Source organism: Rattus norvegicus, chromosome 15, assembly GCF_036323735.1.
Source record: "Rattus norvegicus strain BN/NHsdMcwi chromosome 15, GRCr8, whole genome shotgun sequence".
Lineage (NCBI taxonomy): Eukaryota > Metazoa > Chordata > Mammalia > Rodentia > Muridae > Rattus > Rattus norvegicus.
The window spans coordinates 29,641,642-29,697,642 of record NC_086033.1 but is presented as its reverse complement, the minus strand read 5'-3'; the positions used below and the strand labels follow the sequence as shown (position 1 = coordinate 29,697,642).

Sequence of the window (56,001 nt, the reverse complement as noted above, 5' to 3'; positions counted from 1 at the left end):
GCTCCTGGCGACTGGCTTTCAACTCTTGTCACAGGCAGAAACCGGAAGTTTCCTTCCTCTGACTACCCCTAGGTCCTATGCCCAGAGGGCACAGATCGCACTAAGTAATTACCTCTTGGGTCAGAAATGTGGGCAGAAAGTATTTGTCCCCTCTGTGTTCTCAGAAGTGTCCACACTTATGAGGGCCCAGCTCTCTCCCACAGAAGATTTGGGTGCAGGGAGCTGTGGTACTGGTTCAGTCATTTCTGGGTGCAGGCAGAAACCAGCCAGTTCCTGCCTCTGACTGCTCCTATATTCCTGTATCCAGAAGCACTATGCATTTTCCTCTCAGGCTGGGAATGTGGGCAGAAGTGTCCAGAAATGGCTGTCTGTCCTGAGGTCTCAGGATTCTCCACACTTCTGAGAGTTCAGCTCTCTCCCCCACGGGATTTGGGTACAGGGAGCTGTGGGATTGGTTCAGTTCCATCAAATGTGTTTCTGTTTCCTCTTCTAAGCACATATCTCAGGTGCAGTCCTTTTACCTGGGACATAAGAGTGCGGTACTGGCTTCCCTCTGCACACAAATGCAGGGCTCAGCCCTCCTTCACTTTTTTCCATAACATTCAGTACTTTCTAGCAGTTTCTCTGACCTCCCTGGTTAACGAAAAGGCTAATGTTTTCTCTACCTCCCCTCTTTATGGTGGCTGCCAGGATTCCCTGCCTTTCTACAAAGTTTTTCTCTTAAAATCTATTGAAAATACCTTCAAGCTCTCTTTTCAGACTGTTTTAAAATTGTCTTTCTAATGAGACAGTGGCCCAAAAAGGGAATTTCAGTTCCCAGTACAGTATTTAAAAGACTTCTCTGTCACCTGTGCCTCCTCAAAGCCTCCAGGAGCAGGTTTTGGTATTGGCTCTAAGTTTCTGGGGAGCATGGTGCGGCCACCACACAGATGTAGGTGGCAGCGTCATCCAGCAGGGAGGCTGTGATGTGCAGGGTGCTGTGCTTAGCGTCTGCATCCAGAGTTGCCGAGTATCTTCCCCTTGATGTTTTCTCTTCCTTGTTTTTCAGGACTGTCAGGGACACAGGAGCTCTGCCTCTGTCTTGTTTGTACCACCTCAAGTTGTTGAAGGGAGTCACAGTGTAATTGCATTGAAGGACACAGCTCTCTCCCTGATGGACAACCAGGGACTGGGGACTCTGCTCCACTTGGGTCTTGCCAGCCACCCCTATTCAGAAAACAGTGAGAGAGTCCAGAAATCAACCATCTAAGCTTAGATGAGATCCTTTCTTACTCTCTACAAGCATCTCAGGTTATCCTCAAGCAGGCCCATGTGTCTCTCCTGGCACACAGAATTACATCCTTCCCCAAATCCTAAGATGCCTTCCTGTGGCCCCCAGCTAACACATCCACTCACACTGATGATGCAGCCACAAAAGCACCCAGCAGGCACTCAGGTGCTTCCCCATGGTTTTTCTGCAGAAGCCTAGCCCAAAGCTGCTGCCTGATTCATCAGCTTTTTCTTCTAGCATTAAATGGGGACTCTCAGTAAGTACAGCCAGCCAGTCAGAGACTGATGCACGCACGCACTCACGCAGGCCTGCACACAGGCAGGCGCACACTCACCCGCTCCTGAGGGAGGACTAATGCTCGCACTGCCATCTTGGGGTCAGAGTTGTACTTGTCTGAGTAAGCTTTCTGTGGTTGCTTTTAACTGATGGAAATTTGGTGCCAGATGTAAATTCTTATGGATGTGTGTATGCATGTCTGTATGTATAAAAACCACAGGAGGGTGTCTACAATAATTTATTTCATGACTATGTAAGACAGTTAATATTTACTTTCCTCATCTGAAAATAGATGCCAAAGGATCTTTGAAAGTTTAATAGAAATGATTCATGGTGAAAGCTAATGATAATGACAAGCCTCAGTTTAGTGCTCCCCTAAAATGCAAATGTCTTTAGAATGTGACTTTTCCTCTGCTCTATTTGCAACGATGTTACCAGTTTCAAATGACGAATTTTGTCAAAAAGCAGGTACATTCAAATCCTGTGTATTAATTCTTTGACAACTTCATGTTAACACACAATGTGTTTCTGATTTAATATAAAATTCTCCTCTCATAGTAATGGCATGATTTTTGATCATTCATCATTAGTTCAACAACGCTTTTCAAGACCTATGCTACCAAGTTGCCCATAAGAATCAGCAATTCTCTGTGCTCATAAATTGCACACTAATGCAGGAATAGTTGAGTGTCTGGCACAGATACCGACAAGTGGAAAGTGCTGAAGGTTTTGAAAACTCCTTCCTTCAGGCGTCACATTCCTCAGTGAAAATGGAACTGTGAAATGTTTATATATGTGAGGATTTACTGTATGTCTGAGATCTGATGCACAGAGATGATGAAAATCTAAAGGAAACTGGAATAACCCTTTCATACAGGACACAGCAAACTTTTTAGGGGAGAATTTCTAGAAGTAAAGACGGTGTGATCTCTGGTTTTTTTGACAGCATGGACAGGCCATAGCACCCACATAGTTAATCCAACAATTGTCTAAATCTCACTGTGAAATAGTTGGGTCCCATGGGATCATTTTGAAGGATTTAAGAGAAAGATGATAGCTTGTCCCTGTGATTTAGGAGGCAGGCAGAGGGAGAGGCAGAGGCAGAGGCAGAGGCAGAGGCAGAGGCAGAGGCAGAGGCAGAGGCAGAGGCAGAGGCAGAGGGAGAGGCAGAGGCAGAGGCAGAGGCAGAGGCAGAGGCAGAGGCAGAGGCAGAGGCAGAGGCAGAGGCAGAGGCAGAGGCAGAGGCAGAGGCAGAGGCAGAGGCAGAGGCAAGTGTATCTCTGTGAGTTTGGGGCCAGCCTGCTTTACAAATAGAGTTCCAGGATGGACAGGGCAACATAGAGAGACACTGTCTCAACTTTAAAAAGAAAGAAAAGAGAGAGAGAAAATGATGCAGTTCCCCCTAACATAGTAGAAACTCTGTCTTTTGCACACTGAGTGTCCCCTTCAGCTCTCCAGGCTGTTGTTGCTCCTGGGTCCCTGCTCTTCCTCCTTCTCCTTAGGAATTCAGTGGAGTAGATTCCGCTCAGGTTACTCTCCACTCGCAAAGACTCCTAGTGATGGGCAACACAAACACAGCCTGAACTGGCCTCTTCTGTAACCAGCAGGGCCTCAGGGGGAGCAACTGGGACAACTCAGCCACAAGACCTTTGACCTAGAGTTTGTCCTGCCTGCAGAGTGTTCTGGGACCAAGTCTAACAGAATAATCATCAAAGAGACCGGCAGAGGTGGGCAGATGCAGAGTCCACAGCGTCATAGCAGGGACACTCACAGAGTCCACAGCGTCATAGCAGGGACACTCACAGAGTCCACAGCCTCATAGCAGGGACACTCACAGAGTCCACAGCGTCATAGCAGGGACACTCACAGAGTCCACAGCCTCATAGCAGGGACACTCACAGAGTCCACAGCGTCATAGCAGGGACACTCACAGAGTCCACAGCCTCATAGCAGGGACACTCACAGAGTCCACAGCGTCATAGCAGGGACACTCACAGAGTCCACAGCCTCATAGCAGGGACACTCACAGAGTTCACAGCGTCATAGCAGGGACACTCACAGAGTCCACAGCGTCATAGCAGGGACACTCACAGAGTCCACAGCCTCATAGCAGGGACACTCACAGAGTCCACAGCGTCATAGCAGGGACACTCACAGAGTCCACAGCCTCATAGCAGGGACACTCACAGAGTCCACAGCGTCATAGCAGGGACACTCACAGAGTCCACAGCCTCATAGCAGGGACACTCACAGAGTCCACAGCGTCATAGCAGGGACACTCACAGAGTCCACAGCCTCATAGCAGGGACACTCACAGAGTCCTGCAGAGGATGGGGAGGAAGGACTGGAAGAAACAGAGGCGTCAAGGATGACAGCACCAGGAGAACAAGATCCACAGAATCAACTGACTGGGACTCACGGAGACTTGCAGAGATCAGGGATCCGACTGGGGTCTCCCCTAGCTCCTCTGCATCTATGTTGTGGCCAAGTGACTTAGTGTTTGGGGGGAATCCTAATAGTGAGAGCAGGGACTGTCCCTGACTCGTTTGCCTACTTGTAGGACCCTTCCCTCCTATTGGGTTGCCTTGACAGCCTTGATGTGACGGTTATGTGCCTGGTCTCCTCACACTGTGTTTGGTCAATGTCACAGGAGCCCTGCTCTTTTCTGAGGGGAGGTAGGGGTGTGGATCTGGGGGAAAGGGAAGGTAGGGGGAGAAACTAAGGGGATGAGAGGGAGGGAAAACTGTGGTTGGACTATAATATATGAGAGGATAATAATCTTTTTCAGAAAAGAATTCCGCAGGCCTTTGTTACACGATTGCTGCTCTCTCACATCTTTCCTTCCGGACTCTGTGTAGGTCATACTATCCAGACACCACTCTCTCCAGCACATTTGATTGTCTGAACGTAGATGGAGTATAAAATGTGGTAGACCATTTGCCTTGCTTGCGTGGGGCTCTGGGTTTGACCCAGCACTGCAGACAAATAAGTTAAATGTGATACCACAATGACCCCGGAGACTTGTTCGTTTCTCTAATGATTTCTGAAGTTAATGGAGCCTGGCAGGAGGACACTTGTATGATTTTCACCAACAGAGTTGAGTTCGGTCTCACACGGAAGGCTGTGCTGAAGTCAGGGTGATCTCAGAGGCAGCTTCTCAGCAGCCAGACCACCTGTTGCCTCTCGGTTTGTGCTGAGCTCCCGCTGTGGTTTCTGCCACTGTGTCACCCAGAGCACAGTAGTACACGGCCGAGTCCGACTCTTGCACTGAAGCTTTCTGCAAGTGGAAGGACGTGGTTTCTTTATTGTATGTGGCTTCAAACCCTTTGCTGCTTCCCTTCTCGCCAGCCGTAATGACTTTCAGGAGGAGTTGAAGACTTTCTCCAGGATATTGAACATACCAGAAAAGATAAGGGTAACCTATGCTTGTGGCTGAATAAGTGCAATTTATTCTCAGGTATCCATTTTCTGAGATGGTCACTTGGCCTTCGGTTTGAATCACTGAGTCTCCGTGAGTTCTTCCTACAGTGCAATGGAAGGAGAGAAAGAGAGAGGGAGATGAGCTCTCTGTCACCTTGAAGATAATGGTCTTTCATAACTCACTGCTGAAGACTTCTCTGTTTACTTACCGAGTATAAGAACTATTACAGCCACGAAGCCTGGAGAATAGTCCATCTTTAGTGTCATCTAGAAAGTGGTCTTTTTTTTTTTTTTTTTTTTTTTTGGTCTTTTTTTCGGAGCTGGGGACCGAACCCAGTGCCTTGTGCTTCCTAGGCAAGCGCTCTACCACTGAGCTAAATCCCCAGCCCCTAGAAAGTGGTCTTGATGTTTAGCATGAAGAAGTGTTAACTCAGAGATAATGAGTCTTCTTAGAAATCACTCAGGTAATGAGCTAGTGCTCTGAATCTGCGCCCCCTGGTGGACAGGAGCTGAACTGAGCATGAATTAACATTTGCCTTGTGCCTTCCTGATCTTAACAACAAGGCATATGTCAATCTTTCCATCTATCATGGTATATCTCTGTGAATTTGGGGCCAGCCTGGTTTAAAAATATAGTTCCGGAATGGACAAAGCAACATAGAGAGATACTTGCAACTTTAAAAAGAAGGTTGTTTTACTTCAGATCACAGCTCTAAGCACACACACACACAAATAACACAGAGCTTTATATGTTCTTGTATCTACTGTGAGCCAAGCTGCGATCCAGGGAACTCCCATGAAAGTGCTTCAGGGTAAACTCACAGAAAGCAGTAAGAAGTCACCTCATGCTGTTGGATTCTGTTTTTCAGAACATGTAAAGGAGCTATTGACAATTTGTATTTATTAAAGGAAATAAAAACAATGAATAGTGAATGGCTTAGGGGTGTAAAGTCATTACTCAAACAGCCATATTTTCTCTGTTCTTAAAGAACTATATTTTCAGATTGTCATCTTTCCACAGAAGTTTTTCACATTGTGTAATCCATATACAAGTACTAATTAATATTTCAGAATCACTCACTGGAAAGTGGAAAGTATGAATTCTAGGCAGAACAAGCTCCACAACATAAATAACTGAATCCGAATGATCTGCTATTGATGTCGTATTTGCTCATAACTTCCCTCGTCTTCAACACGGGATAATCAACCATCAGGCAGGTGCTGATGCTGTGATTCATGCTGGTCCAGCAGAAAGGATTCCTTCCACATTGATGTGTACTGGGGCCTGGCTGGTACCCACTTTCCATAAAGAATCAACCGTGAAAACTCCTCAGACACAGACACAAGTAACAAATTCAAGGCCTGCTCTTCTGAGTTCATGAATCCCTTCTCCTTCTTTTCCAGTTTATGAGTCACACCAGCAGGACTTCTTTACAGAACTATGCTGTGATACTTGGAAAACACCAGACATAAAATTAATTCTTATACATGACAACAACATAAAGATTGGAGGAAACAGAATTTTTTTAAGTGTGTAACTTTATTTTCACAGAATGAAGAGTTCTATAGGTGGACGGGTATGCAACAAATATGCATTAACATTACCTAAATTTTTACTACTAATTTTTAATTCACTGGTTGAGAATTTTATACATATACTTAATGTGATTTTTTGCAAACCCATATGTTTTTCCTTCAACTTCTATAGTATATGTGAGGTGGTAAATGGTCTCTCTGAACATGCATCACTTATCACACTTTACTTGTAAAGTTGATGCCTTTTATGGCTCCGAAGCCCCACCTTGGTGTTCCACTTGGAAAGAGAGAGGAGGTTACAATACAGGATAACTTATTAGCCAAACTCCACCATTCTAACTCTGTGCACATATAGAACGTAAGGTGAGAGACAGAGGGAAGGAGTCAGAGAATGAGAATTTGGGACGGCGAGAACGTGTTTATGGTAGCAGACCTGGGACTGTGTAGAAAACTCCACACAGCAGCAGTGAATGCCGACTCAGAAGAACTGTGTGAAGGGTGAGGCTGGGGAAAAGGAACTCATATCTGTCATTTTTCCAGTGGACTTCGAGGAACTGATCATGATTGGCTCATTGATAAGAGCATGGATTGGCACATAGCAGAAAAACTTAGGTACAGAAAATGAGAGCTCTTATGCTATAATTGTGGAGGGCTATAAAATAGAATAAGTTTCCATGATAAAACCTGTTGCACAGTAGACAGTCAATATTTTCCATAATAAACAGAGGGGCATAGTTTTTCATTCTTGCTGTGTTACTGCATGTTTAATTTCTTGACATAAATGTTACATGTCTATCAAGATTGAACTTTTGGGTGCCATCTTTTAGCTCTTGGCCTAAGGTTAGCTATGACTGATTCTATAATAAAATTTAGTAGTACACTTAGTATGAACACATTACAGACCATCTACATTAAGGCAAGACAAACCCAAATAAATAAAAATGCACAGAGAATACAAAATATAAAGCATCAGAAAAATAAATGTCCCACAGAATTTTGCTGATAAAATATTAAATATAAAGAAAAACAAACAAGAAAAAAGGTACTAAATGAAGGTGTGTGTGTGTGTGTGTGTGTGTGTGTGTGTGTAAAACTCTTTCTACTAGGGACCCATAGAGGTCTTACTAGATCTGGACTCATGAGCTTTCCTATCCTTCATTACAGTCTCTCCAGACTTACTCTTACTCCAGTAATAGCCTGCTTACTGGAGCCTCTCCTCCAACCTCACTTCCATTCCATGGACTGAGAATCCAGTCCTTCTAGCTCTTTCCCTTAGATACTCTCAGAATACCCTCCTAGTCAATCTCCAATTCTTCCTGTTACCTGACAACCCACAGAAACACTCTACAAGGAACCCTATAGCCACCACCCTTGCCTAGGTTCCAGAGAAGGCAACAGCAGTTACATAAAAGAAAACTCACCCAACAAATGCAAGACTAGATATTGACACCAAAAAACACCTCAAAGATAACTACTACAGATCTCTAGATCCCAGCACACAAACATGGGCATGAACAGCCAACACAATATTCCTCCTCTCCCACCATTTCATCTGAGGTTGCTGTCTTTTTGGTGGGGAGGGGGATCCATCTAGTATGAGTGAGGAGCTGGTAGTGAATTCAGTATTGGCCAAGTCCATGCTATATGCTCAGAAGTCTCTTTACCACAGACCAGGAGCAGGAGCAAAACACGTCCAGTCCTCCTCTTTTAAGACCTTTGACAGTGATCTGGTCCATGGGACAGCTCAGAAAGTGATGCTCTTGCGTGTCTCATTGGTATTGGAAAAATTAACTCATACAGCCTGCAAAACATGGTTAGCCAGAATTTCTGCTCCTTTCCAATGCAGAACTTGAAGAACTGACTAGAGCAATAAGACAAGAGGATGCAATTAAAGGGATACATGTAAAAATAAGAAGTTAAATCATCTCTCTTTGCAGAAGGTAGAATATTATACATAGGAGACTGTAAATATTTCCCCAGAGCACTTCTATAAATGATTAATGCAAATGATTAAATTAAAATGATTAAATAAATGATTTAATTTCAATAAAATAGTAATATACAAAATCAATAGACTTTCTATACATCCATAACATACACGCTGCGAAAGGAATCTTAGAAACATTCCTATCACAACAACTTTCAAAATGGTCTAAGAATAAACCTAACCAAGAAGTGGAAGATCCCTACTCTATAAATAAATTTATTTATGTAAATAAAGAAAAAGATTGGGGAGGACCCTAGGAGATGAAAATATATACCATGCTCAGGGGTTGGTAGAAATAGCATGATAAAAATGACCGTTCTACCAAAAGCAATTTATAGCTCAATGCAGTACCAATCAAAATCCCAATTTGCCACAGTAATAAAACTAAAGTTTGTATGAAACCACAAAAGTTTCAAGCTAGCTAAAGTGATCTGCAGCAGAAAAATAAAGCTGTGTGTGTTTACATCACAACCCCAGAATTGGTATTCATAGCAGTGTCAGAACTTCAGGGTTCACAGGCTGTGAGACATCTGTCCAGGCCCTTCCAGCTTTCAAGGTCTCTGTTGAGAAGTCTATGTGATTCTGATTGTCGGCCTTTGCATGTGACTTGGTATTCCCTAAGCTTCTTGTATGTTTATAGGCATCTCTTTAGGTTGGGAATTTTTTTAATGATTTTGTTTATTTTCCGGTTCTTCTGACTTTTCACCTTCTTCTGTTCCTATTATTCTTAGGTTAGGTCTTTACATATTATCCCTGATTTCCTTGAGGTTTTGTGTTAGAAATTTTTTAGATTTAACATTTCCTTTGCTTCATATATCAAATTCTTCTATTATATCTGCTGTGCCTGAGAGTCTCTCTTCAATCTCCTGTGTTTTGTTAGTGATGCTTGTGTCTGTTGTTTCTATTCTCTTCCCTAGGTTTTCCAAATCCAGGATTCCCTGAGGTTCTGTTTTATTTATTACTTCTATTTCCATTTCAATTCTTGAAGAGTTCTATTCATATCCTTCACCTCTTAACCTGTATTTTCCTGTGTTTCTTTAAGAGATGTATTCATCCCCTCTTTAAAGTCCTTTACCTTTTTGATTGTATTTTCCTGTATTTCTTTGAGAAATTTACTCATTTCCTCTTTAAAGGTATCTATTATCTTTTACATTTGAATTTAAGGTCATTTTTCTTGTACTTCAACTGTGTTAGGATATCCAGGGCTTGCTGTAGTGAGACAGTTGTGCTCTGGAGGTGCCCTACAGCCCTGGTTTTTGTTGATTGTGTTCTTACAATTGGCCTCAAGCCATCTGCTTGCCCTTGGATGTCCCAGGTGCAGCAGGCCTCCTGGGGATGGATTATGAAACACAATGGGACAGTGCAAGCCTCAGAGCAGCTGGAAATGACCCAGGGGGTGGAGGAGAGAGGATTGGGGACAGAGGGAAGAGACTAACCTGGATGCCCTTGGTGATTCAAGCCTGATGGAAGTGGTCTGGCAATGGTGATGGGAAACAGCTCAGAGTAGCTGGGCATATCCAAGGGGACTCAGGGCAATGAAAGGCAGATCTAACCTGGATAGTCCTTGTGTGGCAGGTCTGGTGGTGGCCAGCTGAGCAGCAGTAGCAGCCAAACAATAGAGCTAGGCTGACACCAGGCAGCTAGCTCAGGGATGCAGGTATGACTCTGGGGATTTGGTAGGCAGCAGAATCAGGGAGAAAGGGGGTCTAACCTGAATGATAAACTGTGGTGAGTTATGTGGGGGAAGGTGGAGTGGTAGCTGGAAAATCTGGAGTTAATTTCTGTGAAGGTGATAGTTATGGGTCCAATTTTCTTCATAGTGATATAAAAATAGTATTATTAAGAAAACAGACATGAAGACAATAGAACAAAATGGAAGATTGAAACATGGGTACATGGAACAACAACCCATTTGATACTTGACAAAGATGCCAAAAATACACATTGGAGAAAAGACAGCATCTTCAACAAATGGTGCAGAGAAAACTGGTTGTCCATATGTGCAAGAAGGAAATTAGATCTATCACCTTAGGAAAAATAAACTCCAAATGGATCAAAGATCTAAATGTGAAACCTCAAACAATGAAACTGCTGGAAGAAAACACAGGCAATTCTAGAAGGTGTAGGTTTAGGAAAGAACTTTCTAAACAGGACCCCATTTGCCCAGGAGTTAATGTCAATAGTTGACATAAGAGACCTTGTAAAATGAAAATCTCGCCTACAGATAAGGAAGCAACAGAGAGAAGTACAGACACCCCACAGAGATGGAGAGAATCTTTTCCAGCAAAACATTTGGTAGAAGATTAATATATAGAATATACAAACAACTCAGAACAAGTGACACAATTTGAAAATGGGCCATGGATCAGGACAGTTTCCAACAAAGAAGAAATAAAAAATATCTAGGGAATATCAGAAGGATTGTTCAATTTTGGCGATTAAGGAAATGCAATTCAAATGGTATGAATGTTTACTCATAGCAGTTTCAACATTTTAGGTTTTACACTGAGGTCCTTGATCCATTTCCAGTTAATTTTTGTTAAAGTTGTATGAGTCCAATCGCATTCTTCTACTACTTTGAGATTTCGTCTTACCTCAGGCAGAGTGATCCAGATAAAAAATATTTCTTTAGGTGCTTATAAGCAATTCAATATTCCTCAGTTGAGAATTTGTTTAGCTCTCTACCCCCATTTTAATAGGGTTATTTGACTCTCTGGAGTCGTACTTCTTGAGTTCCTTGTATACATTAGATATTAGCTCTTTATCAGATGTAGGATTGATAAAGATCTTTCCCCAGTCTGTTGGTTGCCACTTTGTTCTATTGATGGTGTCCTTTGCCTTATAGAAGCTTTGCAATTTTATGAGGTCCCACTTGTTAATACTTGCTCTTAGAGCATAAGTCATTAGTTTTCTGTTGAGGAAAATTTTCCCTATGCCCATGTGTTCGAGGTTCTTCCCTACTATCTCTTCTATTAGTTTCAATGTATCTTCTTTTATGTAGAGGTCCTTGATCCTCTTGGACTTGAGCTTTGTACAAGGAGATAAGAATGGGTCAATTTGGATTTTGCATGCTGACCTCCAGTTGAACCAGCACCATTTGCTGAAAATGCTCTTTTTTTTCCCCCCACTGTTTTTGCTTTTTTGTCAAAGATCAAGTGACCATAGATGTGTGGGTTCATTTCTGGGTCTTGAATTCTATTCCATTGCTCTACTAGTCTGTCTCTGTACCAATACCATGTGGTTCTTATCACTATTGATCTACAATACAGCTGGAGGTCAGGGATGGTGATTCCCCCAGAAGTTCTTTTATTGTTGAGAATGTTTTTTGATATCCTGGGTTTTTCCATATAAATTAGATAATTGCTCTTTCTATCTCTGTGAAGAATTGAGTTGGATTTTTGATCAAGATTGCATTGATTCTGTAGATAGCTTTCATCAAGACAGCCATTTTACAGTGTTAATCTTACCAATCCATGAGCTTGGGAGATCATTCCATCTTCTGAGATCTTCTTCAACTTCTTTCTTCAGAGACTTGAAGTTCTTTTTATTCAGATCTTTCACTTGTTTGGTTAGCATCATACCAAGACATTTCATATAATTTGTGACTATTGTGAAGGGTATCATTTCCCAGTTTCTTTTTCAGCCCATTTTTCCTTTGAGAAGAGGAAGTCTGCTGATTTATTTGAGAAAATTTTGTATCCACCCACTTTACTGAAGTTGTTTATCAGGCTTAGGAGTTCTCTGGTGGATTTTTGGGGTCACTAAAGTATATTATCATATCATCTGTAAATAGTGGTATTTTGACTTCTTCCTTTCCAATTTGTATTCCTTTGACCTTCTTTTGTTGTCCAATTGCTCTGGCTAGACTTTCCAATACCATGTTGAATAGGGAGGGAGAGAGTGGGCACCCTGTCTAGTCCCTGATTTTAGTGGGACTGCTTCAAGTTTGGCTCCATTTAGTTTGATGTTGGCTACTGGTTTGCTGTATATTGCTTTTACTATGTTTAGTTATGGGCTTTGAATTCCTGATCTTTCCAAGACTTTTAACATGAAGGGCTGTTGAATTTTTGTCAAATGCTTTCTCGGCATCTAATGAGATGATAATGTGGTTCTTTTTCTTTGAGTTTGTTTATGTAGTAGATCACATTGATGGATTTCCGTATGTTGAACCATCTCTACATCCCTGGGATGAAGCCTACTTGATCATGATGGATGATTGTTTTGAAGTGTTCTTGGATTCAGTTTGCGAGAATTTTATTGAGTACTTTTGCATCAATATTCATAAGGGAAATTGGTCTGAAGTTCTCTGTCTCTGTAGGGTCTTTGTATGGTTTAGGTATAAGTTTAATTGTGGCTTCATAGAATGAATTGGGTAGTGTTCCTTCTATTTTTAGTTTGTGGAATAGTTTGAAGTGTATTGGTACTAGGTTTTCTTTGAAGGTCTGATTGAATTCTGCACTAAATCCATTTGGTCCTAGGCATTTTTTGGTTGGAAGACTTTTAATGACTGTTTCAATTTCTTTAGAGTTTATGAAACTGTTTAAAAGGTTTGCTCAATACCTGGTATCTGTCTATTCCCCAGTGTAGGAAAATGCCAGGGTGGTAAGGTGGAAGTGGATGTGTGGGAGGGGGAGCACCCTCATAGAAGCAGAGGGAGAGGGGATGGGAGAGGGGGAAAACAAGCCAGGGGATAACATTTGAAATGTAAATACATAAAATATCCAATAAAAAGGAAAAAATTAAAAACTGCCAGTGAATATGTTTACGAGGATATGGGGAGAGAAAAACATTCATTCACATTGGTGGAATTGCAAACTGATGCATTTGTGGAAATCAGTGTGGTTAATCTTCTAAAAGCTAAAAGTAGATCTACCATATGATCCATCTATACCTCTCCTTGGCACATGCCCAATGGTCATTCTACTCCACAGATACTTGTTCAGCCACGTTCATGTCTGTTCTATTCATGGTAGCTAGAAAATATACACGAACTAATTGTCCTTCAACAGATTCATAGATAATGAAAATGTGGTATAGTAAACTTTGAAAGTAAATGATGGATCTAGAAAATATACTGAGTGGAGTATCGCATACCCAGAAAGACAAATGCTACACATACTTGCTTACTTCCAGAACCCATCTCTGTATCTTCAGCTCTGAATATATCACTTGGAGTAACTGCAGAAAGCAGGAGAGTTAAAAGAACCCATGGGGGTCTTCAGAGGAGAATAATAGATGCAGGAGCTATGGGAGAGACATGGGTAGCATGGAGGAATGCTTACCTGATGAGCAGAAAGCAGCAAACATTGGGAGGGGGAGGGAGGGAGAGAAGGGGGATAAACAACTTTAAGGATGTTTGAAAGAACCATAGAGGATCATACTATCTCATATTTGCTTAAAATTGCTTATGTAAGTATATACATACATATATTTATATGTACATGCATATTTTTAAAGTAATTATGACATTTTGATGTGGCAATTATTCCCAACAAACCCCCCCCCAAAAAAGCACCATTTCGTCATGCATATCTCCTTTGAATTGTTGATCAGGGGAGTCCATTGACCCCCAAAACTATATATTCTGTTGCCATTATCCAGATAGAAAACTTCAGCTTGTGTAAAATCGGCATAATTAGCCAGCATAAGGCCTACTTAACATGATGGAATCCATGCCCAATACTCTAAGCCTAGCCCTCTATACATGTCTGACTAAGCAATGAACCCTGGATGAGAAACTATTAAAGTCACTTCCCTAAACCAGTCCTATTTCTAACTGTATTCTAAATATGGAACCTACACCCAAAGGTAAGTGTAGCTCCCATACCTTGTGGTGGTTGGAGTGATAAGCACCCCATAAGACCAGATCATATGTTTTGGTATTTTGTCACCAGTTGGTAGATGTCTTGGGTCTTGAATAATGTGACCTTGTTGTAAGAGTGTCACTGGGGATGCCATTCTCTCTCTCTCTCTCTCTCTCTCTCTCTCCTTCCCTGCCTTAAGGCTGTCATCTCTACATGTAAGCCCCCAATAGCTTATCTAGCATCCTGCCTACTTGATTGTTGGCATGCTCCCTGACATGATGATCATGGACTCCTCCCCTGAAACTGTAAGCCAACACTCCACAAATGATTTCATTTTATAAGTTACCTTGGCCATCGTACCTCTTCACAGCAATATGAAACTAAGACATAAGAGTATACAAAAAAAGTTAGGAATTTTAAATTAAAAAATAAACTATTTTGGAATTATTTCTCAAAATAAGATTTCTCTGTTTAAACCTGGATGACCTTGAACTTAGAGATCCACCTACCTATGCCTCCTGAGTTCTGTGATTAAAGGTATGAACCACTACCACATCTCTCTCTCTCTCTCTCTCTCTCTCTCTCTTTCTCTTTCTCTCTCTCTCTCTCTCTCTCTCTCTCTCTCTGTCACACACACACACACACACACACACAAACACACAAACACACACACAAAGAGAGAGAGAGTTGAACTTTCTCATATATGTTTTAAATATCTGTATGTTAGTTTCCATTGCAATTAAACCATATGACAAGTGCTTCACTACAAGACACAGGATGTGGATTGGTCTCCAACCCCCATAGCACCCCCATAGCAAGTTTGAGGATAGGCTGCAGGTGCCTGGGAAACATTGTGTGCTTGCTGCACAGAAGTAGATGGCTGAATCTTCAGCCTGTGTGGCTGTGATGTGCAAGGAGAATTTCTTCGCTTTCTTATCCATTAAAACTGTAAATTTTTGAGTCTCCTTTCTGTCCACATTTGAATGAATGTCTATCACAAAATGGAGATCTTTTCCAGCTTCTTGCTTGTACCAAGGGAAGTATGATGAAGCACTGTCTGTGTAAGTGCAGTTGATGACAGCGGTGTCTCCCTCTACAACACTCAGTGTAGAAAGAACCTGCTCGACCTTCTCTCCATGGCTCTCCCCTACACAGAAAGGGAAACAGACAGGAGGAGAGCAGTCAGGCAGTACTCTGCTTAATCTCTTTGTCCACAACAACTAGAGGAAACTGTATAAAATAGACTGCCCACGGATCTCTAAGAAACATCCACCAAATATTTACTCTTGACCCCAAATCTTCAACTCACAGTTCATCCACAGCCACAAGAACAGGAATACAGTGTGAATGGATGCCTTCATCGTTCTTCCTGTCTGAGATCAATGTAGACTTGCAATCTCTTGCCAAGTAAGTTATTTGTCTTTCCAGGTTGTCCCTTTTCTCTAACAGTTATAGTAGCTTCCTATGTTGTCTTACTAGCCAATAAGAAAACAGATGCATTGCTTCAGGATGCAATGAAATGAGCTTGCTGTGCTTTTCATCAGCTGCGGCCTACTGCCATCTTGCGGCCACTTCTTTAATTACTGAAAACCTTGAATAAAGATGTAGCAATAGGGTTGGTTTTTTTGCATCTAACTGAGTCATTATTAGTAACCTGGAAAGAGGTGCACACAGTCTGTACCACTGAATCATGGGCTGGGATAAACATTTGAAATCAAAATGTCACTGCGATTCATCCTTATGAATGAAGGCAAAAAATATTTAATTTTCAGTCAATAGCATTTTTCTGGGCAATGAAGGGTTAAGTACAGAGGGAGGAACAGAGTATGGCAGAAAGGGTGGGTGCATGAAGGGCCAACTAACATTATTAAGGATGTTTCAAAATTGTGTGTGTGTGTGTGTGTGTGTGTGTGTGTGCGCGCGCGCGCGCGCTCACACACATGTATGTGTATGTGTGTACAAAACAGAAAAGAGAAGAAAGAGACAGAGAGAGACAAAGTGAATTAGCATAATACCCCCCCAGCAATATAATGCCAAATAAAAAGCCCAAAACCAGCTATGGGACACGTCCCCTAGAGTGTTGATCTGGAGCAGCCACAGAAACCCCTGAAATAATGGAACCTGTTGCTGTTGCTCTTGGTCACCCACCAGAACTTGATGGCAGGACCACAGTGCTGAAGACACTGCATGTTTTGGTCACAGGACTTAGTGCAATCCAGCCAGTACTAATGAGGACGCTTCCTCCTTACTGACCACATTTTATAGTGTCAAAAGTGTGACTAAGGCTGCCAGGGGAGAAAATTTAACAAGTCTTAGCATGCTGTGAGCCCTCAGATCTACAGTAGTGACCATCATGGCAAGATACAGATAAGCCCATTGGTACAAGGACAATGTGAATGTTATAAGAGTGGTGAACTACTTTTTAATTTAATTTCAGGCCTACTTCATGGTAGAAAAATGTATAACTGGTACTATAAACAGGTCAAGAACTTATGACCGTGGGGAATATAGGTCCCAGGTGGGGGAACTACTACTATTATTTTTGCTTAATGGATGCACTGTCAAACTTTCCTCTACTTTCACAATACCAATAGAGTAGTGTGGCAGTCGAACCTAATCAGAGGAATAATCTTTTGTACAGCAGCTGGTGGGAAACACATAGACTCACAACTGGTCAGGACATTGTTTCTTTTAAGTTTTTATTTTATTTTACATAAGACCGTTTTTATACACACACACACACACACACACACACACACACACACACACGGAAAATTTTCAAGAAGTATAGCTAGTCTTCACAATATATCTAGTTTTAGTTTGTTTTGTTGGTAGTTTTTTAATTCGATTTTTTGAAGAACCCCCATTCCGAATTCCTTATAAAAATCATTTTAAAATGAATGTGAAAGAGAGAGGCACTCGATATTGAAAGTCGTGTATTATCTCAAACTCTGCTCTTCAAGAAGAGTTTTGCTAGAGACCTCACATGAGGCATTATTAATAATCAAACAATCTTGTCTTCATCACACAGATGACTATAATAAAATGAACAGATTCTATCTCTGTGAAAAAGAGGCAGGGTGATGAGTTCTTGAACTCTTTCTACTCTAATATTAGAAACCATTTTGAGTCTGAGATTGCAATGAGAAATCTGGCTTGCTCTGAGAAATGTTTGACTTGCTTTGAGAAAAGCCCTTGATTTGTTTCTCCTCCCATATTAGAAAAAATGACTCAGCAATTACGAGGAGAAAGCTGACTTGCTCTGAGAAATGTTTCCCTGTGGCTGAGTGGTAAAAGAAAAATTAGAATCTCAAAACTCATTATGCTACTCATTTGTAAAAGGCAAACATGTACAAACTTATTCTCTGTTTATTTACTATTTTCCTTTGTGATGGGAATCAAATCTAGATTTCATGCATGCTAGACAAGTATTCTACCACTGAACTATGTCCTAGCCCTGAAAGTTTATTTTTTGACTAGGCAGTGACAGGCATGTCATTGCTGGCATTTCCTCTAGCATGGGAGCCAAGCCTCTAAACATGAGTCCTGGCTGCATTGGTCACTCATTTCTCTCCCAAACTTTACAATAGTGTGTTTCCGCAGAGCACTGAAAGAAAACCTTTCAGCTCTACATTCCCAACATTGTTTCCTTCTGCCTAGAAACCATTTTGTTCTGCTCTAATCTCCTGATGCTTTTATTGCTTCTTCAAGAGTAATTCTTGGGACATCCAAACATTGCCTGGGTCTGCTGAAGGGGTTGTACAAAAAGAAACTGACTCCAAAGAGCCAATTAAGAATTGGTTTCTGTTTTGCTCTTTCCTTTTATCCTTTTATGTTATTGCATAAGTGGAAGGAGAACCAACCCTGAACAGTTTTCAGAAAAGTCACATGGAAGATTCTAGACACTTCCTAAAAGATATGCAATCACAGATATAAAAAGAGTTTTAATGAAGTCATCCTATAACCAGGAAACGATGCCCCTACTAGGCATGATAGGCTAACAAATGAGTCCAGTGCAAACAATACGTTACCTCTTTGGAATTGATGGCCAGTGAGGCCCCATAGACCCTACTCCTCAAACATTACAGGCTAACGCCAATGATCTTAGTTACACTACAGCACTTGATGGTAAGAATTTATTACAGAGATTCTGCACCTTTAAGCCCTGAATGAACATGAAGAGATTGAACTTGTACTCACTTGGAAGCTTCACCTCTACTGGTCAACTTTCATAGCGATGGAAGATGCTATGCATCCTACCACAAGAGTAAGTCTTACCCAGCTGTGAATTCTGAGTACAATAATAGCAACGGGCCTGGTAAGCCATGGACACTGGCTTAATAGAGGCAAGGATATAATGAAGATAACCACGCATCTTCTGATTGGATTTAAGGCTTGATCTATGAGATGAAATCCATACCTTAAACAAAGGAGAATCTACTAATGTTGATCTGGGAACTGGATATAGTATTAAATCAATTCTTAAAAACTTATTGCCATACCCATAAGTGAATGCTTTTCTCAAATCTCATAAGAGAAACTTTTATTTGAAGTCAATGGAAATTAACATAGATACAGTAACCAGAACCAGTCAAGATACAGATATAAGAGACTGCAAAATGACCAACCCAAAATGGGACCTCTCAGAATATTTTGCAGAAGAGAAAATGGAAAAAATTTAAGAGTGGAGTTGGTGGGTGACTACAAAGTCTATCCAGACACAGCAGTGCAGTTGTACATATGAACCTGTGATGGTTGTGATAGATGCCTAAGACCTGTGCAAGTTCAAGTCAGACAAAAATCCCTGCATAGAGATTAATCAGGCCATATATTACTGGTCATACACACTAATGTCCTCTATACCTCTTTCTACTTATGTATCTTATTTTCCTAGTTTTCTTCTTATCTGCATATTTTTTCCTGCACTCTCTGTGAAAATATTGGATATCTGTAGAACTAAAATACTTTCTTGGTCTGTGAAAGTTGAGATATTTTACCTAAGAACAGTAAAATTCCAAACTCCATATAGCCAGCAGATAAAATGGGAAGTTGGTAGAGACCCTGATTATGATGGCAGAGATCATGATTTCCATATTATTTTTATTACTTCTTATTCATGCATTGAAAGGACAATTTATCAGCCGACCTGATGCACTCTGAACTCTATTGGATATACAGCTGGTATTTAGAATCCTGAGACTGATTTTTAAAAATAGTAATGTGTTACAACCATTCTGGAAGTCAGTCTTGATGTTCTTCAGAAATTGGACATGGTACAACCTGAGGGCCCAGCTATACACATGCTCCACTGTGTTCACATCAGCCTTATTTATAATATCCAAAAGCTAGAAAGAACCCAGATGTCCTTCCACTGAGGAATAGATAGAGAAAATGTCGTACATTTACACAATGGAGTTCTATCCAGCTATTAAAAACACTGCCTTCATAAAATTCACAGCCAAATGGATGGAACTAGAAAATATCATCCTGAGTGAGGAAACCCAATCATAATAGAACACACTGATAAGTGGATATTAGCCCAAAAGCTGGGAATAGCCAAGATACAATTCACAGAGCACATGAAGCTCAAGAAGTTGGAAGACAAAAGAGTGGGTGATTCAGTCCTTCTTAGAAGGGAGAACGAAATATTCACAGGCAGAAATATAGAGACAAAGTGTGGGGCACAGACTGAGGGACATGTCATCCAGAGACAGCCTCACCCAGGGATCCATCCCATATACTGTCCCAAACCCAGACAATATTGTGGATGCCAAGAAGTGCATGCTGACTGGAGACTGATATTGCTTTCTCCTGAAAGGCTCTGCTAGAGCCCAACAAATACAGAGATAGGTGCTTGCATCCAACCATTGAACTGAGAATGGAATCCCTAATGGAGGAGTTAGAGAAAGGACAAAAGGAGCTGAAAGGTTTTCCAACCCCATAGGGTGAACAAAAATATCAACCAACCAGACTCCCCAGAGCTCCCAGAGACAAAACAACTAACCAAAGAGTACACATGGAGGGAACATGGCTCCAGCCACATGTGTAAGAGAGGATGGTCTTATTCAGAATCAGTGAGAGGAGAGGCTCTTGGCCCTGTGAAGGGTCAATGCCTCAGTGTAGGGTAAAGCCAGGGCAAGGAGATGTGATGGAGTGGATGGAAGGGTTGGGGAAGAAACAGAGGGTAATAAAGATGGAAACAGGATGATTTGTGTTATATATTTGAATTAAGTATCTGTAGAAGTGAAAATTTCTTCACTTTGCAGGGACAATTGATGCTAGTTATATAGAGCTGAAAATCTACTGTTCTTAATAATAAAACAACATGGCTGACTCAATCTCTTCTGGGAAGTATTTTCTCAAGGTCATGACATAGATTCTGTACATAAAAGTGCAGCAGAGCTTGGCAATTTTGTGTTTCCAACCTGAATTGATTTTGAAAATGTGAAAGGGATATGAGAAAGTTATTAGGACTTGATGCTGTGTAGCAGGATCAGAATCGGCCTGAAGAGAGGCCATTAGTGATGGTGTAGCCTCAGATGTAGTAGACAGCATATGACACTGAAGATCCTAGGACCATGAAATAACTACCAAGAACACTGGCAGGTGTGGATTGTAGCCAGACTGAAGCCATGAGTTAAGCTGCTTATGCTGCAGATGGTAGAACTGAAGAGGTAAGCCTACCCAAGCCCTGTGGAGCCCAGAAGATTAAAAGTGAGTCCCAGACCCTGAACCCTGAGCTATTTGCACTGTTGGAGTTGTGATTTGCATTTATCTAATGGCAACTCTGCCCTGCTTCTTCCCTCTTAAAATAAGAAGTACAATCGAGAGACTTTGGGCGTTTAAACAGACTTTGGATATTTTATCTTTTCTTTTGTTTGTGTGAGTCTTAGCTTTTAACATTTGAGCTATTTCTTCAGCCCAGGTTGGATATTTTTGAAGAGACTGAACTTTTAAAATGTTTACAATTTTTAAAGACTGTGTGACTTTAAAAGTTTTACTGTGTTTTATATTCTCACATTTGCATCAGATATTGGGGGGCAGAAAGTTTACCATGTAACAGTGATGCATTTGTGTGTCAAGTTGTCAAGGGGTGAACTTTGCTGGATAGTTTTTGTCAACTTGAAACAATCTAGCACCATCTCGGAACAGAGAATGTCATCTGAGGATTTGCCTCCATTAGATTTTGCTGTGGGCATGACTGTGGGATTTTTTTTATTAATGATTGGTGTGGAAGGGACCAGTGAATTGTGAGTAATGTCACTCATGGACAGATGGTCCTAGATTGTATAAGAAAGGGACCACAGCCATCTCCCTCACATTACCCCACTACGACCACCAAAATAAAATTCTCAGAGGCTTCATAACTGTGGTGGTAAAGGAGCAGTGCAAATTACTCAACTAATACAGCTCCTAAGAAGATAAAATCTGAGAAAAATATGTAAAAGTTAAAATAAAGCAGAATTAATGTTCACACAGAAGATAATTAGAAAGTGGGAGAATGAGCAAAGATAAAATATCAATTAAAATGAAGAATTAGCTTCAGAAAGGGATAAAACTAAAATTAAGAGAATCACATATACTTATATGCTAACCACAGAGGAAAAAACACTTGAATTGAATAAACACTTTTAATTTTTATCACTGGTCCATTTAGCTTTAACCTTTATGGTTTGAATCATGACTTCTGAAGAGATTTTTTTTTGTGACTGAATATTTCTTGTTCCTCTAAAACAGCATTTACACAAAAGGGGAGAAGCCTCATCATCCAGGGTATATATGATTTCTGTGTCACCAGAAATCTCAAGGGCACTGGTCAAGAAGGAGTTTACGTTCTTCATACATTTAGTATTTATCTAATGTCAGGTCGGGTAAACCCTGAGGTGCACCCTCTCCAGCATGTTTACCTTGAAGCTGACATCCTAAGAAGTTCAGAATGTGTCTGTATTCAAAGACGGGCACTTTCAAAATGATCAAGGCAAAATGAGGCCAACTCTAATTAAATGAGACTGATGCTCACGTAAGAATAGATGAGCATCCTCAGAGCAAAAGCGTGTGAGGACTTAGGGAGGAGGGGTCATCTGCATACAAGTCAGGTGGTGGACCTTGGAGAAAACTAGTCAATATCTTCATCTTGGAATTCCACCCTGCAGAACTGTGGTAGGTAGGTAAGTAGACAGACAGACAGACAGACAGACAGACAGACAGACAGACAGACAGATAGATAGCATACATGTGTCCATGCGGAAAAGACTAAGCCTGAATTGTTGCTATTCTGTCTAAGCTCCACCCCCACATTTACCTGTCAACAGCTATGTTTGCCTGATGAACTATAAAGGGGTTGCCTCTTCCCTCCTCTCTCCCCTCTTTCTTCTCTTGCTCTTGCTCCTTTCTCTTGCCCTCTTCCCCTTGTCCCTTCTCCCCCACATTCTGTTCCCCCTTCCCTCCACATGCTCATGGGTGGACTCTATTCCTCTCTTCTTCTAGTCTTCTTCTTTCATTAAATCTCTCCATGTGGAAACATGTTGGCCCATGTGCCCAGATGCAAGCTGAGATTTCTACCCTAACATGAATGGCATGCAAAGAGTTAACCTGCTATATATGGTGCTTAGAGAAAATGTCACTGAAGTAGATTTGAGCAAAAAAAATGGAAATTATAAACATAGTCAAGGGGGTGATTTTCAAAGCAAGAATGAAGAGATATCCACTAAGTATTTTTCTTAGAGTTTGCAGTGACACCTAGTACTTAAGTTAATAAAACATTTGGGCTTCTCATGAGTGAACTAGGAAGTGATTGGGTAGGAGATGTTTATTTCGTTTTGTTGGTTTGTTTTGATAATTAAGATTGCTTACTTTTTAAAAAAATTATATGACTGATTAAAAAAAAAAGAACATGTACTCTATCAAGTAGAGATGCAGGAAACCCAATGTGCAGGACTTGAAGTCTTTAGGGCCGACCAGATATTCCAGTAAGACAAAAGGATAAGTCTTTGTGAAAAGGAGACAAACTCTGGATCAAATTAAAAAGTTAAACCACTGGATTTCCTTTTGTTTGGTTGTTTTTTAATGCTATATTTATACAATATGATTTTTTGTCTTTCTAGAGCTTTATAACTTAAACTGATCTTCTGAGGTATTCTTTATATGCTTGTATAGTTGGAGTAATTTAAAATGGATATTTTTGTACTATACTACAGAAAGAAGGAATACATCTTCTATTAACATGTGTATATCCTGGGCAGGAGAGATGGCTCAGCGGGTAAGAGCACTGACTGCTCTTCCAGAGGTCCTGAGTTCAAGTCCCAGCAACAATATGGTGGCTCACGACCATCTGTAATGGAATCTGATGCCCTCTTCTGGTGGGCGTGAAGAGATGGACAGTGTATTCGTATGCATGAAATAAATAACTCTTAAAAAAAAAGAAAATCATAACATGTGTATATCCATGCATTGATCCCTAATTTTGTTCAAGGTCTATGAATCTCTTTGGAGTAGCTGTCTATGCTACTCTACCTAATTCTTAACCTCTGCTGTCTCCTAAATCCACAATCCAAGTGTCTTTCTCCCAACAATGTCACTTCCAGCTTTCCCAGTGCCTCATTCAGTTCCCTTTACTTGACCTATGAACAGAATTGAGTACACTCATCTTTTCATCTTAATTCACTTTCTCCCAGGACCAAAGCACCCAACACTCAGCATCCTTTGACTCCATGTGTATCCCAACTGTTGACATATTACACTGAAAAAGAGAACACAACAGAGGAAGGAAAAAGAGAACACACACATGAGGAAGAGGCTGAAGAAATGCTACATTTTTGGGCTAACAGAATGATGGGAGCCAAACAAGAAAGGCAGGAACCTATTTCCACAAGACAGGGACTATCTCCACTGAAACCTTCTACTTTTAAATTCAGTCAAATATAAAAATCTGTACAAATAACAAGTAAATTATCAGATTTTGAGAGGGGGAAAATGAAATAACCCTTTCTTATTGCAGGAAGAATGGAGCACATATAGCCATATAAGCCAGGGCTGTCTCTACACATGATAGCTCCGTGAATGACATGAGTCAGGGTCAGAGGGTTAGGATCATAGGCAATGATGAACACATAGTTTCATTCAACAAGGGATTTTGTATTTAAGAAATCACAAATTCAGCCTACTATGGTGGTTCATGTCTGCAACTCCAGACCAGTGTCGATTTAGACAGAAGGAAGAGTTCAGAACCAACCTCAGGTTCAAAGGTTGTTCAAGGCAAGCCTGGGCTACATAAAGTCCCAACTACAAAACAAAAACAAAAAAAAAGGAGATCACTGTGATGTGTGACTGCCTTTCTCTCTGATTAATCCTAAAGTGCGGCATGCTTTCTTACTGTTCTCCTAATGTGTTCCTAGTGTTAATTTGGATGTTTTCATGTGTGGTATCAACAATAGCAGACCTGCCCATGGACCCTAAATGAGTGATCACAGACACACTCAGCAGCCGGCCCCCTGATTCTCAGAGTTTGTGCTCGGCTCCCCCTGTGGTTTCTGCCACTGTGTCACCCAGAGCACAATAGTACACGGCCGAGTCCGACGCTTGCACTGAGGCTTTCTGCAAGTGGAAGGACGTGGTTTCTTTCTCATACGTAGCTTCAAAACCTCTGCTGCTTCCCTTCTCGTTGGCCTTTGAGGCTCTAAGGAGGAGCTGTGGCCCTTCTCCGGGATACTGCACATACCAGAACAGGGCTGGGTACCTTGTGGTTTCATAGGAACAGTTCACAGTCAGAGAAGCCCCTTCAGAGAGTGTCACTTGGCCTTCTGTCTGAGTCACCGAGTCTCCATTGCTTCCTCCTAAAAAGTGAAATTAGTAACGATTCAGGGCAATGATGACCTGTATTCTGCTTCACAAGAGAAGCTGTTGTTAAATTTTACATCAATATCATGAAACAAGATAGAAACTCAATGTACCATTCCACTTACCAAACACTAAGAGTAAAATCATCAGTTCAGGACAACAGTTCATTTTCTGAGCCACTGGAGTGTGTGAATACTAATCTCTTAAGATAGGAAAGGTTAGGTTGTAGGGAAATAATAAATATAAGCTCAGAATAAAACAGGAAATGTGTATGTGCTGGATAGACACACCCACACACATACTCATGCTAACCTCAGAGGACTGCTGACCTATATTCTCAGGCTGAACTGTGCAGAGGGATGAAGCACCACCTTGGAAACATGACTGGGGGAGGCCTGTTGACCTCTGTGAACCTGACCTTTGACCTAGACTGCCACTGCTTCTGCCAGCACCATGTGCCCTAATGACCATCAAAGGGCCTGTAACATATTCCTGAATTGGGATGATGCATAGCAGTTAAAAATATTGAAATGACCTAAATATCTATTCCCCAAATACAAGGGCACCTACATACGTAAAAGAAACCTTACTAAAGCTCAAAACACACATTGCACCTCACACAATAATAGTAGGAGATTTCAACACCCCACTCTCATCAATGGACAGATCATGGAAACAGAAATTAAACAGAGACATAGACAGACTTAGAGAAGTCATGAAGCAAATGGACTTAACAGATATTTATAGAACATTCTCTCCTAAAGCAAAAGGATATAACTTCTTCTCAGCTCCTCATGGTACTTTCTCCAAAATTGACCATATAACTGGTCAAAAAACGGGCCTCAACAGGTACAGAAAGATAGAAATAATCCCATGCGTGCTATCAGAACACCATGGCCTAAAGCTGGTCTTCAATAACAGTAAGGGAAGAACGCCCACATATATGTGGAAGTTGAACAATGCTCTACTCAACTATAACCTGGTCAAGGAAGAAAAAAAGAAAGAAATTAAAGACTTCTTAGAATTTAATGAAAATGAAGGTACAACATACCCAAACTTATGGGACACAATGAAAGCTGTGCTAAGAAGAAAACTCATAGCTCTGAGTGCCTGCAGAAAGAAACAGGAGAGAGCATATGTCAGCAGCTTGACAGCACACCTAAAAGCTCTAGAACAAAAAGAAGCAAATACACCCAGGAGGAGTAGAAGGCAGGAAATAATCAAACTCAGAGCTGAAATCAACCAAGTAGAAACAAAAAGGACCATAGAAAGAATCAACAGAACCAAAAGTTGGTTCTTTGAGAAAATCAACAAGATAGATAAACCCTTAGCCAGACTAACGAGAGGACACAGAGAGTGTGTCCAAATTAACAAAATCAGAAATGAAAAGGGAGACATAACTACAGATTCAGAGGAAATTCAAAAAATCATCAGATCTTACTATAAAAGCCTATATTCAACAAAACTTGAAAATCTTCAGGAAATGGACAATTTCCTAGACAGATACCAGGTACCGAAGTTAAATCAGGAACAGATAAACCAGTTAAACAACCCCATAACTCCTAAGGAAATAGAAGCAGTCATTAAAGGTCTCCCAACCAAAAAGAGCCCAGGTCCAGATGGGTTTAGTACAGAATTCTATCAGACCTTCATAGAAGACCTCATACCAATATTATCCAAACTATTCCACAAAATTGAAACAGATGGAGCACTACCAAATTCCTTCTATGAAGCCACAATTACTCTTATACCTAAACCACACAAAGACCCAACAAAGAAAGAGAACTTCAGACCAATTTCCCTTTTGAATATCGACGCAAAAATACTCAATAAAATTCTGGCAAACCGAATCCAAGAGCACATCAAAACAATCATCCACCATGATCAAGTAGGCTTCATCCCAGGCATGCAGGGATGGTTTAATATACGGAAAACCATCAACGTGATCCATTATATAAACAAACTGAAAGAACAAAACCACATGATCATTTCATTAGATGCTGAGAAAGCATTTGACAAAATTCAACACCCCTTCATGATAAAAGTCCTGGAAAGAATAGGAATTCAAGACCCATACCTAAACATAGTAAAAGCCATATACAGCAAACCAGTTGCTAACATTAAACTGAATGGAGAGAAACTTGAAGCAATCCCACTAAAATCAGGGACTAGACAAGGCTGCTCACTCTCTCCCTACTTATTCAATATAGTTCTTGAAGTTCTAGCCAGAGCAGTCAGACAACAAAAGGAGATCAAGGGAATACAGATCGGAAAAGAAGAAGTCAAAATATCACTATTTGCAGATATGATAGTATATTTAAGTGATCCCAAAAGTTCCACCAGAGAACTACTAAAGCTGATAAACAACTTCAGCAAAGTGGCTGGGTATAAAATTAACTCAAATAAATCAGTAGCCTTCCTCTACACAAAAGAGAAATAAGCCGAGAAGGAAATTACGGAAACGACACCCTTCATAATAGACCCAAACAATATAAAGGGCCTCGGTGTGACTTTAACCAAGCAAGTAAAAGATCTGTACAATAAGAACTTCAAGACTCTGAAGAAAGAAATTGAAGAAGACCTCAGAAGATGGAAAGATCTCCCATGCTCATGGATTGGCAGGATTAATATAGTAAAAATGGCCATTCTACCAAAAGAGATCTACAGATTCAATGCAATCCCCATCAAAATACCAATCCAATTCTTCAAAGAGTTAGACAGAACAATTTGCAAATTCATCTGGAATAACAAAAAAACCCAGGTTAGCTAAAACTATCCTCAACAATAAAAGGACTTCAGGGGGAATCACTATCCCTGAACTCAAGCAGTATTACAGAGCAATAGTGATAAAAACTGCATGGTATTGGTACAGAGACAGACAGATAGACCAATGGAACAGAATTGAAGACCCAGAAATGAACCCACACACGTATGGACACTTGATTTTTGACAAAGGAGCCAAAACCATCCAATGGAAAAAAGATAGCATTTTCAGCAAATGGTGCTGGTTCAACTGGAGGTCAACATGTAGAAGAATGCAGATCGATCCATGCTTATCACCCTGTACAAAGCTTAAGTCCAAGTGGATCAAGAACCTCCACATCAAATCAGATACACTCAAACTAATAGAAGAAAAACTAGGGAAGCATCTGGAACACATGGGCACTAGAAAAAATTTCCTGAACAAAACACCAATGGCTTATGCTCTAAGATCAAGAATCGACAAATGGGATCTCATAAAACTGCAAAGCTTCTGTAAGGCAAAGGACACTGTGGTTAGGACAAAACGGCAACCAACAGATTGGGAAAAGATCTTTACCAATCCTACAACAGATAGAGGCCTTATATCCAAAATATACAAAGAACTCAAGAAGTTAGACCGCAGGGAGACAAATAACCCTACTAAAAAACGGGGTCTGAGCTAAACAAAGAATTCACAGCTGAGGAATGCTGAATGGCTGAGAAACACCTAAAGAAATGTTCAACATCTTTAGTCATAAGGGAAATGCAAATCAAAACAACCCTGAGATTTCACCTCACACCAGTGAGAATGGCTAAGATCAAAAACTCAGGTGACAACAAATGCTGGCGAGGATGTGGAGAAAGAGGAACACTCCTCCATTGTTGGTGGGATTGCAGACTGGTATAACCATTCTGGAAATCAGTCTGGAGGATCCTCAGAAAATTGGATATTGAACTACCTGAGGACCCAGCTATACCTCTCTTAGGCGTATACCCAAAAGATGCCCCAACATATAACAAAGACACGTGCTCCACTATGTTCATCGCAGCCTTATTTATAATAGCCAGAAAATGGAAAGAACCCAGATGCCCTTCAACAGAGGAATGGATACAGAAAATGGGGTACATCTACACAATGGAATATTACTCAGCTATCAAAAACAGTGACTTTATGAAATTCGTAGGCAAATGGTTGGAACTGGAAAATATCATCCTGAGTGACGTAACCCAATCACAGAAAAACACACATGGTATGCACTCATTGATAAGTGGCTATTAGCCCAAATGCTTGAATTACCCTAGATGCCTAGAACACATGAAACTCAAGACGGATGATCAAAATGTGAATGCTTCACTCCTTCTTTAAAAGGGGAACAAGAATACCCTTGGCAGGGAATAGAGAGGCAAAGATTAAAACAGACACAGAAGGAACACCCATTCAGAGCCTGCCCCACATGTGGCCCATACATATACAGCCACCCAATTAGACAAGATGGATCAAGCAAAGAAGTTCAGGCAGACAGGAGCCGGATGTAGATCTCTCCTGAGAGACACAGCCAGAATACAGCAAATACAGAGGCGAATGCCAGCAGCAAACCACTGAACTGAGAATGGGACCCCCGTTGAAGGAATCAGAGAAAGAACTGGAAAGCTTGAAGGGGCTTGAGACCCCATATGAACAACAATGCCAAGCAACCAGAGCTTCCAGGGACTAAGCCACTTCCTAAAGACTATACATGGACTGACCTTGGACTCTGACCTCATCGTAGCATTGAATATCCTAGTAAGATCACCAGTGTAAGGGGAAGCCCTGGGTCCTGCTAAGACTGAACCCCCAGTGAACGTGATTGTTGGGGGAGGGCGGCAATGGGGGGAGGATGGGGAGGGGAACACCCATAAAGAAGGGAATGGGGAGGGGTTAGGGTGATGTTGGCCCGTAAACCGGGAAAGGGAATAACATTCGAAATGTAAATAAGAAATACTCAAGTTAATAAAAAAATATTGAAATGAATTATAGTTAATTTTCCATGTCTCCAAATTATTTTAGCAAAAACAACAATCTGCACAGTCACGTTTACAATGTTTTATTATTGGCATACATTTTAAAAAACACACAAAACTTGACTAATAAAGTTTATGTTTTGTAGTTAGAGAATGAAAGGGAATAACATTGTTCAGAAAAATGAGAACAAGGACAATTTTATTGGTTTTAAAGTTAGTTAAAACTTTACATTGAGTGAAATTTTATTGACTTAGAAATATATAGATAAACTGTTATAATTTGTTCAAATGACAAATACAACTCTCTAAAGCTTTGTGGACGGCCACTTCCTTATTTGTGATCATAAATACATTCCATGCTTGAGTCATTTTCCAGTGGACTACCACATGTCCCAAACTAACTGCATAAGAAACTTACAAATGGCATGAGATGGCGTTCCCAGGTAAGAGAATGCACAAGGTGCAAATAAGCCTATCACAACTCCTGTTCATAATTACAGAAATATCATCCAATAGCTACCAGGGGTCTCAGTTGAAATGAAAGAGCCTACGTGTCACTCTATCATTGACTTCCTACAGAGAAACAAATACTGCTCTCCTCACACATTATACTGTGCCTCAGTTGTACAAACAGAATCTTTGTGAGACCTCAGCTGTCCTTGCTCCAGCAGTTATCAGTGAGCCTGGGAAAGGAAATATTTTTGTAAAATGTCTGTTTCCGATCATTATCTGTCTCAAATGAGCAGAAAATACTAGAAATGAGAAACGGAAGACTTGTACATAGCCCCTTGCAATGGTATAAGATTCCTTATCCCAACATTCTTTATAAACTCCAAATATCCCCCTTCTTCCTTGAAGATGCCCATTTCCTGCAAAAGAGTGTCTGCTCTTTGCTGTTTGAAATCATTTCATCTGCTGAGGTCAGACTCTGGTCTCCTTCCTACCTTCTGTCTCTTAACTCTGTGCTCCTATGTCTGCTGGAGTAAGGATGGCTTCCTACTTCCCTACCTGTGGCTGTGACAAAACTGCTTGATGAAAATAATTTAGAAGGAAGAGGACTTATTTGACTTAATCATTAAGGTCACGGTCCACCATACCAAGGACTGGGTGCCTGTCACAGCATCGGAAGCTTGAGCCAACTTGTCACATCACACCCGTAATCAGGAACAAAGAGCATAGAATGTTTGCATGCTGTGCTCCACTAACTCTTCTGCATTTCATGCGGCGTGCAGGACCCAAACTCTGGGAATGGTGCTTCCCATGTGCAGACTGTGTCTTCCCACAGTGATTATTGTAATCTGCCACAGACATGCTCACAAGACAACCTAATCCAGAAAACTCCTTATTGCGATTCTCTTTAGGATGATTCTACACTGAGTCAAGGGAACTAAACTAAAGATCACAGTTGGGGAGTGCTTCTGAGGCTCTTGAGGTGTGGAGTGCAAGCAGTGAACTTCCTTATCACTGAACTCGGTGTGGAGCTGACAGAAGCCAATACTTCTCCCTCTGCTGCACACCGTGTAAGCACCCGCTGCAGCTACTGGTTATGCACAACTGAGTTGTATCTTAAGTCTAATGGACGTAATCAGTCATTAGAAAATGCAACCTACAAAACAAACATTAAGAAGGCAATCATGTCTCAAGGGCTATTTAATGCTTTTTGTCTTGCTATATCACTTTTCCTGGGAGCCATGACCAAATGTGTATATACCCCACATAGGGTTCCGAGGATAGACCAAAATAATTCCAGAGAAGTCCGACTTGGAGGACCAGTGAGTTTACTTAGTCCTTCCATGGATGATGAGCGTGAATGATCGAGAGTTGCTCAGCCGCAGAATCTTCCTCAGCATCTTACGGGTTTGTGATCAGCTCCCCCTGCAGCCCCCGACACTGTGCACTCAGAGCACAGAAGTACACAGCCGAGTCGCTCCAGTGCACAGAGGCTTTCCTCAGGTGGAAGGAAGAGTTGCTCTTGCTGAACTCAGCCTCAAAGCCGTTCACTCCTTGAACCACGGGGTCTCCTGTATAGTACTTGAGGAGAAACTGGAGGCCACGGCCATGGTGCTGGATGTACCAGAAGAGGTAAGGGGTTGCACCATAAGAGTACTTGCATCTCAGCTCCACGGAGTCTCCTTCAAAGACAGTGACATGGGCATCGGACTGAGAAACTGTCTGTGTTTGGACACCTGCAAAATCAATGACAAATCCATATTGTGATACAGGCTTCATAAAGAAGAATATTCTTACTAAAATTAAGTGAGAAAAGCAGTTGTGTGCATCTACAACTGTCAGGATATTTGACTCACCCAGGAAAAAGTGTATCCCCAGGAGTGAGATGAGGACCAGGAGCATGGCTGAGCACTGGAAACAGTTCAGGTGCCTTTCTGGAAAAGTTGGCTCTCGCAGGAAAGTGGATTCAGTTCCCAGTTATTGGAGACAGTTTGTCACAAGGTTGACTAGACACCTTCCTGTTTTAGGTAAAATTCTAAAATTCTAAAATTCTAAAATTCTTAAAAAAAAAATAAAAAAATAAAATAAAAGACCTGCAAAAGTGGTCCTGGTTCTTGGAACTTCTTTCTGGCCTCTGATTGTCTTCAGTTGTCAGATACTCTAGGAACTCAGCCTGATTCAGGGAGGGACTGAGTTTAAAGGGGAGGGGTTGGGGGTGGGGGTCACTTCATGTATGGAGTGTCTAGTCTGTGCAATGTCGCCCTCTGGTGGGCAGTGGAAACTGAATCTTTGAAGCAAATCTGTGTTCTGTCTAGAGCTCACTTCATTTTACGAATCTATGCTATGTTGAATTTTAACCTGATGAAAAAAACGTCATTTTCTTTAGAAAAACATATGATAAAACATTATATTTTGGGCCTATTATCACTTGGGTATAAAAGCAGGAAGCTGTAAGCAATTGTGCTGCCTGTCATACAGTCAAAACCCAGAAATTGAGTCTTTAAAGTGTATTATGTTCAATCTGGGCAGCCAGAAAAAAAAATCTGCCTTCCCCATTATTTTCTTATTAGAGTTTTTATAGAGAACCAGAACAATAGAAATCAATTTGAAGTTTATTCTGGCCAGATGGCTCTTTGATCTGAGATTTCCTTTCCATTTCTCCCTCTCTCTCTCTCTCTCTCTCTCTTTCTCTGTCCCTGTCTCTGTTTCTGTGTATGTGTGTGTCTATCTCTGAGTTTCTCTCTCTATCTCTGTCCTTCTCTCTGTCTCTTCTCTGTCTGTCTCTCTATCTCTCTCTCTTCTGTGTCTGAGCTCTGTCTCTCTCTCTCTTTCTCTCTTTCTCTCTCTCTCTCTTTGTGTGTGTGTGTGTGTGTGTGTGTATGTGTGTGTGTATCTCCAATTCTCACTTTACTAGAGAGAATTTGAAGATGCCAGGACCAATAGGCCAATAGTCTTGCAATTCTACTCAATTCAAATTCTCTCTCCCTCTCTTTCCCACCCTCTTCCCCATTCTTCCTCACCCATACCTTGTTTAACCCAGAACAAACAATTCATTAACGGTGTTTGCTTGCATATCCCTTCTTACAGAATCAAGTCCACATATGCTCTTACAAGTCAAATGCAATGCCCTCTCCCTGTGTGTAACCCTATCATAGCCATTAGTTATGCAGACATATTCAGGATAATCTCCATGGGCTGGCCTTTAGAAGCCTTCCTGAGCATACAATCAAGGAAAGTTCTGGTGGAATATAAGAAAGTTACTTTGGTTAAATTGGTCAAGATGTGAGGAGGAAGACAAATGAAAAATAGTAGTCTAAAATGTGAATCTTTGCCTTAAAAATGACGCAAACTTATCTGTTTTAATCAGAATTATGAATATTCACTGACTTTAGATAACCCATAATGACAATTCAATACTGAAAAGAGACAGCAAAATGTCATCTTCATTTGGTCTGGGCTGTATGGGATGATTCACCACCAAAGAAACAATAGACTGGAGAATTGGCAGTCTGTAGGTGAAGGTAGGCTGACTGATGAAGGTACTTACACACACACACACACACACACACACACACACACACACACACACACAGAGAGAGAGAGAGAGAGAGAGAGAGAGAGCGCGCTTGAAAAGTTTAAGGCTGAAGAAAAGAGTAAAAGAAAAATTGCATAAACCATGGACTCCTTAGGTAGCACCAATGAAGCCATTTTTCTGAAAGAGAAGTTTTTTTCTTCCCACTTCAACTTTAAGATGTCTGAAGCAAAAAAACAAGTAGTTCTGTGAAATAAAGGAGTCATTTTACATTGAGTAAAGGCTCCCTGCTCAAGAAGAGTGATACTCTCTATCTATACACTTAATGAGAGAATCATGAAATTCAAGAAGTAAAAGTTGAGAAAGTTAGAATAAGATAAATCTATGATTGAAGTAGTGAGGCCATAACACTCATTTCCAAGTAGCTAATAAGACACACTCAGAACTGGTACTAGATAATGCAACCAATTAGACCAAACCGACACCTGAACTGACCAATACATTTGTCAATGCAGGGCATGTTTACCACTGTACAAACAAAGTTCTCTTAGACCGTACACTTGGACAGTTCAAAATACACCAGAAACCTGAAGGTCTGAAGTTACATTACATGTGTTTACTGGCCACAAAATTATGTGGGGTTTACTCACGTGACAAATGCCAAAATACCACCAAGTATTTGGAAATTAAATAACATGTTTTTAAGTAACACACTGATAAGGATAGAGATGACAGGGGAAGTTAGAAGCTATTTTGAACTAAATAGCTGTAAAGCTCAGCCTACGGAAATGTCTTAGGTGTAGCTAACACATAGGCAGGCAGAGATGGATAAGGTTTCAATAGAGAAGGAAGGGTTCAAACCATCAATGAGCATCTACCATGAGACTCATGCTGCATCGTTCTTGTCCATTTTCCAATTTTTACTCATTTTAATTAAATATTTTATTTAATATTAATTCATATCATGTGTTTGGATTCCATCCATTACCCTTTCCTCCAATGCCTTGCACAGGCCCCCCAACTTTTCCCTTCCAACTGTGTGTATATTTATTTGTTTGTTTGTTTGCTGCCTTACTTGATTTCTTGCTTGTTTGTTTGTTTTAAATCAATACCCAGTGAGTCCACCTTGTGTTGCTTGGTATATGCATGGTGTGGAATATTCTGATGAATAACTCAGAACCAATACCCATGAAGAAAAGGGATTCTCCCTCTTTTCTTTAAATTACTGAGTTAAATATGTGGAATAAATTACATGAAATGAAATTGTCTGATGTTAATTCAGGTTTATTATTTTCTTATGGTGGGTATTAACATGGTATATAACTTTTCCCATACTTTCATTTTCATTTCTTCAGTCTGTTTTTGTCAGTAAAAGGAGAATTTCATTTTAAAGAATGATGTGTATTGCATGGCAGAGCATTAGACTCACTTTATGGTTCTTTTGATTGGAATGCTTTGCTGCTTCTATTTAATATAATTATTTTAGGCTCTAACTTGAAACAAAAGCAACTTTGATAAGTGCTTAACTTTTGAAAGCTTTACTATTGTTTTGCTTTTTCCTTTCATACTTATCTCAATATCCCTCTATTTCTGAGTGTTTGTAAATTTTTTAAATTTATTTATTTTATGTATATAAGTACACTGTCACTGTCTTCAGACACACCAGAAGAAGGCATTGGACCCTATTACAGATGGTTGTGAGCCACCATGTGGTTGCTGGGAATTGAACTCAGGACCTCTGGAAGAGCAGTCAGTGCTCTTAACCAATGAGCCATTTTTCCAGCCCAAGTTTTTGAAATTTTATAAGATTACAATTCAGACAATTTCAGTATCAACATTTTAAAATCCCAATGCCATACATAATACTCTTCTCTGTAGGTTGTTGGTCAAGATGGCCCCAGAGGCCCCTAAAAATTAATGTCCATCCCAATTCTGTAGTGTCAATCTCTACATCACAGGGCATCAATGGCACTCAAACCTTGAAGAACTCCAGTGAGAATGCATGAAAAAAAGTCTGGAGTAACAGCTCCTTACCTTGGGCACTCAACCAGATCCACTTGATAGATATAACAAAGGGTTGGAAGACACATTTGAAATCAAAGTGAAACTGATTCTTAAAACAATGTTGATAATATTTTTCTGTGGTATAATTTTTAACTTATATAGCATATTCGATGGAGATCCATAGATATTTTGGCCTAACAAATTTCTTACTTGGAAACCACTATATTGCAATGTTATAATATGACTGGGAGGTATTGTAAATAGTACAGAAAACTACTGTGTGACCATCCTTAAATAACAGATTTTCTCCATCCACACTCTTTTCCCCTCCTCATAATATCTCTACAGTGCAGTGAGAGACACACAGGAGACACAATTTCACTTAGCAGGAAGAAATGTCTTCCCACCTGCACAGCAATGCCAAGCTTCGTTTCCAAAGTGCAGTACTGACTCTCCAGCCCTGTGCATTGTATTTCAAGTCAAGCAGACCTAGGAGAGCAACAGACGAAAGAAGAGCTAGTCGTCCTGAATCTGTCTGCCGTGATTGCTACAGGAGGAATTTTATTTCAGTTCCGTATCAGACATCCCTGTTCCATGAGGCTTTATCATACTTAACACATGAACACAGCAATGGGGCCAGTAAAACATCACAGATCTTACAGTTGGACACCAGGGGGCAGTGCTTCAGTGAAACACTACTCTCTCCCTCCACAGGGAGCGTGCAAAGGACTGACTCTCAATAAAGAAAAATAGATTTAAACATTTTGAGAAGGAGGTGAGCCTTGCCTGAATACATACAGGATGCATATTATAAATTTTACCAAGCATCTGTGGCTGGGAAATGATAGACCCTACAGATCAACAGACAAGTTTGCTAAATAAGCACAGTATTAAATTGTATTTTTAGCATGAATCTCACAGATAAGCAGGAAAATGGGTGGACTTATAATGTATAATATGAAGAGAGGTTACAATCTCAGAAGCTAAAAAAAAGCTCTCCTTCATATGGGGATCACAGCCTAGTATGCATATGTACACATGCAAACAAAACTATTGATGAAGAAGCCTAAAAGTCAAACAAAGTACAGAGAAAAACTGTTTACCGAATGCCCAGCCATAAATGGTACATCTAACACACACACACACACACACACACACACACACACACACACACACAGCTCTGGGCCATATTGGAAGGAGGGGTGAAAAGACTGTAAAAACAGTGGCTTCTGGACTTGACACCTGATGCACTCATGAACTCACATCTGCACAACATCAAGATAGCAGTCCACCATGGATGGGAGAGACACATGACCCCCATGACTAGCTAAGGAACTGTTGACAATTGATAACTATTAAAGGAAGGAGAAGGAATAAGTACTCTTTGTGGGGTAGCACCTGGTAAGTTTCTCATCCTCCAGTGAATGATCCTATATCCATCCATAAATGGGCAGTAGTAATTGGACTTAGCAGGCTTCTTAAAAAAATAGAAAGAGTTTCCAGTCCACACATTCACCTGGGGCCGATCACCCCATGCCTATTCTCTCCCATACCCCACAGCTTGCCTGTCTCCCAGGAGGTCTGCTGTAACCAGGGACACAGCCTGATTGTCTCTCAGGAGGTCAACCATAACCAAGGACAAAGGTGAGATGCTGACCCCAATGCTGGAGTCAGCTGGGACACCCACACACAGAGAACCCAGGAGACCTAAGCTCTATCCTACTCTTCCTGAGGCCCATAGCCCTTCCAATCTGTATCTCTATCTGCAACTGGGGAGGATCCTGCTCCTGGACTCTAAAGAATGCCTCTCTCAGGAGGTTTGCCCTAACCAGGGACATAGGAGGTCTGCTCTAACCAGATACACAGGAAAACCCACCTAACCGAAGACTGCACTGCCTGCCTCCCAGGAGTCCTATTCTAACCCAAGGAGGCTGGATCCAGTCACAGACACCCAGGCCAGTTAACATTAGAGATAACCAGATGGTGAAAGGCAAGCACAAAATCATAAGGAACAAAATCCAATGTAATTTGGCACCATCAGAACCTAGTTTTGCCACCACAGCAAGCCCTGGTTATCCTGACACACCTGAAAAGCAAGATTCTGACCTAAAATCCCACCTCATGAAGATGCTAGAGGCCTTTAAGGAAGATATAAATAACTCCCCTAAAGAAATACAGGAAAACACAATCATGCAGGTGAAGGAATTGAACAAATTTGTTTAAAACCTAAAAATGAAAATAGAAACAATAATGAAATTCCAAATGGAGGAAACCCTAGAAATTGGTAACTCAGGAAAGAGATCAGGAGCTATGGATGCAAAGATCACCAACAGAATAGAAGAAATGGAAGAGACATGATACCAGAGAAAATATTGACACATTAGTGAAAGAAAATACAAAGCATAAAAATCTCCTAACCCAAATCAAACAGGAAATTCAAGACACAATGAAAAGACCAAACGTAAAAATAATAGGAATCGAAGAGAGTGAAGATTCCGAGTTCAAAAGGGCCAGAAAATAACTTCGACAAATCATAGAAGAAAAATTCCATAACCTAAAGAAAGATGTGGCTTTAAACATAAAAGAAGCCTACAGAACACCAAATAAATTGGACCAGAAAAGAAAATCAAAATGCTAAATGCACAGAATAAAAAAAGAATATTAGAAGCTACAAGGGGAAAAGGTCAAGTAACATATAAAGGCAGCCCTATCAGAGTAACACTAGACTTCTCGAAAGAGACTCTAAAACCCAGAAGACCCTGTACTGATGCCATGCAGACCCAAAGAAAATACAAATACCAGCCCAGACTACTATACCCAGCAAAACTCTCAATCACCAAAGATGAATAAATCAAGATATTCCATGACAAAACCAAATTTGAAAAGTATCTTTCTACTAATTCAGCCCTACAGAGGATAGTAGAAGGAAAACTCCAACACAAGGAGGATAAGTACATGCAAGAAAACACATAATATTAATAATCTCACAATAAATCCAAAAGAACAGAATCTCACACAACACACAAACACACACATACACACACACACAAACACACACATACACACACACACACAAACACACACATACACACACACACACTACCAACTCCAACAACAAAAATAGCAGGAACTAGCAACATTGGGGACTCAATTCCCTAATAAAAAGACACAGGCCAACAGACTAGATACATAAACAGAATCAAGCATTTTGAAGCATATAAGAAACACACCTCAGTGACAAAGACAGATACTACCTCAGAGTAAAAGGCTGGAAAAAAAAGATTTCCAAGCAAACATTCCCAAGAAACAAGCTGTAGTAGCCATTCTAATATCTAACAAAATAAACTTCCAACCAAAAGTTATCAAAAGATATGGATAAGAATATTTCATTTTAAAAAAGGATATGTCAGACTCATCAAAGGAAAAAATCCACCAAGATGAAGTCTCAATTCTGAAAATCTATGCACCAAATGCAAGTGCACCCACATTCCTAAAACAAACATTACTACAGCACAAAACACACATTGAACCTTACACAATAATACTGGAAGATTTCAACACCACACTTTAACTAATGGCCAGGTCATGGAAACAGAAATTAAATGGAAACACAATGAAAATAACAGAAGCCATGAACCAAATAGATTTAACAGATAGCTACAAAACATTTTTCCCTAAAACAAAAGAATATACCTTCTCCTCAGCACACCATTGAACCTTTTCCAAATCTGACCATATAATCAGTCACAGAACAGGCCTCAACAGATACAACAAGATAGAAACAGTCCCATGCATTCTATTAGATCACCACAGACAAAGGCTGGTCTTCAATAACAACACAAACAACAGATAGCCCACATTCTCAAGGAAGCTGAACGACTCTCTACTAGATGATAACATGGTCAGGGAAGAAATAAAGGAATTAAAGACTTTCTAGAATTCGAGAAAAACGAAAGCACAACATACCGAAACATAGGACACAATGAAAGCAGTGCTAAGAGGAATATTCATAGCACTAAGTGCCTTCATGAAGAAATTGGGAAGATCCTACACTGGCAACTTACCAACACACATGAAAGCTCTAGATCAAAAAGAACCAAACACTCAAGAGAAGTAGTCATCAGGAAATAATCAAACTCAAGGCTGTAACCAACCAAATTGAAACAAAGCAAAGAATATAAAGAAACAAAAGAAAGAAAGAAAGAAGAAAAAGAAAGAAAGAAAGAAAGAAAGAAAGGAAGGAAGGGGAAGAGGAGGAAGGAGGAGGAGGAAGAGGAGGAAGAAGGAGAAGGAGGAAGAAGGAGGAGGAGGAGGGGGAGGGGGAGGGGGAGGAGGAGGAGGAGGAGGAGGAGGAGGAGGAGGAGGAGGAGGAGGAGTGCTGGTTCTTTGAGAAAATCAACCAGATAGATAACTTTTACCCAAACTAACTAAAAGGCACAGAGACCAAATTAACAAAATCAGAAGCAATGAAATTGGGGACATAATAACTAAAACTAAAGAAGTTAAAAAAAATCAACAGCACTTACTCCCAAAGCCTACTACAAAACTGGAAAATCATGATGAAATGCATGGTTTTCTAAACAGATACTATGTACCAAAGTTAAATCAAGATCAGCTAAACTATCTAAATACTTTCATAATCCGTAAGGAAATAGAAAGAATAGAAAGAAACATTAAAAATATCCCAACAACAGCAACAACAAAAAGCCCAGGGCCAGATGATTTTAGTGCAGAATTCTACCAGAACTTCAAAGAAAAGCTGGTACCAATTCTCCTCAAACATTCCACAATAGAAACAAGGACACTGCCTAATTCATTCTGTGAAGCCACGGTTACTCTGATACCTAAACCACACAAAGATCCAACAAAAAAAGAGAGCTTCAGACTAATTTCATTTATGAATATCGATGCAAAAACAATAAAGTTTTTGCAAACCAAATCCAAGAACACATCAAAACCATCAATCACCATGATCAAGTAGGCTCCATCCCAGGGACACAGGGATGGCTCACTATATAAAAATCCATTAGTGTGATCCACTATATGAACATATTCAAAGAAAAAAATCATATGATCATCTCATTAGATACTGAAAAAATCTTCAACAAAATACAGTACCCCTTCATGTTAAAAGTAGAGCACCAGACAGGGTGTCCTATTTTTTGGGCATATACCCAAAGGATGCTATACCATATCGCAAGGACATGTGCTCCATTATGTTCATAGCACTCTTATTTGTGATATCCAGATGCAGGGAAGAACCAGATGTCCCTCAGCTGACAAATGGATACAGAAATGTGGTTCATTACACAATGGAATACTACTCACCTATTAAAAATGAGGACATCATCAATATTTAGTATTTAATAAAGCTTTCTTTAAATTTGGCCCAAAATTTTTTTCCAGAGAAGCTCAAGATTAAAACCTTTCTTCTCTCAAAACCCTTCCGTATACCCCTTTTTACTTGCAGAATCATGACCTCTCATCTTATTAATTGCTATATGCTTATGTGTGTTTATACGTACATGTATATGCATATATATTCCTAAGTATAACCTGCTAAGTCTGCATAATGTTCTTTGTCAATATGTTTTCAGGGCTAATATTTTAGTATTTTCTAGGTCTGAAGGAAAACCCAAGTACCCCAAAGGACCAGCCCACTAATTTCAAGTTGACAGCCTCCCGCCCCCACCCAGCCTCGGCTCAGAAGGATTGCTGGCAGATACTTTCCTCAGCAGCACGAGAGAACCTATGAGAAGGGTTTCTGTCTGCAAGAGCTAATCCCCTATCTCCCCTTCCTCTGGCCTAGGAAACATCCAGTTCCCTGTCCACATACCTATGGTACATGCCAAAGTCAGTGCTAGTCTCCAGGCTCCTCTGATCCAAGTTCACTCTAGCCTCCTGGTTTTCCTCCCCTCCCCTATAACCTAAACCTCCAGGCTGCTCTAGATCACAGTATTCCTTCCCCCTGCCCTGCAGGTTTTTCTTTATACACCAGGATGCTCCCCTCATCTCTCATCCTCTTCTCTCTGATCCTCTGGGAGCTATCCCTGACCCCTGACCCTTGCCAGGGTCTCTCTCTCTCTCTCTCTCTCTCTCTCTCTCTCTCTCTCTCTCTCTCCCTCCCTCCCTCCCTCCCTCCCTCTCTCTCTCTCTCTCTCTCTCTCTCTCTCTCTCTCTCTCTCTCTCTCTCTCTCTCTCTCCATATCTCTCATCTGTAATGAAAACATTTTCCCAACATATATATCTGGAGATTCAGAGACTTCTCTGCCCTAGCTAACAATATTGAAAAACCAACTGGTGTGTTCTTCCCTGGGAATTCTTGTTTGGGTTCTTGCCTTTTGCCACCACTCAATCAGAAAATAAAGGTTCTATGGTTCCCAGACCACAAGGTCTGCGCAGGCTGGGAAGTGTGGCTAACCACACACTGCTGTCCCACCTGCTCCTCAGCTCAGCTCATTAAGCTCAGCACCTAAGACTGAGCTTAAGAACAACAACTAGGGCTGAGGCTGGAACCACAGGGGCCACAGACTGAATAGTGAAGCACACACTGATGGTGCTCACTGGGATAATCTGAGGACCCACTTAAAATGTATTGCATGACACAGTATCTTTTTAAATTTAAGATCTTGAAAATGTATTTGCTTTAATTTTATGTTTTATTGCATAAAATACATAAAGTTTTTTTATTTTATTTTTAAAGATTTGTTGTGTTCTACTTCACTTCCCAGGGAGATCTGTGCATCCATCCACCTTAGAACACTCCTTGTTATTTAGCCTCTCTGGATCTGTGGATTGGAGAATGATTACCCTTTACTTTACAGCTGATATTCAATTATAAGTCATTACACACCATGCTTGTCTTTCCGTGTCTGTGTTATTTCACTGAGGATTTTTTTCTAGTTCCTTCTATTTGCCAGAAATTTTCATGATGTTATTTCTTTTAACATCATGGCACAGTGACTCAGGGAGTGTGGGAATGAGGGATCGGGTGTGGTGGGGGATGGTAAAAGAGAGTTGGGGAGAGACAACTGGAACTGGAGGGCATTTGGGAGTCTGTGTGAAAACCTAGTGCACTAAAAACATCCAGGATTCTTCTACAAGGGCAACCCTGGCTGAGACTCCCATTAATGAAGGATACAGAGCCTGTCCTTCTGTAACCAGGCGACTTTCAGAGATGAGACTGGGTCACCAACCTAACCACTAATCTTCACCTACTATAATCTACCCTGCCTGAAAGATCCCCTGGGACAATGGAGTCTCAGAACTCGTGGGAGTGGCTAACCAATCACTGGTCTAATGCGAAGTCCACACCATGGAAAGCCCAGGGTTGGCGTTGCCTCGATGACTAGGAACCGGAAACTGAACAGCCCAGACACCTAAGATGAAAAGAAATCAATGAAAGAATCCTAATGCTATCTCGCTCTATTCATACATCAGTCTGTAGCCCGATCATCAGGAGAGAGGCTTCCTCCAGCGGACGATGGGAGCAGACTCGAGACCCACAGCCACATATTGGGCAGAGAGCCCAAGGTGGAGGTCTTCATCAGATCCCTCCCCTCAAAGCTCAAGGAACCCCCTCCCCCAGAAGAGGGGGAGGAAGAATTATAGGAGCCAGAGGAGGACCGCAGGAGAACACAGCCCACAGAATCACCTAAGCAAGGCTCATGGGGGCTCACAGAGACTGAGGCAGCAGTGAAGGGGCCTGCATGAGTCCGCAGTAGGCCCTCTGCATGTATATTATGGTCAATAACTAGATGCTCTGTGGGACACCAGTGGGAGTGGGACGGCTTCTGACTCTTTTGCCTGTTCTTGGGACCCCTTTGCTCTTACTGGTTTGCCATCCCCAGACCTCATATAAGGGTTTATGCCTGCATTTAATTTTTCTCTTTATGTCCTGTGTGATTCATATTCTTGGGATTCCTACATTTTACTGAAGGGAAGAAGAGAAGTGGATCTGAGGGATTGGAGAAAGAGTATTATAAAATGAATTAATCCCAGCCTGAGGTTTCTACCTTGCCTTAGCTATGTAAGTTCCAGGATGAAAGGCACACACAGCCTTTATATTTACAATAAGCCTTAAACAGTACAAGAGCTGGGCGGCTGCCTACCCTCTATGCTGTTAGAATCTACTTTCCTATCAATAACCTCAAGTTATTACTCACTATTTACTATGTTCATCTGGGCTGTTCTTAACTCCAATCAGCCAGCCCTCAGGGCCATGTTTCTATGACTCACCCAGGGCACAGTGGCTTCTCCCTCCCCTTCTTAACCCATGGGGGCTTCTCTTTCCTCCATTCACCTGCTTCTTCTCCTTGTGGTTCCTCCCTGAACCCCCAAGCCTGGGAAACAGAAACCCCACTTATGTCCCTTCTGCCTAGCTTTGTTTGGCAGCTTTGTTTACTAATCAGAAATTACTTGGGGCCAAGGTGTATATGTGGACTCTAAACTCTGGGACAACCAGGTCTTGGGTGCCTGCGTGCACTTAGCATTACAATAGACAGCAAAATTCAACAGGAGAGGAAACTGCAGTTGGGATGTATTGTATGAGAGACAAACAACTAAATTGTTTTAAAAGATTTGATTTGTTGTACAGGGCATCAAGACGAGCTCCATTTTGGAGAAGCTTCTGTGCGCTGCTGAGTTTAATGTGTATTAATATGTATTCTTTGGAGGTTGAGTGGAATATTCTATAGATATCTGTTAGGTTCATTTAAAGTATGATGTCTTTAATTCTGATGTTCCTCTGTTTACATTTGTCTCAATGACCTGTCTGTTAGAGAAATTGTGGTTCTCAAATAACCCACTATTAATGCATTGGTGTCAAACTGTGCTTTTAAATACATAAGAACAATTTTTATAAAACTTGCCATCTCTGAGTTTGGTGTATACATATTTAAAAGAGTAATACCCTATTGATTAGCTGTTCTCTTGATTGAAACAAAATGTCCCTCTTTTCTGACTGATTTTAGTTTGAAGTCTATTTTATCAGCTGTTAGGAGAGCAGCTCTTTGCTTCCTGGTTCCACCCAGCTTTAGTAGGTTTGCCTATCAAAGGTGGTGATTGTCTTTAAAGTTGAGATGAGTTACTTGTAGGCAGCATAAGGATGTTGTTTCCTGATTCATTTGGTTAGTCTGCTTTTTTCTTACTGGAGAACTGAGACCACTGACATTTAATGTTACTGAAGTGTGTGTTTTAGATGTAGTCATTGTGTAGTTGACCTTGAGAGACCAGGTCTTTTGGGTTCAGACTCCGTCTTAGAGAACCTGACCAAAGGTTGGACTCGAATTGACTAACAAACTGACACCTAGTACCAGTTTCCAGGTTACTCCTCAACCAATCTGTACCTCCAGGTTATAAGCCTGCCCCTGACACCTCACTTCTAACAACCACCAATCACGAGGAAAACAGAAATTAAGTTTATGGTTAGGCTCCCAGCACCAGCCAGTTATGTTAAAGAATATATTGACCCTCCCACCCCAATCATTTGTGTACCAGGCTAAACACTTGCTTCTTGCCTGCTTGAACTTGGGACTCCACCTTCTTGTCTTGCTGTGTCCAGATTGGCGCAGAGCCCAAGTTCGAGCTTGTAATAAAGAGACCCTAGTGCGATTGCATCAGAATCAGCTCCTTCGTAGCTTTTGGGGGTTCATAAATGCTTCCTAGGACAATAATTTTTGTGATGTTTGTGTTATCAGTAGAATTTTGTATCTGAATAATTGTGGGACAAGTAGAACGGTGTCACCAGACAGAAAAACTGGTAAGGCCAAGCAGATTAAGGAACCCCAGAAATTCTCATAATTGAAAATGATAAGCTTTTGAATCTGTCCCTGTCCTGGTTCCTGCCTGGGGCACATGACCATGACACATCACTAAAAGGATTAAGACAACTGATCTTGTAACTTGCCCCTACCTGCAGGGCAGTCGACCAGGGACGGGGTCAACCTAGGAAAGAATGGAGGACAAGAGATGCAAAGAACGGACAGAAATTCAAGAAGTCTGATCAAGCTGACAATTTTTAATTTTTCTCAGTTAGAAGATATACTGGTAGAAGCAAAATGTGGGGAGGGGTTGGGTAACGACAAAAGAATGGGCCTGGCTTGATGACCAGGATATTGACTGGGTAAATCGGCCACACAGGGGGAACAGCAGGGTGGGTTGTTTAGTGACCTGACCACCAGTGCCTGACAACTGGATTTATTCTATCTATTGAATTCAAGCAGAGCTGTAGGTATACGCTGCTTTGATCTAATCTAAGGTTATTGCTTTTCTAACATAAGGCTAGAATACAATTACTTTTTAGCCTGAAGGCTGCTCCCACCATCTCAAAGCTGCTCCCAACAGTGACTAGAGTTTTCCATACTGATGAGATATCTAGCTAGGTCCTGAATGTCTAGCCAATGAACTTCCCTTCCCAGGTATCTACTCCTTAGAAAGGTACTTAATCTATGGTCTACCCTGAGGAAGTTGTATGCGTCGTTTTCCACCATGAATAAAGAGTTCAGACAAGTAAGGACTGTCTCCTTACTCAAAGACTGCTGTGGGTGTAAGTCTTCATCACACAGAGCCCCTCCTAATTTCCCACAGAGGTCTCCCTCTGCATTCCTGGCACTCACCCTGAGCTAAGCCAGATCCTCTCCTCCCCCAACTGCCACCTAGGGCTCATTTCAGCCTTCGAGCCCCTCCACCACCATCTCTCAACTCTTCAAGGTTCCTATTGATATCTGGGTGCCCAGGAGCTTGAGAATTACAGACGTGTCCCATTCTGTGCCATTTCCCACTCAGAGAAACATGGACTAGGTATCCTATTTTTTTAAATTTTTTATTAGATATATTTCTTTACTTATATTTCAAATATTATTCCCCCTCCCGGTTTCCTGTCCACATTTTAAGGCTGCACTCTGCCTCCCCTGAGCCAGGGCATCAGACTTCCAAGAACTTGACACCCCAAACAGGGAGAAAGTACCCAAGTGCCTCTGTGTTTCACCTCCCCAAGTAGCATCAAGACACCCCAGACACAAGGGGAAACACAAAACCACAAATAATTATGGCTTCATATTTCTTTCCACAGTCTCTTGGGTATATTTATTTCTCTTTTCAGCCTAGAACACTGCTTCCTGCATTTTCTTTAGATTTGCTTTGTTGAATATAAATTCCATAAGGCTTTTTATCATGGAAAGCTTTACTTTCTCCTTAACTATGGTGGATAGTGTTATTGACTATATTAGGTTGCCTGTCATGCATGGTCTTTTAGGACTTAGGATGCATTTGTCTGGAGCTCTCCTGGCTTCCAAAGTTCCCACTGAATCATTAGCTGCTATTCTGATAGGTTTTCCTGTATTTGTGATTTGTGGTTTTTCTTGTTTGTTTCTAAGTTAACTTTCAATACACTTTTTTGTTCCATATCTTTAACGTTTTAACTTTGATATGCCATGGGGATATTCTTGTCTTGTCTGGTCTTATCTGGATGATCTGCGTGCTTCTTGCATGTTCATGAGTATGTCTTTCCTTAGCCTGGGGAAATTTCCTTCTATGATCTTATTGAAGATGTGGTGTATGTCACTAATTTGGGATTCTTCTCCCTCATTTTTGCCTATCATCCTGAGGTTTCATCTTTTCACAGTGTCCCACAGTTCTTCCATGTTCCTTTCCTGGCTGTTTCTAAATCTTTAATATTCCTTCTTTATGTGGTCTAGATTTTCTGCTAGAAAATTTTTAGTCCTGGCATTTTGTCGTCTGTTAGATTCAGTCTACTTGCAAGGATTCCCTTTGAGTTTTCTAGTTCGGTTATTGGATTTTCAACTCCAAATTCATTTCAACCTGAGCTCCTCTCAATGTTTCTATCTCTTCATTAAATTCCATTTTCAATTCCTGAATTGTCTTCCTCATTTCCATAAGCCTTATGTTTATGTTTTTTGGGCACCACTCAGGCATTTATTCTCCTGTTATTTTTCCTGACTTTAATTGATTTTAATTAAAGTAATTCTCATTGGCTAATGTTTCTGTAGAACTGGTAGGATTTTAAAATGGTGATGATGGCTTGATCTTTTATGTTGTTTGCAGTTTTCCAATTGTAACTGGGCATTTGGTGTTTTTTTCTAGTTCTGTGTCTAATGTGGACAGAGCAGGTTGTGACAGAAGAGAGGGTGTATGAGCAATGTGGGCCTAGAGGTTGAAAGTATCTTAGGTGGAATGAAGTCCGGTAGATAGAAGAGACTGGGCTCATGTGCAGGAGGTGCATCATCTTTTAAAACATGAAGAAAAGATGTGCTGTGAAAAACATCCTCTGGCGTTATCTAACTGAATGTCTTACCATGGCCATTTTTTTTGAATTGATTTAATGAAGGCAGGATTGAATTGAGGAATTAAAGGTACTAACAATCAGAATTCTTTCCAATAATTTGAAAATAATACAGAAATGTGCCTCACAGTCATCTTGGTTTAAAAAGAGCGTTAAAAAAATAGAATTTTCACTTATAATCATGTTACTAAATTATTATGAGTAATATATAATTATGTTTCAGAAAAGTAAATCTATGAGTGCAGTTCCCTTGCATGACCCCAGTACTAGAATCCTGCTGCTCCCTTTCCTAGCTGTAGCTTTGAGACTCATATACAGTAAGTTGTGTAGACCTATGTACATGAACAAGTAACTGTCTGGGACAGAGAATGAAACTGAAAAGAATCTGTCTTCTGGCTAAATCATGGGGATATTGTCCATGATACCACTTGGAAGGAGGCTCAGAATACAGGGTAATTAACAGTTTGCAGAGAACAGATGACAAGGAAGTTTCTGTCCTTATTCTAAAGACCACGGCTTACATGCAGATGTCTAAGAAGGCACAGTGGTCTTCGAGCTTAGATGTAGTGTTGTGTAGACACTGTTGTTTTTGACACTGTGGATTTATGCCTTTCTGTCTTGTTTTATGTTTTTGTGTATGTGTGTGTGTGTGTGAGTTATTTTGTTTTTTGTTTGTTTTCTTTTCTTTTGTTTTTGTTTTATCCACAGTAGAATATAAGCTGAAGTGGAATCTGGCCATTTCCCAAAATCTTGCCTAACCAGTGTAGCTCTGTGTAATTACCATGGAGATCATTACCAACTCCTTCTTGGAATTTCTGGGTATCAGGTATCCATTTCCTGTGTCTTTTCTTTGCAACACTGGTTAGAATAATAAAGTTTAAAACTTGCAAATTTAAAAGCATTACATTCAGATGACACAGAAGCATTTCACCCACAGTTGGGGTCTAGGAAGCAGCCCTGAGGGTTTGTGTCAGGGCTGCAGGTGCCTGCCTCACACTGTGCATCTGTAGCACAGAAGTATACAGCAGTGTCTGCAGACTGAGCAGCACTGATGGACAGGGAGCTGCTCTGGCTGGAGGTGTCAAGGGTGGCTCTTAGTCTCCCGCTGTGCTTCTCTCTCTCATTGGAACGTATTAACACTACCAGGGCAGGACCTTGGCCTGACTTCTGTCTGTACCACAGTAGGGCAGCTATGGATGTCTTGTAACTACAGTTCACAGTGACGTTTTCACCCTCGAGGATCCTCAGGGCCCAAGGATTCTCTTCTGCTACTTGACTGTTCATCCCTACATAGAAACACAGGCCAGAGAACAGTTAGTGGTTACATTTTCAAACTGTATTTCCATATTATTAAAAAGGCTTCACCTCACATGCATGTGGGCTATGAAGTTTGCTGTCCCTGTTCCCCTCACTGGAAACCCAAACTTACTTGTCAGTTGCAGCCACAGTGTCACCATCGACACCCCCAGGAATCTGTGCATTCTTCCCTATGAAGACCAGATCCCAAAGGACGAGCTCCAGGCCTGCTCAGGTTGGTTGGTTTCTGAGTATCTGCCTTGAAGATCTCAGAAGTGAGATCAGACACCACCCTCCCCATCGTCCCTCCCCTTCTCTCCCCAACCATGTGTCCTCCTCCCTCCTTTCCCCCATCTCTCTGATTTCAAACCAGAGTCTGCATCTGAGTCAAGATCTGAGGAAGAGGAACCCTGACATCTGCTGGTGGCCCCATCTTCTTGCTAAGAGAGCACGGCTGCAGTGGTGAGGTGTGTGCACTGCTGGAATGCAATGCTGTTGTAGTCTCTGCCCTTACTGAACTCTTGTTAGATTTCTGAGGTCCTGGAGGGAGACAGAAGGCAGGAAAGGAGACTAGAGGCTGATGTCTACAGGCTGGGCTGTTTATTCCAAAACAGTAAAGGACAGACTCTCTCCATAGGAAAGTGTCGATGTGGGGAAAGGGTGGCAGTGGCTCCTTATAAGGATGGGGTGAGGGTGTTGTTACATCCACAAGGACCTAGGACAGTCCTGCAGTCTTTCTTTCCCTGGGCTTCCCAGGACTCAGCCAAAGGGTTCCAGGTCAGCTGCAGGTGCTAGGGAAACTGCCATTATGCAGCTGGAAAATGATAAGGCAGCTCTCATACTGAATTATTTTCTTCCTTTCAGTGATGACCAATAGGCAAGCAAGGCCATTTGTAAAAAATCCTGACTTGTGACCAAGGAGTTCTATCAACCCTGGATCAAGCTTAGAGTGAAACTGACTTGTAAGTCAGGTCAGAATTCGTAAGAGGGCAGCATTTACAAAACACCTTTAAGAGCCGTAGCTGAAGTTCTTGCAGTTATCACCGTCTCCGCGAATGTGTGTGTGCTCTTCTGTGAATGCTGTGTCTTGTGCTGGAGTGAGGTTGTCATTAAGTTAGCAAACAGCAGAAATGGGATCTGCTGTGATGACTAGAAAGGAAATTCAGTGAACCAGTTCTGTTTCAGAATTTCACATAAATACAGAGAATTAGCATCAAAACTACAAGACAGAAGCATGTGACTCTTCAGAGACGCTCCTCTGAGTGTCCACAGTCCCTCTGAGCTTCAAACTGTGGGAGGTGCTTGCAAGGCTTCTCACACAGACACAAACAGCAGTGCGGCTCCACTGTCAGCTCTCCTATCAGCTTCACCTTGCTGCAATTTCCACTGCTCCTGCAAATGAAAGCTTTCTCTTCTTCATTATCTTCATTGTCATCTTCTCCTTCTCCTCTTCCTTCCTCTTCCTCTTCTTTCTCCTTCTTTTCCCCTTCCTCCTCCTCCTTCTTTTCTTTCTCATATTCTTCCTCACTCAAACTCTGGAAGGAATCCATCTGAATAGATGGCCAAGTCATGTGCCCCTGTGATTAGCATCATTCGCTACTAGTGCCATATGGAGCTAGAGAAGGGACTCAGGAGAAAGGGAAGCCACCAATAGCTTGACCTTCTGTTTCCAGCTCCCCATGAGTGTGAGAAAAAATAAGCATTTCTGGTATACTCCACTCTGTGTCAGTGATAAGTTGTTTTGGCAGGAGTGGAGGGGAAGGGCAAATGGAGAAATCTGGTCAAGTTGTGTTAAGTTTCAGTTATGTGACATGACTAAGTCTAGATAGTTCTTCCTAGAGTTGGCCCTATAATTAACAATTCTTTAATTACAGAACTTGTTTTTAAAATGTACATATAATGCTAAATGTTGTTACTGCAGTTGAGAAAATTTTATCTCTGAGAAATGTAAACCTGACTAACTCAAGGGACAAAAATGGTGTAAAGGAGGAACAAAGTTCTCAAAAAGGCACCAGAGGGAAAGGAAAGGCAGTATATCACGAAGAAGGTAGAGCCTGCCAGCAGCCAGGAAACTGAGAGCCTGAGTCTTTGATGCAACGGAGAGAAAGGGCCAGGCTGAATGTTACACATAACACAGATGCACTGGCCACTTTCTATTCAGTTCACGGAATACTTGTTTTTGAGTGTCCACTACAGAATTCCCCAGACTGCAGTGAGCCTCCTTATCTATTCCAGAAGTAAGTGAAATATTCCAATGTAATTTAAGGCATATCTTATAGCTCTAGACACTATGACAAAAATGCAAGGATTCCATATAAATAAGGGATTTAGGTAATTGTAAATATATTTTAGAATAAAATCATTCCTTAATTTTTTGTCAAAGTGAATTAAAGATATCCTATGTGCAAATGCTTGAATTCTGCATGTGAAACTGTTCTAATATTTTAAACAACAGAATCCTATCAGATAATATAATACAAATAATAATTTTAATCATAACCTTATAATTGTCTAGTTTCATAAATTTATATTAGTGTATAATATATATTTGAATTACATATGTGTGCAAAATTTATGAAATATTTTTGAGTGTTAATTGTCTCAGAATAAACAGAAATACTCCTCAACTTTGGGAAACCCTATGAAAATAAGTGTAATATTTGAAACTTGAATTGGAGTGCTGGAGGTATATTTTTGCTACTAACTTGTGTAATGTGTTCTGAATAGTTCATGTGTGATAATACATAAGAAATTATTCTAAATTTTTCTCTTCTTAAAATTTTCTTTGGACCTAAACGTGGTCTCATTTAGGGAAGATTAGATGGGCTGCCAAGAATATTATGTACTTTGTGGCCATTCAATGAAATATTCACAGATGTCCTTAAGCTGTTCATTTTATGTGAAGTTTATCTTTAAGGTCCCATGGCTGATTTTTTGTGTGGATAGTTTACCCATTGGTCATAATAAGATAGAAGTTACCCACTATTGTACTCATTATTATATCTGAGCAAGCCTGTTTCTTTATATCTAGTACACTTGACTTTACAGAATTGGATGCACTGACAACTGGCATACATACTTTTACACTTGCTCTATGTTCTTGCTGGAACTGTTCCCTTTGTCCACGTGCCTTGTGTTTTCTGACTGGTTGGGGCTTAAAGTCTGCTTTGTCAGATACGAATCGAGCTGATTCTGCTTGCTTTTGAGCTCCATTTTCTTAGAATAATTTTCCATCTTTTCACTTTCAGTATGTGTACACCTTTGCCCGTGAGGTGAGTGTCTCGCAGGTAGCATCCTGCTGAGCATTTGTATTTAGTGTGAGCAAAGCTCTTAATTGATAAGTAGGACCTTTACACTTGGGGTAATTATAAAGTTATATCATTTTATTTTTATGATTATTTCCATTAATTTTGTTCTTTATCCTTTGCTCGTCTTAAAAGCTTATTGATTTACCGAGATAGTGATTCTTATTGTTCACGAATTTATCTATTCTTTCCAGACATCTCAGGGCGAGTCTTCCTCACTTATGTCCAATGTTCCCTTAGAATCTCTGTGATGGAGCCCATGCTCCAGAACTCCCTGAAAGATCAAATCGAATCAAGTCAGCAGCTGTACTATTTCCACACCCCGCCTCTCTGTCTCAGTCTGCTTTCCTCAATTATTCATTGGCAAAAAATGTTCCCAAGTTCAGATTTTACTTCTCAGAAACTCAATTTAAGGCACTGTGTTATTTTTTTAATCCTGAAACAAATACTGAAATACTTATCAAACTAAACCACATAGCAAATGACCCTAAATCAGTTTCTTTTCTGTTACTGTGGGAAAAAAATCTGAGGCCAAAAGAAACTTATGGAAGACTGTATTTTGGCTTAGGTTCCAGAACAGTCCATCTTAGTGGGAGGAAGACATGGCTGCAGGCAGAAGGCACGGCAGCTACAGCAGGAAGCAGAGAGTGAACTGGAAGCAGGATGGTGCTGTAACTCTGGAAGCCCAGCCCCAGGGACTAACTTCCTCCAGCAAGTCCTCCTCTCCTGCACGGCACTGCAAAGTGTGCAGCTACATGGGAACCAAGTGTTCAATATGTGAGAATATGAGGAACATTCTCAAGCAAAACACCACATACCTCGTAGTAATATAGTCAATATTCAAATTGAAACATTATCCTGGATTTTTGCTAAAATGTCATAAAGCCATAAATTATAAAATAAGAAGTTGAACAAATTTCTACAGCAACTTTTTACTCTTCCTCAATGCTGTTTCATTCATATTTTTCTAAGCTCCTCTACAGACTTCATGTCTTTTTTTTCCTATATCACACTCTATCTATATTGTGCTACCCATATCTCCATTATGGGGCATACACTGAAGCATGGGAAACATAACATATTGTGAATTAGAAATGATTATCCCATGTGGCTGGAGGGATAAATGGCTCAGTGTTTAAGAACACTAGCAGTTCTTCAAGAGGACCTGAGTTAGATTTTCAGCACCTACATGGTACCTCACAGCTATCTCTAACCTTAGTTCCAGGTGACCTGATACTTTCACACAGATTAAGAAAAAAGAACGTCCTTCCCTTTACATCTATCTCCCACAGTAAAATATGTTGTGTTGTAGCTATGTGCTTTGAAGTGTTTCAAATTACTCTTTCATAGCTTGAAAAGAGTGATTGAAAGTCTCCACTTCTAAACACTGAGCATGTAAAAAATAATCCTGATTATGTTATCCATTTAGTAATTGTTATCCATTCAATAAGTCTGTCTGTAAACAAAACTAAACAAAATACCCAGTCCTTCCTATCCAGGTGTTTCAGAACCGATGTACTACATAAACAGTGCCTTGAGAGACTGAGGAGAAAGAAGTACATTACTAACTCTAAAGATCTGTTACCATATGATAACAGTTTCATGTAACAATGCTTGATAAAAACCACAACTATTGAAATGATTTGTGGTAAAGCTTTAGAGAGCACTAAGGTGAATATGCTAAGTAAGGGGACATTTCAGCAATTCCATTTAAAAAGCAAGAAATGGAGATATTTAATAGTGGCAGAAGTCAGAAAAGAACACACATGGTATGTACTCACTGATAAGTGGATATTAGAAAAAAAAGCTCGGAATATTTATGATACAACTTAGAGACCACATGACAGTCAAGGAGAAGAAAGACCAATGTGTGGGTGCCTCAGTCCTACTTAGAATGGGGAACAAAATAATCACGGGAGTTAGAGGGTGGGAAGGACTTGGAAGGAAGAGAGAAGGGGGAGAAGGAAAAGGGGGGCAGGATTGGGTGTGGGAGGAAATGGGAGGAGATGTACAGAGGGTCAGGAAATTGAACAGAGATGTATAGCAATGGGAGATGGGGAACTAGGGGTAGCCACCAGATTGTCCCAGATGGCAAAAATTAAGAGGCTCCCAGCACCCAACGGGGATGACATTAGCTGAAATACACAACAAAGAGGAAAGAACCAGTAGAGACCATGTCCAGAAGCATAGGGGAATGGGGCGGGAATGGGTGGGTGGTAATGTGTGGGTGGGTGGAGGAACTCCCTCATGGAGGCAGGAAGAGAGGGGTGGAATGAGAGTTTTTGGAGGGGAAACTGGGGAGGGCAATAATATATAAAATGTAAATAAACAAAATAACCAATAAAAAAGTTAAAAAAAAAAACTAGGCCAGCTTAGGCTTCACAACAAAATCCTGTCTCAAAAATAAATATAGGAAAGCAGTGAATGAAACAGTTAACTGAGCAAAAGACAAATTACAAATGAGACAATATGTTGCCAGCTACTTACCCAACAGAGGATGAAACACTACATATACACTCACATGCTCGCATGTGAAAACACACACACACACACACACACACACACACACACACACACACAGTCTATTGTTGTTCAACAATAAAAAAATTAATCTAAAACTGGGCTTTGGAATAGAACACAGCACTGAACATCCTTAGTCATCAGAGAAATGAAAATTAAAGTATATGAGATTTTTGTCGCATCCCATTTAAAATAGTTATTATCAAGAAATCAAATGAGGACAAATGCTGGTGAGGATAATGGGAAATAGGAAGCCTTCATTCGACATTGCTGGAAGCATAAACTGATGTAACGTCTATGCTAATCAGTGGGGAGGGGTCTCAGAAGCCTAAAAGAGGAGTGTTATGTGGTCCAGCTATGTAATTCCAGGGCACTTATCTAAAGGTCTATATCCTACTACAGAGATTCTTGGTCAACCTTGTTTATTGTGCTCTATTCACAATTGCTAGGGAATAAATACAGCGTAGATGTTCATCAACAAAAGAATGGATAAGGAGAGTGTGGTAGAGATGTCTCTCAATAGACAAACGGATAGATGAATATTATTCAGCAATAAAGAAAATAAAATTATAGAATTTGCCTGAAATGTACACAACTTGAAAATACTATAATAAGTGAGTTATCTGGGCTCAGAGAGAGTAGCACGTGCAAATCTTAGCTTCTGGTTTTATCTGTATTCACTCATGTGAATAGGAGAGTGTATGTGTAGACACCAGGACTT

General features: G+C 40.8%; 4 gene segments (V, D, J or C); all 4 read right to left on the bottom strand.

The window, feature by feature from the left end:
- Nucleotides 1-892: 892 nt before the first annotated feature.
- Nucleotides 893-5,221, bottom strand: Trav9-2l2 (T cell receptor alpha variable 9-2 like 2). The segment is given in 2 exon segments: nt 893-1,206; nt 5,176-5,221. Coding segments are annotated over 2 exon segments (360 nt in total).
- A 19,569-nt stretch (nt 5,222-24,790) lies between these two features.
- On the bottom strand, nt 24,791-25,297 carry LOC134482032 (T cell receptor alpha variable 9-1-like). The segment is given in 2 exon segments: nt 24,791-25,125; nt 25,255-25,297. Coding segments are annotated over 2 exon segments (378 nt in total).
- Nucleotides 25,298-29,941: 4,644 nt separating this feature from the next.
- On the bottom strand, nt 29,942-32,434 carry LOC134482212 (T-cell receptor alpha chain V region PHDS58-like). The segment is given in 2 exon segments: nt 29,942-32,058; nt 32,179-32,434. Coding segments are annotated over 2 exon segments (381 nt in total).
- Nucleotides 32,435-49,086: 16,652 nt separating this feature from the next.
- On the bottom strand, nt 49,087-49,640 carry LOC134482031 (T cell receptor alpha variable 17-like). The segment is given in 2 exon segments: nt 49,087-49,445; nt 49,589-49,640. Coding segments are annotated over 2 exon segments (411 nt in total).
- Nucleotides 49,641-56,001: the final 6,361 nt, after the last annotated feature.